Source organism: Mauremys reevesii, unplaced genomic scaffold (assembly GCF_016161935.1).
Source record: "Mauremys reevesii isolate NIE-2019 unplaced genomic scaffold, ASM1616193v1 Contig32, whole genome shotgun sequence".
Classification (NCBI taxonomy): Eukaryota; Metazoa; Chordata; order Testudines; family Geoemydidae; genus Mauremys; species Mauremys reevesii.
In genome coordinates, this window is record NW_024100843.1 from 507,187 (window position 1) to 578,522 (window position 71,336).

At 49.0% G+C, this 71,336-nt stretch overlaps 1 protein-coding gene across 4 annotated transcripts; it reads left to right on the top strand.

Annotated features, from left to right (window-relative positions):
* The first annotated feature begins 13,875 nt into the window (after positions 1–13,875).
* LOC120393810 (butyrophilin subfamily 1 member A1-like) lies at positions 13,876–54,491 on the top strand. 4 transcript variants are annotated; one of them, XM_039518304.1, is made up of 10 exons: positions 13,876–13,901; positions 18,712–18,950; positions 21,974–22,131; positions 24,722–25,069; positions 25,745–26,026; positions 27,660–27,776; positions 28,924–28,956; positions 52,489–52,509; positions 52,607–52,633; positions 53,621–54,491. In XM_039518304.1, the coding sequence occupies exons 3-10, from the start codon at positions 22,032–22,034 to the stop codon at positions 54,121–54,123; spliced, it is 1,431 nt and encodes a 476-aa protein (XP_039374238.1). In that variant the 5' UTR covers positions 13,876–13,901; positions 18,712–18,950; positions 21,974–22,031; the 3' UTR covers positions 54,124–54,491. The 4 variants fall into 4 exon arrangements, with proteins under 4 accessions (XP_039374238.1, XP_039374236.1, XP_039374237.1 ...); XM_039518302.1 differs by lacking the exon at positions 13,876–13,901 and adding an exon at positions 14,580–14,706; XM_039518303.1 differs by lacking the exon at positions 13,876–13,901 and adding an exon at positions 14,580–14,648.
* The last annotated feature ends 16,845 nt before the right edge of the window (positions 54,492–71,336 follow it).

Here is a 71,336-nt window from a genome sequence, read left to right on the forward strand (position 1 = left end):
TTGTTTTAAAAATATATTGGGAACAAAAAGGATTCTGAGAATGGTATTGGTCCATTAGTAGATGGTAATGGCAGAACTATCATTGATATTGCAGAAAAAGGCAGAAGTATTCAATAAATATTTCTGTTCTGTATTTGGGAAAAAAAACAGATGATAGTCTCATCATATGGTGATGATAACACTCTTGCCATTCAGCTAGTATCCCTGGAGAATGTTAATCAGCAGCTACTATAGTTAAATATATTTTAATCAGCAGATCCAGATAACTTGCATCTAAGGGTATGTCTACACTATGAAATTAGGTTGATTTAATATGTCAATTTTTGAGAAATCGATTTGATACAGTCGATTGTATGTGTCCCTACTTAAGACCATTAACTTGGCAGAGTGCATCCACAGTACTGCGGCTAGCATCGACTCTCAGAGCAGTGCACTGTGAGTAGCTATCTCACAGTTCCTGCAGTCTCTGCCACCCATTGGAATACTGGGTTGAACTCCCAATGCCTGATGGGGCAAAAACATTGTCGTGGATGGTTCTGGGTACATGTTGTCAGGCCCCTCTCTTCCTCCGTGAAAGCAAAAAATTGTTTCTCACCTTTTTCCCTGGGTTACTTGTGCAGATGACATACCATGGCAAGCATGGAGCCCGCTCAGCTCCCTGTCACCGAATGTCTCCTGAGTGCTGCTGGCAGACGTGGTACTGCAGTGCTACGCAGCAGCATCCCCTTGCCTTGCCTTGCAGATGACAGACAGTGAAGTAGGACTGCTAACCGTTGTTGTCGTTCTGTGGGTGCTCCTGGCTGGCCTCGGTGAGGTCGGTCAGTGGCGCCTAGGCAGACATGGGTGCTCTTGGCTGGTCTTGGTGAGGTCAGTCAGGGGCGCCTTGACAAAAATAGGATGACTCCAGGTCATTCTCTTCTTTAAGTTTCGTCTAATGGAGATTCAGTCTTGCCTGGAATATCACGTCAGCTGTAGGCTTCTGCCTCAGGCTGCTCACCCAGTCGGCAGCACCACGCGGTCGCACCTACCCCAGCCTACCCCTTGCTCCCATAGCTCATGAAACCTAGACAGTAGTAAGGAGCAGTTCAACTAGAGGCCGAGCAAGTGCATAATGGTGGTAGAATGTGCCTTTGGACGTTTAAAAGCTAACTGGCACTGTTTAGTGACTTGGTTAGACCTCAGCTAAACCAATATTCCCATCGTTATTACCACTTGCTGTGTGCTCCACAATATCTGTGAGAGTAAGGGGGAGATGTTTATGGTGGGGTGGGAGGTTGAGGCAACTCGCCTGGCCGCTGATTACATGCAGCCAGACACCAGGCTGGTTAGAAGAGCACAGAAGGGTGAGCTGCGCATCAGAGAAGCTTTGAAAACCAGTTTCATGACTGGCCAGGCTACAGTGTGAAAGTTCTGTTTGTTTCTCCTTGATGAAAACCTGCCCTTTTGGTTCACTCTACTTCCCTGTAAACCAACCGCCCTCCCCTGCCCCCTTTGATCACCGCTTGCAGAGGCAAGTCATTGTTGTTTCAAAATCATGCATTCTTTATTAATTCGTCACACAAATGGGGGGATAACTGCCAAGGTAGCTCGGGAGGGGTGGGAGAGGAGGGAAGCACAGGAGTGGGGTAGTTGTAGGGGCACCCCCTAGAATGGCATGCAGCTCATCATAGAAGCGGCATGTCTGGGGCTGTGACCCGGAGCAGACATTTGCCTCTCTGGTTCTTTGGTAGGCTTGTCTGAGCTCCTTAAGTTTCACACGGCACTGCTGTGGCTGTGGGTCCCTGTTATAGTCTCTGTCCTGCATGCCCTTGGAGATTTTTTCAAATGTTTTGGCATTTCTTTTTGGAACGGAGTTCTGATAGCATGGATTCCTCTCCCCATACAGCGATCAGATCCAGTACCTCCCGTTTGGTGCATGCAGGAGCTCTTTTGTGATTCTGGGACTCCGTGGTCACCCGTGCTGATGAGATCTGCACAGTCACCTCTGAGCTCACCACACTGGCCAAACAGGAAATAAAATTCAAAAGTTTTCCTGTCTACCTCTCCAGTGTATCTGAGTTGAGAGTGCTGTCCAGAGCGGTCACAATGGAGCACTCTGGGATAGCTTCTGGAGGCCAATACCATCGAATTATGTCCACACTACCCCAAATTCGACCCGGCAACGTCGATTTCAGCGCTAATCCCCTTGTCGGGGAGACATATAGCAATCAATTTTAAAAGCCCTTTAAGTCGACAAAAATGGCTTCATCGTGTGGACGGGTGCAGGGTTAAATCCATCTAACGCTGCTAAATTTGACCTAAATTCATAGTGTAGACCAGGGCTAACAGAGCTGGTTGAGGCGCTCGCTTGATCATTATTGCTAATTTTGTGCAAGACTTGGAGCACTGGAGAACTTCCAGAAGACTGGAAGAAAGCTACTGTTGTGCCAATTTTTAATAAGATTAAATAGGATGACCAACGTGCTTACAGACCTATCAGTTTGACACTCATCCTTGGCAAGATAATACAGCAGCTGATAAAGGATTCAATTATTAAAGAAATAAAGGAGGGTCATCAGAAAAATCACAGAAATGTTGGACTAGAAGAGACTTCAGACTCCAGTCTCCTGCACTCTTGGCAGGACTAATTATTATCTAGATCTGAAAGGTTTTTGTCTAGCCTGGTTTTTGGGGGGAGGGATAGCTCAGTGGTTTGAGCCTTGGCCTGCTAAACCCAGCGTTGAGAGTTCAATCCTTGAGGGGGCCACTTAGGGATCTGAGCCAAAAATTGGTCCTGCTAGTGAAGGCAGGGGGCTGGACTGAATGACCTTTCAATGTCCCTTCCAGTTCTAGGAGATTAGTATATCTCCTATTATTATTAAAAAAAACCCTGTTCTTAAAAAGCTTCAATTATGGAGATTCCACAATCTCCCTTGATAATTCATTCCAGTGCTTAACTACCCTTACTGTTAAGATGGTTTTCCTAATGTGAGGTCCAACCTAAACCACCATTGTTGTAATATAAGCCCATTACTTCATGTCCTGTCCTCAGTGGCTAAGAAGAAATTTTTTTTACCCTCTTCTTTTTAACAATCTTTTATGCATTTGAAAACTGTTATCATGTCCCCCCTCCATCTTCTCTTCTCCAGACTAAACAAACCCATGTTAAAGGTCATGTTTTCTAGACCTTTAATTATTTTTGTTGGTCGCTGTAGACAAGCAGACTCACTCCTGGGGCACCTCCTGCTGATCTCTCAGGGAATTAGCTCAATTTCCAGCCTCCGGAGCGCCCTCTGCAGGCCAGTGATCCGCTGTCTCTTGGCCCCCATATCCCTCCCAGGATTCAGTGCCCTGTTAGCTGGGGTGCTGCCCCCTGGCAGTAACCCCTTTCTCTCAGGGTCTCCTCTCCCTGGGGAACCCCCACTCACTATCCCCACCTCGCCGCAATATGAGGCTACTGCCAGCCATCATCTAGCCCCCACACTCTGGGGCAGACTGCAATATGCTACTCATCACTGACAAGGAGGGTTTGGGCCTGCTGCCTTTGCCTACCCCTGGGTTGCCCTCTGCAACCCCCAGTACCTGTTGGCCCACTGCTAGGCCGCAGCCTGGGGCTTTCCAGGCTGGAGCTCCCCAGTTCCTCTACCTTTCCTCAGCCCTGCTCCACTCAGGTACCCTGTCTCTAGCTCCCTGCAGCCAGGCCCTTCTCCCTCTATAGGCAGAGGGAGACTACTGGGCATCTGGCTCACAGCCCCTTATAGGGGCCAGCTGGGCCTGACTGGGGCATGGCCACAGCTGAGCCTGCTTTCCTCAATCAGCCCAGGGTTCTTGCCTCAGCCACAGCCCTCTCCTGGGCTGTTTTCTACCCCAAAGGGCAGGAGCCTTATTGAAAACCCGAGGGGGGGGGTGGCTGGCACAAGGCCACCCACTTCTAAAGGCCCCTCCCCCAGCCTAGCGGGAGGGACCACTGGACCCAGGGACCAAATGAGAAAAAGGACATGGGGGACAACAAATGAGAAAAACAAGGACTGAGGTGAAGGTCATAGGTTCAAAACAAGGATACTGGATGGGGACACCGAGCAGAGAACCCCGGACAGCACCCACTGCTCCTCAAAGGTGTCAAGGGAGCCAGCGGGCGCTGCCCAGTGGAACTCTGCCCGGATGCGTGAAACTAGGGAGGAACGGAAATAGGCCCCACAATCACAGAGCCCCCCCTCGTCCAGCATACTCCTCCTGCTAGTGTAGATGGAGAGTTTGGCCAGGGCCAGGAGGAGGTTGACCAGGAGGTCACGCAACTTCGTGGGGCCATGGATGGCATGTGCAGAAAGGAACAGGTGCGGGGAAAAGTGCAGCCAGAACCTCAACTAAGAGGTTCTGGAGGAGCCGGAATAGGCCTGCGCCCGGTTCTCCCTCACGCTGCAAAAGGGGCAGGCCTCAGGCACGGGTGTGAACTGCGCCAGGTACACGCCCATGCTCATGGCTCCGTGAAGGAACAGCCAACCGATGTCCCCGGCAGCTGTGGGACCAAGGTGGAATAAAGACTAGCCCACCGGGGCTTCTGACCCTCTTTAGGTGGAAGATAATCCCGCTATTTGGGGTCTGGGTGGGATGCAAGGGTGAGGAAATGCAGTGTGTGGAGCACGAGCATGTACAATTGGTCTCTAGACATGGTTTGGAACCAGACTGGCTGCAGGGTGTGCAGCCGGCTCGGAGTATGGGAACGGGAAGGCCGGGGGGGCTCGCGGAACAGGGGCTGAATAAAAATGTCCAGGGGCCCAGGGTGAGGGGTCGGTGGGGAACACCCTCTCGCAGGGTCTACTGCAGGAAGATGAGAGAAACAGGTGACAAGGCGGCTTTCACCTCCTGAAGTACGCGCGGGGGGGTTGGAAGGGTGGCAAGCCCCATGTGCTGACCGAGCTCATGGGGATCCACCCAGTCCCTCCTGTCGTAGTCCAACCCTAATGGTTTCCACCAGGACCAACCTCTGGCACACCGAGGGAGACTCCGCCACCTGCACACGCAGATAGGGGTTGTGTAGCAGGGGCTCCATGAGGAGGTCCACTCCCTCGGTGGCCACAAAGTACCTGGTCACCGAAAAAAGCTTCCAGGTCCGGAGGAGGTCCTGGTAGAAGACCGGCAGCTCAGAGAGGTCTTGCGGAAGAGCCCTCGGATCGAGATAAAGAAACTGCCAGTCGTATCGGAGCCCTTGGAGGCGGCGGAGGAAGGCGTGTGCCAACATGCTCCACGCCAGACTGCCTGCACCATAAAGGCGTCTCTTCAGGGCCTGGAGGCGGAAGACATGGACCTGGCTACAAAGGCAGTCCAGGCCCTGTCCTCCCTCCTCCAGGGGAAGACTCAGGACCTCTGCAGAGACACAGTGCAGCCCCGGCCAGAAGAACTCCCGGGCCGTCCTCTGGAGCCTGGCCAGGATCCCCGGGGCCAGGCTCAGGGTGTTGAACTGGTGCCAGAGCATGGACAGGACTAGCTGATTCAGCACCAGCGCCCTCCCTTGCAGGGAGAGACACCGGTGCAGTCCTCTCCATCGCCACAGCCACTTGCCCACCCTGGCCTCCAAATCCTGCCAGTTCTCTGGTGGTGAAGGATGCGTGGCGGAAAGGTAAACACCAAGATAGAGCAGTGGACCTGTGCTCCACCGGATGGCTTGAAGCACGGGTGGGAAGGAGCTCTCCTGCCACCTGTCCCCAACCACCAGGCCAGAGCTCTTGACCCAGTTGACCCGGAAGGAGGAGGACGCCGAGTAAACTGCCTGGCAAGCCTCCACCCACGCCAAGTCACCTGGGTCCTGGACCACGAGGAGCACATCGTCAGTGTACGCCGACAGGACCAGCCGCAGCTCTGGCACCCGAAGCACCAACCCCGTCAGCCTCCGGTGGGGGAGACAGAGGAAGGGCTCAATCGCCAGAGCATGCAGCTGGCCCGAGAGGAGGCACCCCTGCCATACTCCCCGCCCGAAGCTGATTGGCTCGGTCAGAGTCCAGTTGAGCCTGACCAGACGCTCTGCCTCAGTGTACAGCACCTGGAGCTGTAAAAGCAGCAAAGAATCCTGTGGCACCTTATAGACTAACAGACATTTTGGAGCATGAGCTTTCGTGGGTGAATACCCACTTCGTCGGATGCAAGTAGTGGTGTGTATATATATATATATATATATAAATATACCTGCCCCTGGAAATTTCCACTACTTGCATCCGACGTAGTGGGTATTCACCCACGAAAGCTCATGCTCCAAAATGTCTGTTAGTGTATAAGGTGCCACAGGATTCTTTGCTGCTTTTACAGCACCTGGAGAAAGCCCACAAACTGGGGCCCGAAGCCGAATGCTCGCAATGTGCCCAGGAGATACCCCTGGTCCATCCTGTTGAACGCCTTCTCCTGGTCCAGGGACAGGAGGGTGAACAACAGACCATCCCTACACCCAAGCTCCAAGAGGTCCCAGACCAAGTACAAGTTATCAAAGATGGTCCGGCCCTGGCCAGTGTAGGTCCGGTCGGGCTGGACCACGTCCGCTGGCACAGACCCCAGCCGCAGCAAGATGGCCTTCACTACAACATTATAGTCTGTGCTGAGGAGTGAGACGGGACGCCAGTTCCGTAGGTCACAGAGGTCCCCCTTCTTCGGCAGTAAGGCGAGCACAGCTCACCTGCCCAAGAGAGGGAGGACCCCGGTCTGCAAGGACTCGGCACAGATGGTGATGAGGTCTGGGCTGAGAATATCCCAGAACACGCGGTAGAACTCCACGGTGAGCCCGTCCATGCCCGGAGATTTGTTGGTGGGCATGAGACGGAGGGTTTCTGAGAACTCGGCCAGAGAGAGAGAGGCAGCTCCAGCCAGTCTCGGTCACTCACACTGACCATCGGGAGTTCAGTCCAGAGCACCCTACAGGCTTCGGCATTGATTGGATCTGGGGAGAAAAGACTGGCGGAGAAGGCCCTGGCCCTTCCATGCATCTCCTCTGGATCCGTGAGGGGGGTGCTGTCCTCCGCCAGGAGGCAGGTGACATGCTTTATAGCCCCCCTCTTTTTCTCCAGGGCGTAGAAGAAGCGGGAGCTGCGATCCATCTCCCGAAGGAGATGGATGCGGGATCGAACGAAGGCCCGGAGCTCCTCCCGCTTCTCTCGGTATGCTGCGCAGAGGGGTGGATCCTCGGGGCCAGAGGCCAGATGCCTTTCTAGCTCTAAGACCTCCCACTCCAACTGCCCTATCACCGCATCCCTCCGCTGGCTGGCGCCCCGGGAGTAGTTGTGGCAGAAGAGCCGCGCGCACACCTTCCCCACATCCCACCACCATCTCACCGAGGGAAAGGTGCACTGCTGCCCCTGCCAGGCCATCCAGAACTCCTGGAAAGATGCCACAAAGCCCACGTCCTCCAGCAAGCTGTTGTTAAAATGCCAATAGGCCGGTCCCTGCCTCTCCGAACTGAGAAAGGCCATCACGGTCACCAGATGGTGATCCGAGAACAGGGCCGACCGGATGCGAGAGGCATGGGCCCGTGCCAGATAGAAACATGAGAAATAAATGCGGTCCAACCGGGAGTGGCATGACTGATTGTCCTCCACCCTGAAATAGGTGAAGGTGATGTCATCGTCCGGGTGGTGTTTGCGCCAGACGTCCACCAGGGATTGATGGTCCATGATCTCCCTGAGGATACCTGCGGCCACCTAGGATTTCTCGACTCCTGAGTGGTCCCAGTCCTTAAAGGTGGTGTTAAAGTCCCTGTCCAGGACCAGGCACTCATGAGGATCCAGGGTGCCGAGGAAGGCCGATGCCTGCCAGTAAAAACACACTCGTTCTGGGTTTGTGTTTGGGGCGTAAATGTTGACCAGGTTTAATGTCAGCCCCTCCACAGATGCCTGGACGTGCAGCAGGCAACCTGGCATGACCTCGGCGACCCCCAGGACATCGGGCCATAGCTCAGGGGAGAACAGGATGGCCACCCCAGCCGAATGGGCGCCGAGGTGGCTAAATTATACCCCATCCCCCCACTCCAGCTGCCAGCTAGCTTCAGCAACTGGAGCCATTTGGGTCTCCTGCAGGAAGATCACAGAGTACCCCCCCTCCCGAAGGAAGGAGAGCACCTGTCTCCTGTGGAGACCCACCCTACAGCCTGGGCATTTAAGGTGGCAAAGATGACGGCTTTCACAGAGAGGGCTGGGTGATCGACAGCCTCCAGCAGGCCCTGCAACAACCCATGTTTGACCCCAAAGGTCACGAGGGAGTCGCGGAACTTGCAGGAATGCCGGTAGGCCACAATGTCCTGCCTCTCGGTCCCTCTCCCCTCCCCCAAAAGGGCCCTCACGGCCTGGAGGACACAATGGAAGTTCCTCCAGCTCTGGAGGGCGAGCTGCTCCTTACTCTTATAGAATCATAGAATATCAGGGTTGGAAGGGACCTCAGAAGGTCATCTAGTCCAACCGCCTGCTCAAAGCAGGACCAATTCCCAACTAAATCATCCCAGCCAGGGCTTTGTCAAGCCTGATCTTAAAAACCTCTAAGGAAGGAGATTCCACTACCTCCCTAGGTAACCCATTCCAGTTCTTCACCACTCTCCGAGTGAAAACGTTTTTCCTAATATCCAACCTAAACCTCCCCCACTACAACTTGAGACCATTACTCCTTGTTCTGTCATCTTCTACCACTGAGAACAGTCTAGATCCATCCTCTTTAGAACCCCCTTTCAGGTAGTTGAAAGCAGCTATCAAATCCCCCCTCATTCTTCTCTTCTGCAGACTAAACAATCCCAGTTCCCTCAGCCTCTCCTCATAAGTCATGTGCTCCAGCCCCCTAATCATTTTTGTTGCCCTCCGCTGGACTCTTTCCAATTTTTCCACATCCTTCTTGTAGTATGGGGCCCAAAACTGGACACAGTACTCCAGATGAGGCCTCACCAATGTCGAATAGAGGGGAATGATCACATCGTTCGATCTGCTGGCAATGCCTCCCACCCCGCCATAATCGTCTCTCCCTTACTCTCACAGAGATTGTGAAGCACACAACAAGCAGCAATAACAATGGGTATATTTGTTTGGCTGAGGTCTGAGCAAGTCAGTAACGTGTGCCAGCGTCCCTTTAAACGTCCAAATGCACATTCTACCACCATTCTGCACTTGCTCAGCATGTAGTTGAACAGCTCCTGACCACTGTCCAGGCTGCCTGTGTATGGCTTCATGATGAGGCATCAAGGGGTAGGCTGGGTCCCCCAGGATAACTACAGGCATTTCAACATCCCCAACAGTTATTTTCTGGCCTGGGAAGTAAATCCCTTGCTGCAGCCGTTTAAACAGAGTAGTGTTCCTGAGGACGTGAGTGTCATGAACCCTTCCTGGCCTCTCACGTTGATGTTGGTGAAACGTCCCTTGTGATCCACCAGTGCTTGCAGCACCATTGAAAAGTACCCCTTTTGGTTTATATACTGGCTGTCCTGGTGCTGCGGTGCCAAGACAGGGATATGGGTTCCATCTATCACCCCACCACAGTTACGGAATCCCATTGCAGCAAAGCCATCCACTATGACCTGCACATTTCCCAGAGTCAATACCTTGGTAGCAGCAGCTTAGTGATTGCTTTGGCTACTTGCATCACAGCAGCCCCCACAGTAGATTTGCCCACACCAAATTGATTCCCGACTAACTGGTAGCTGTGTGGCGTTGCAAGCTTCCACAGGGCTATCGCCACTCGCTTCTCAACTGTGAGGGCTGCTCTCATATTGGTATTCTGGCGCTTCAGGGCAGGGGAAAGCAAGTCACAAAGTTCCATGGAAGTGCCCTTATGCATGCGAAAGTTTCTCAGCCACTGGGAATCATCCCACACCTGCAACACTATGCGGTCCCACCAGTGTGTGCTTGTTTCTCAGGCCCAGAATCGGCGTTCCATGGCTAGAACCTGCCCCATTAACAGCATGATCTCCAAAGTGCCGGGGCCCGCGGTTTGAGAGAATTCTGTGTCCATGTCCTCATCACTCTCGTCACAGCGCTGCCGTAGCTGCCTCCTCCTTGCCTGGTTTTGCAGGTCCTGGTTCAGCATAAACTGCACAATAATGCGCGAGGTGTTTACAATGTTCATGGCTGCTGTCTTGAGCTGAGTGGGCCCCATGCTTGCCATGGTATGGCGTCTGCACAGTTCACCCAGGAAAAAAGGCACGAAATGGTTGTCTACCATTGCTTTCATGGAGGGAGGGGTGAGGCTGAACCCAGAACCACCAGCGACAATTTTTTTTGCCCCATCAGGCATTGGGATTTCAACCCAGAATTTCAGTGGGCAGGGGAGAAGCAGGAACTATGGGATAGCTACTCACAGTGCAATGCTCCGGAAGTCGATGCTAGTCTCGATATATGGACGCACACCACCGAATTAATGTGCTTAGTGTGGCCGCGTACACTCGACTTTATACAATCGGTTGCCCAAAATTGAATTCTGTAAATTTGGAGTAATCCCGTAGTGTAGACATACCCTTAGAGTGAAATATCAACCAAAATACCCCTGCAAAGAGCTCAGGGTACCTGAACAATTCATTAGGCTCACAAGAGCTAATGAAATTTGCTTTTCACCAGCAGTTAAACATTATCCCACACACAGAATGAATGAACGCATCCAGCCAACAAATCAAAGCTGCAAAACAGCCCCATTAGTGTTAGTGGTGTGGACAGAAGGCTTTGGATTCTTCGATCATGGGATGGAGTTCCAAGAAGGAGGAGTGCTAGGCAGAGACGGGCTCCACCTAAGGAAGAGAGGGAAGAGCAGCATCGCAAGCAGGCTGGCTAACCTAGTGAGGAGGGCTTTAAACTAGGTTCACCGGAGGAAGGAGACCAAAGCCCTGAGGTAAGTGGGGAAATGGGATACCGGGAGGAAGCACGAGCAGGAGAGTACAAGAGGGGAGGACTCCTGTCTCAGACTGAGAAATCGGGACAATCAGCAAGTTATCTTAAGGCCTATACACAAATGCAAGAAGCCTGGGAAACAAGCAGGAAGAACTGGAAGTCCTGGCACAGTCAAGGAACTATGATATGGTTGGAATAACAGAGACTTGGTGGGATAACTCACATGACTGGAGTACTGTCATGGATGGATATAAACTGTTCAGGAAGGACAGGCAGGGCAGAAAAGGTGGGGGAGTTGTGTTGTATGTAAGAGAGCAGTATGACTGCTCAGAGCTCCGGTATGAAACTGCAGAAAAACCTGAGAGTCTCTGGATTAAGTTTAGAAGTGTGAGCAACAAGAGTGATGTCATGGTGGGAGTCTACTATAGACCACCAGACCAGGGGGATGAAGTGGACGAGGCTTTCTTCCAGCAACTAACAGAAGTTACTAGATCGCAGGCCCTGGTTCTCATGGGGGACTTTAATCACCCTGATATCTGCTGGGAGAGCAATACAGCGGTGCACAGACAATCCAGGAACTTTTTGGAAAGTGTAGGGGACAATTTCCTGGTCCAAGGGCTGGAGGAACCAACTAGGGGCAGAGCTCTTCTAGACCTGCTGCTCACAAACAGAGAAGAGTTAGTAGGGGAAGCAAAAGTGGATGGGAACGTGGGAGGCAGTGACCATGAGATGGTCGAGTTCAGGATCCTGACACAGGGAAAAAAGGAGGGCAGCAGAATACGGACCCTGGACTTCAGAAAAGCAGACTTTGACTCCCTCAGGGAGCTGATGAGCAGGATCCCCTGGGAAAATAACATGAGGGGGAAAGGAGTCCAGGAGAGCTGGCTGTATTTTAAAGAATCCTTATTGAGGCTGCAAGAAAAAAACATCCCGATGTATAGGAAAAATAGTAAATATGGCAGGCGACCAGCTTGGCGTAACAGTGAAATCCTTGCTGATCTTAAAGGCAAAAAAGAAGCTGACAAGAAGTGGAAGATTAGACAAAAGACAAGGGAGGAGTATCAAAATATTGCTCAGGCATGCAGGTGTGAAATCAGGAAGGCCAAATCACACTTGGAGTTGCAGCTAGCAAGAGATGTTAAGAGTAACAAGAAGGGTTTCTTTCAAGTATGTTAGTAACAAGAAAGTCAAGGAAAGTGTGGGCCCCTTACTGAATGAGGGAGGCAACCTAGTGACAGAGGATGTGGAAAAAGCTAATGTACTCAATGCTTTTCTTGCCTCTGTCTTCACAGACAAGGTCAGCTCCCAGACTGCTGCACTGGGCAGCACAGTATGGGGAGAAGGTGACCAGCTCTCTGTGGAGAAAGAAATGGTTCGGGAATATTTAGAAAAACTGGACAAGCACAAGTCCATGGGGCCGGATGCGTTGCATCCGAGGGTGCTAAAGGATTTGGCGGATGTGATTGCAGAGCCATTGGCCATTATCTTTGAAAACTCATGGCGAACAGGGGAGGTCCCGGATGACTGGAAAAAGGCTACTGTAGTGCCCATCTTTAAAAAAGGGAAGAAGGAGGATCCGGGGAACTACAGGCCAGTCAGCCTCACTTCAGTCCCTAGAAAAATCATGGAGCAGGTCCTCAAGGAATCAATTCTGAAGCACTTAGAGGAGAGGAAAGTGATCAGGAACAGTCAGCATGGATTCACCAAGGGCAAGTCATGCCTGACTAACCTAATTGCCTTCTATGAGGGTCTGTGGATGAGGGGAAAGCAGTGGATGTGTTATTCCTTGACTTTAGCAAAGCTTTTGATACAGTCTCCCACAGTATTCTTGCCAGCAAGTTAAAGAAGTATGGGCTGAATGATTGGACTACAAGATGGATAGAAAGCTGGCTAGATTGTCAGGCTCAGCGGGTAGAGATCAACGGCTCCATATCTAGTTGGCAGCCAGTTTCAAGTGGAGTGCCCCAAGGTTCGGTCCTGGGGCCGGTTTTGTTCAATATCTTCATTAATGATCTGGAGGATGGCATGGACTACACCCTCAGCAAGTTTGCAGATGACACTAAACTGGGAGGAGTGGTAGATATGCTGGAGGGTAGGGATAGGATACAGAGGGACCTAGACAAATTAGAGGACTGGGCCAAAAGAAATATGATGAGGTTCAACAAGGACAAGTGCAGAGTCCTGCACTTAGGACGGAAGAATCCCATTCACTGTTAGAGACTAGGGACCGAGTGGCTAGGCAGCAGTTCTGCAGAAAAGGACCTAGGGGTTACAGTGGACGAGAAGCTGGATATGAGTCAACAGTGGGCCCTTGTTGCCAAGAATGCTAATGGCATTTTGGGCTGTATAAGTAGGGGCATTGCCAGCAGATTGAGGGATGTGATCATTCCCCTCTATTCAGCACTGGTGAGGCCTCATTTGGAGTACTGTGTCCAGTTTTGGGCCCCACACTACAAGAAGGATGTGGATAAATTGGAAAGAGTCCAGCAGAGGGCAACAAAAATGATTAGAGAGCTGGAGCACATGACTTATGAGGAGAGGCTGAGGGAACGGGGATTGTTTAGTCTGCGGAAGAGAAGAATGAGGGGGGATTTGATAGCTGCTTTCAACTACCTGAAAGGGGGTTCCAAAGAGGATGGAGTTAGACTGTTCTCAGTGGTATCTGATGACAGAACAGGGTGTAATGGCCTCAAGTTGAAGAGGGGGAGGTTTAGGTTGGATATTAGGAAAAACTTTTTCACTAGGTGGGTGGTGAAGCACTGGAATGCGTTACCTAAGGAGGTGGTGGAATCTCCTTCCTTAGAGGTTTTTAAGGTTAGGCTTGACAAAGTCCTGGCTGGGATGATTTAGTTGGGTTTGGTCCTGCTTTGAGCAGGGGGTTGGACTTGATGACCTTCTGAGGTCCCTTCCAACCGTGATATTCTGTGATTCTGTGATTCTATGATTAGCCGCCCAGGAACAGCCCTCAACCCTCTATCAAATAAAGAAGGGCCTGTTAGGCTCTGGTGAAAGGGCTGGTCCCTTCTCCTGAACCCAGGAGCCAGACAGGGCCTTTCTGATTGGAAGTCAGGGCAGGAAGCTCTGGAGGTAGGTGGATATTGGTTAGGTTAGAGCACATGGAGGGGGAGCATGTCAGCTGTTGCACCATTTCATAGGGCTGCCCTGCCCTGTCTGCCCTGCTCTAGTCCTGTTGGCACAGGATGGGGGGGACTTTATGTAGGCTATGCAAGGAGGGAGGGAAAAACCTCTCTGTGCTCACACTGCCCACCTGTGTGAAGGCCGGGCAGAGTATGGCTCTTGTTATTTATTCTCCACTGTGGAAGGAGAATGTGGCCTCTCAGTGAGTTTGTTTTATTTTGAACCAGAAAACTTGTGAATTACCTGGAACTGCAGCAAGGCCTCTTCTGCCTTGGACAAGGACTACTGCTGAGGTCTGATTAGTTCTGCACCCCTCTGGCACACTGCTTCAGTCAGAAAAATATAGTGCTTGTGGGGGCAGAAAGCCTTGGCATATGTGTATGACAGAAATTGTTGTGACAGTGACTGAGCGAGCAGGAAAATGCCTTAAAAACTAAAGCTGTCACCACCCTTGGACTGTGTGTGTGTTTCTTAAAATCTTTTATCTCTGTGTACCATAAATGAGATTCCTGTAATTTACCAGTGATGGTTTCACTTTCAATTGGAAGATTCTAGATGCATGGAAAATGTTTCTGTTCAGATAAAATTGCTGTAAGTTAACCAGCAATATCTGTCTGAACAGACTCGAGTCAGACGTGCAATGCTACCGTAAATACTGAGACGTTCACTTGCAACGCAGACCTGGTAGTTCTGAAGGTAGGACCCCTTCCTCCACCACCAGCCTCTGCCCTTCCCTATAGGATCCAGCAGGCAGGTGAGTGTCAGCCCCTGATTGCTCTGGGTGAGGCTCTGTTGTTCTTCATGGGAGCTGTTCCTATGGATGGGAGTCTGTCTGGGGCTCTCACTTTCCTACGCTGGAGGGTAGAGATAGGATACAGAGGGACCTAGACAAATTAGAGGACTGGGCCAAAAGAAACCTGATGAGGTTCAACAAGGACAAGTGCAGAGTCCTGCACTTAGGACGGCAGAATCCCATGCACTGCTACAGACTAGGGACCGAATGGCTGGGCAGCAGTTCTGCAGAAAAGGACCTAGGGGTTACGGTGGACGAAAAGCTCAATATGAGTCAACAGTGTGCCCTTGTTGCCAAGAAGGCTAATGGCATTTTGGGTTGTATAAGTAGGGGCATTTCCAGCAGATTGAGGGATGTGATCATTCCCCTCTATTCAGCACAGGTGAGGCCTCATTTGGAGTACTGTGTCCAGTTTTGGGCCCTACACTACAAGAAGGATGTGGATAAATTGGAAAGAGTCCAGCGGAGGGCAACAAAAATGATTAGGGGGCTGGAGCACATGACTTATGAGAAGAGGCTGAGGGAACTGGGATTGTTTAGTCTGCAGAAGAGAAGAATGAGGGGGGATTTGATAGCTGCTTTCAACTACCTGAAAGGGGGTTCCAAGGAGGATGGATCTAGACTGTTCTCAGTGGTAGAAGATGACAGAACAAGGAGTAATGGTCTCAAGTTGAAGAGGGGTAGGTTTAGGTTGGATATTAGGAAAAACTTTTTCACTAGTAGGGTGGTGAGGAACTGGAATGCGTTACCTAAGGAGGTGGTGGAATCTCCTTCCTTAGAGGTCTTTAAGGTCAGGCTTGACAAAGCCCTGGCTGGGATGATTTAGTTGGGTTTGGTCCTGCTTTGAGCAGGTGGTTGGACTAGATGACCTCCTGAGGTCCCTTCCAACCCTGAGATTCTATGATACTTTAAAAATTGCTGCAGAAATTACTAAAATGCTCAGAGATCTTTGCAGTCCCTTTTCCATTTTCCTGTAACACAGACTGAAATAGTGTCTGTTTATTCACAGACTGAAATAGTGTCTGTTACCTGGCATCCGTGGTTGTACCCACTTCCCTGGGCTGCACCGACCCTCAATGGCTGCCTGAGTGTAGGGGAGATTAGAGGGCCTCAGTGCTGAGGTGTACTGAGGTCTGACTGTGTTGGAATTGCCAAATATCACTGTAAGGGTGTGTGGTGGGGAGCGAGGAATTCCCTGGTCATACTTGCAGGCTAGAGGGCTCTGTAGATAAGCTTGTGATTGTGCCAGCAGTCAGTTTGCAGACAGCCAGCTTAAAGTAAGTTGGGGAGAGTTGTGCTTTAGGGAGCAGCCTGCTTTGTCTCTCTTCTTAGTGTTGGGTTCTTGTGTGTGTGTTCTGAATTCTGAGAAAAAAAGTTATGTTTTTATTTAACTTCTCTCTGTGTGTGCTGTGAACACAAGAAGTGCCACCATAACCTAGATTCCTGGTAAACCTTCCACCATTGGAAACCTTTGCCAGGATATCGGCTGGCATAAATCACTATGACCCCTGGAGGACAGCTGGAGACATAGGCAGTAGCCTCTGCAGAGTTCAGTTTGCAATGAAGTTTTTGTTTAAAACCTACTTTTTTCATCCTCTCTAAATTCCAAAAGATAAGTCAGCTCAGCCTGATTGTCGGGGGTGAGATCAAGTTATTGGGGAAAACGAGTTATTTGAACAAGGCATTGCTGAGCTAGGACACCTTGATTGTGAGCTGATTTTTTTTAACCTACACTGAATGAAAAACAATTGTCCTCTAGTGCAGGGGTGGGCAAACGTTTTAGCCCGAGGGCCACATAGAGGTACGAAACTATATGGAGGGCCGGGTAGGGAAGGCTGTGCTTCCCCAAACAGCCTGGCCCTGCCCTCGGGACCTCCCATCCCTGACCGCCCCCTCTGGACCCCACTCTCATCAACCTCCCTGACTGCCTTGACCCCTATCCACAGCCCCGACCCCTGACAGGCCCCCCCATGCCTATCAACCCACCCCTGCTCCCCATCCCCTGACCACCACCCCCAGACCCCCTGACCCATCCAACCCCTCCTGCTCCTTGTCCCCTGACTGCCCCCTTCCAGGACCCTCTGCCCCTAACAGCCCCCTGGGACCTCACTCAGTATCCACCCCCCCCCGCTCCCTGTCCCTGATCCACACCCCCGCTTTCTGATAGGCCCCCTGGGACTCCCACACCTATCCAACCGCCCCCTGCTCCCTGTCACCTGATGCCCCCCCCGAACCTCCGCCCCATCCAACTGCTCCCCGTTCTCTGATTGCCCCTCGGGACCCCCTGCCCCTTATCCAATCCCCCCATGCCCCACCCTATTACCATGCCGTTCAGAGTGGCAGGACTGGCTTATTGGAAACCCTGGGAAGTGGGTGGGTACAAGCCGTGCTGGTGGCATGGTGAGCTGAGGCTGCGGGGGAGAGGGGACAGCACGGGAGGGACTGGGGGCATCCTCCTCGGCCGGGAGCTCAAGGCCCGGCAGGACAATCCCATGGGCCATATTTTGCCCACCTCTGCTCTAGTGGGACTCCTCTGATCCCCAAAGGAGGGAGAGCCCTTTATTCCTCCTGCCTCAGGAACTCGGTGACTCAACCGAGGACCAATGGGCCCTGAGCTCTTTGCACGTGTGTCTCCATCTGGTGTCTGGAGGCATGTTGTCCAATACTGTCCAATACTGTCTCCTGTTTTCACTTCCACTGCTGACATCTTCTGTGTGGGACCTGAACCAAGGGCCAGAATTGATAATATGAAGCTATTAGACCTCATTTCTTGAACCACAGATGAGAAGGCCCAGTGCTAACACTAAATTCTGCAGAACTTCAGCTCCCCCCTCCCAACAATTATGTTTAAACCTGAGCATGAACTATTTCACTGCTGTCCATTTTAGTAGCAGGGCTAGGGTAGACGGTGGGAGGGCAACCTTCCGAGTGAAGTGGGAGTAGCTGAGGGGAAGGAAATGCCAAGGGAAGACTGGAAGAGGCAGGGGAGAAAAAGGAAAGCAGGGAAACAAGAGGATGGGGAAGGAAGAGGAACAAAGGACAGAGAATGGTGGTCACAGTGGTGAGCGTTTTCCCCACTGAGTGATGCTGAGCACGATAACAAGGCCCTGGAGAAGTAACACAGTGATGATAATGAACAGGGAATTTACTCTATTACTGCTCTTAATCTTCCATGGAGGCTGGTGAGGGCGTCACTTTGGAATGAGGAGAGTGGTGAGCCCTAAATGGATGCTCTGGCCCAGAGATCATAATACAATGGAATTTGGCCCCCTGCACAGAATGAGATTAACACCCCTAGGCTAGAGGGAGGTGCACTGGCCTGGGAGCCAGGAGACCATGAGGTCTAGTCTCACTTCTTCCACTCACTCGTGTTAACAATTCTCTGCGCTTCATAGTATTATTATTGATCAAGGTGTCATGTCCCTACCTGAGACGACCATCAAGGACCCTTGTCCCCCTTCTAACAGATGAGGTAACAGCAAACCTGAACATGAGATGTTGCACAAGCTCAGTTCTAGTAGCTTTAGGATCAGGACAGGTCTCTCCCACATGGCCACAGTGTGTCTCAGACTGATTGAGCCAAATCTGTGTGCTTGGTTCTGCCGAGCCACTTCTGCTAAGTCCAGTGAGACACACAGACCAATTTACCTAGCACATCCTATAATGTGATAGAACATCTGCGTAGGGAACGAGGAGGAGGCTGCAGGGAGAGCCAGGATGTTGGACAAGTCACTTAACCCGGGATATTTGGAGTAGGGGGTATTGGTAAGAGGGCTGGATCTGAGTCAGAGCTGGATAAGTGAGGGAGGCCCTGACCCTACTGTCCAGGCTGTGAGGAGCTGTGGGCCAGCAGCTGTGGGAAGAGTGGTGGTTGTGATTGTCAGTTTTGCTAAAAAGCAGCAAAAATGATTTTTAACCTCTGGCGAACCCCCTTGCTCTGCTTTACTCTTTCACTTTCTTCTTCAGCCTTGCTACGTGCAGGAATAAAGAATAAATTCTTCAGCCGTTGAACAAGCATTAACAGAAAACTGCACGAGACCAGACTGATACCCAACTGATTCTCTTTTCCAAAATGATTTTGCTTCGTAGCCTCACTTTAATTCATTAATTGTGAGGCACCTCCTGGACTAGGGGCCCGTGTAACTGACTGTAGCCGGAGGACAGCAATTCTGTAACAGCTGAGAAGTTTCTCCTGGTTTCATAAGGTAGGTGGCAGGATTTTTTCATTCTTTATCTTGTTTTTAAATCCCTTTTCCTGGGTCAGCAGGGGAAGGGTAGTGCAGGGCAGCCCTATCAAGGGGTGCGGCAGCTGACATGCTCCCACTGCATGTGCTTTACCCAACCAATATCCTCGTACCTCCAGAGCTCCCTGCTCTGGCTTCCAATCAGAGAGAACCTGCCAGGCTCCAGGATACATCACAAGGGACCAGAGGCTGACAGTCCCTTCTTTACTGGATAGAGTTACGGGAGAGGGTTGAGGGTTGTTCCTGGGCGGCTAACGGGGCAGTTTTGCAGCTTTGATTTATTGGCTGGCTGAGTTCATTCATTGTTTGTGTGGGATAATGTTTTCCTGCTGGGTGGGCGCCAGCTATTGTGACTCTAATAAATTGTTCGGGCATCCGGAGCACTTTGCAGGGGTATTTTGTCTGGTATTTCACTCTACAGACAGGCTAATAATAAATATGAGAGCTAGTCATGCGTGTTGTCCTCTAAAGGAGGTGTCAGAGTTGCCTGGGGACACCAGTTATTTAACTCCTGCCTCATTTCGCCCCCCCACCCCCCAGCAGTGTCCCGTGACTCAGCCAGTTGGCCCAGGAGATGGGGCTTTCCTACAGAGGGTCCCTGCTCATGCTCACCTGGTGCTGTCTGCCTTTGATCTGCAAACACTCCATGCAAACTGCTGCTGAAAGCTGGAACGAGCAGGGAGAATTGGTAGCTGCAGGGTGATAAGCTCCAAGTTCCATGCGGCCTCCGACTGCCCCCACCCACCTTCTTTGGCATGTGACTCCACAAATAAACAATGCTGCATAAAGCAAAATGTGGCCAGTACCAAGTACTCAGGGATGGCATAGAAAGAGCCTGTTTGGCTCAGTTCCCAGTGAAATACCAGCGGACAACCTGCCCCAAATTCTCAGTTACTGAGGGACAATTTTCACTCATTGCTTGATGTATTTGCTTTCCCAACCAACTCTCTGTACAACTTTTCATGAGTGATGTATCCAAATATTTGGATTCTAATATCTAAACTGAATTGTTAAATTTAATCCCTTTAATTTGGGTTATTGATGATTATGTATTTCTTGTGCTTTTGACTTTTAAAACAAACTTTGTCTTTATGGATAATCTAAGCATTATACCTAGATGTACATTGTTTTCTTAACCAGTGTAAATATTATGTAACTTTTTTAACATTAGCTTTACTAAGCAACAGCTGGAAGTCCAGGGCTAAGGGTCCTTCCAGCCTCTCCTCTTCTCAGGCCCACCCAATACAGGAGGAACCCCAGGCTTCCTGCAGTGTTGCTGGTAAAAGCCCCCCCCTCCCCCCGAGCAATGTTTTATTAGCTTTCTTGGCCTGCCACTGTTCACTTAGGAGAGGTCTCCATTGAGCAGACTTCTGCGATGGCCAGGTCCTCTCCTGAGTTGGTACAGTCCATTTGGATGAGGAGTTCAGACTTTCCCCTTTGGTGTATGATACTTTGCATTTATTGACACTGGATTTCATTTACTCTCCTGTTGCCCATTTCCTGCGTTGTTCAGGTCTCTCTGAAGTTCCTAACTAGGGTGACCAGACAGCAAGTGTGAAAAATCAGGACAGAGGGTGGAGGGTAATAGGAGCCTATATAAGAAAAAGACCCACAAATCAGAACTGTCCCTATAAAATGGGACATCTGGTCACCTATTCCTCACAGCCCTCTTACGGCCTGACTAACCTCAATATCTTCGTGTCACCATCATCTATCACTACCTCACCACCCCTCACCACCCCATTCCAGCTCATGAATACGTTTATGAAAGAACACAGGACCTAGTACAGAACTTTGAGGCCCTGCTGTTAATCTTTGGCCATGATGAAAACTGACCATTTATTCCCACTGTCGCCAAGCAGGTTTCTGATCCATGACAATATTTTGCCTCTCCCCCATGACCTGATTTCTTTAGTAGCCTCTTGAGAGGGACTGCGCCAAAGGCCTTTAGAAAGTCCAAGTAAATTACATCTACTATCCCTTTTGGCACATTCAAAGAATTCTAACCAATTAATGAGCAATGAATTTTCTTTTTAGAAGCCATGACAGTTTCCCCAGCTGATTGATGTTGCTGATGCCCCTGTTCTATTACTGAGCTGCACACAAAGATAATTCCCCAGGGCTCTGCTAGGTTGTTTGATCTTGTTGGTGCCAGGAACCTGATTCCCCGGAGGGGACTTTCTCTGCCTGAGGCTTTTGCTGAGCCCTGTGGGACCAGTCCTGCTTCAGGGTGCTGCCTGAGGCCCTCAGCCAGTTGTACAGCCGGCATGCACTGACTCCAGCTGGGCCCACCCTGGGATGCCAGTCCACCCTTATGGGCTGGATTGTGACAATCCAGGGCCCCAGTTATACAGCGTTCCCTGGGCCCTGCCCTTCTCCTCCATTTTCAGTGGCTGCATCAGAGACAACCCACACAAGAACGGTGTGCTAGACTGGCAAGGGCTGTGAAGACTCCCCTTTGGGCAGGCTGGAGTCTCTTTCCCAGATGGACAGAGGCTGGGAGACCACCTCCTCCCCCTATGAGCTGCAGCTGGGTGGCAGCAGGACCCTCTGCCATGAGGAGTGGCACAGGGGGCTGCCTTGTGTGTGGTTTAAAAAAGACCCCCCAAGCCCTCTTTGTAGCACAGGGCTGCAGTTTTGAACCAGCACAGAGTTCCCTGAACTGAGGGCACGTGTAGGCCGGGGGTCAGGAGCTTTCAGCCAGTAGTTCTGGAACTTGTCTAGAAATCGCTCCTTTCAGAGTGGGTTTATTCCTGTGCCAGAGCTGGAGCTGGCCTGAGTTTGGGCCAGACTGTCAGCAGAATTCAGCACTTTCTGGGCGCCCAACGCGCTGAGTCCTTTGGAAAATCTGGTCTCAGCTGCAGGTGCTGGGCACCTCTGAAAGGTCTGGCCTGAATGTGGGGTTGTCACACTCCAGTGCCCAGTGGAGTCAGCGTAGTCGCACCAGCTCTGCCTATTTACCGCGCTCATGTTCTGGATCGCAGGGTCACGCTCACTGACTCACTCACCGAGGGCTTGTGTGATCGTCTGGACAGCAGGGAGATGGAGGATTCCTTGATGTGCCCCAGCTCCGTGAGGTCAATGCCACTGCTTGGCTTCACCATTTTCCTCATTTCTCTTCACCTTCCCCGGCTGGACTCAGGTAGGATTCCTGGGGCTTTAGGGCCTAGTCTGGCTCCCACAGAAGGCAGCAGCTGTGCTGGGGAAGGCTGGGCCCTCAGTTTGAGCTCTGTCTGAGGAAACTCAGGGGTTATGAGCAGAGCAGCAAAGGTGGCAGCTGGTGGGCAGAGGTCCAAGGGAGTGTTGGGCAATAACTGTGTCTTGTGGCCTACAAGAGGTCCTCACAGCAAGTCTCCAGCTGGCAGCATGTGGCGGCTGTGCCCAAAAATGTCCCCATGAGGCTGATTGATTTCTGGTTCAGTGGGATGTGTCCTGCCCCTAGGGGCAGTGGAGATGTATAGCTGGGTCCTGCTTGCAGGGACAATCTGTTCCGTAGAATGGCCTCAACAACTAGAAACTGCCCATAGCCTGGTCCTGTCCTCAGCAACTAGAAACCTTTGTCCAGAAATGCAATGGAGAGTTTTCGGGGCCAGGGATGCGTCTGAGTGTTCACAACTCAGGGGAGAGCTGGGTAGTGGAGATACTAGGTGACACCTGGTAATAATCTTCCCACTGGCACCAGTGGGGCCAGGATTTCCTCTCTGGTGCTCTGAAGAAAAGGGCTGACTGTCTTGGAGGGAGGGTGGGGGCTAGGTGGGGAGGATGGGAAAACAAGGAGTAGCTCCCAGGCACAGCAGGGCTTTGGTCACACTCTTCCAAACTCTGGGAGAATTTACATAAAATTACAAAGATGATTTTCAAATGGCAAAAATTAAAAAAGCGGAAACCTGGCTGAATCAGGTTTGATTAGAAGTGGTTTGAAAAGGCCAATTATTGTTGGTGGGAAGTTTTATTTAAACTATTTTTCAAAATTTCCTACCAATTGTTTTTTCTTTGTTTGTTTTGTCCAAAACCTGAGAAGTAACCTTACTGAGAATGTATTTTTTTACTGACAAATTTTCAGTTTTCAGACAAGTTTTATTTGTTTTTTCAACATGAAGGGAAATTTTTGACTGAAATTGAAAATTTTCATTTTGCTCAAAAAGCCACATTTTGTCCAAAAAAAGTTTTGATAAAAAAATTTCAACCAGCAGTAATTTTGATAAAGTGATCAGTTACAGTCCCTCTGAGCGTTCTGCTTAACTCTGAGACATGGCCGAAAGCAGGTGGAATGTAAAGCACAATAATGATACATATTTGATATGTTATAGGAAGCCAGGAAAAAATGACAAGAAATGAGGAGCTGATTTCTAGGAGAAGGAGGATTTTAAAATGTTTTCCTAACAGTGTAGTAAAGGTCTCAGTGAGAAGATCACCTAGGAGATGTAATTAGGCCTTAAGGAGATATTGTGCCAAATCTAAAGATGAAATTCTGCCTCTCAGGAGGTGCAGCCCAGGATAGAGCCTGGCTTTTAGCCACCTTTGCATCTCCAGGATCCTGGGCTGTTCCAGGGACTGCAACAGCCCCCAGTGTCAATTAGAGCACCCCTAGGGTTGCTCTAGCTTGCAGCAGCCTCCACAGCTGCTCTGCAGCCCTGGTATTGGCAGAACGCCAAGTGCTCCAGCCACACCATGTGACACACTTTGGTGCTCTGTGGATATAGTCAAGTATTCCAGCCCTGAGCCACTTCTGCAGAGGGGATTGCCCAACCCCCTTTACTCTGCCAGAGGAAGGTGAAAAGGCCAGAATCCATCTGTATATGATGGGCCAAGGCCACTCAGAGTCAGTGGCAGAGCTGGGAACAGGATGCAGGTGTTCGTGGCTTCTAGTCCCACACTCAGTCCCCCAGCCTCTCGGGGCTCACAGCATCACATTGCTTCCATTTATATGGCTGTCGCTATGTCTGTGCTCTGCCCTGCCTTTAAAGTCTCTTGGGAGTAACCCTTCAGCATGCCAGACCCCCAAGGGGTCACATTTTCCAAGAGGGTAGCCACCTGGCCTCAGTGCCTCTGAGACCAGCCTCTGGGCTCTAGCTCTCCTGTTTCTCATGGTGAGCTCTGCCCAGTGACTACAGGATAGGGTGTATTACTCAGCGGGAACACAGTGCTGGGAAATCCTTGGGTTAGCACAGAGGGGCAGGGGTTAAAACACGGCTCAGAGTGGCTGAAGCCAGGGCTCCACTGAGCCATGCTGCTGTGCATCCATCTGGACACTTTCTCTCTGTCCCTTTGCCTCTGAGTGCTGAATGAAAGGTCCTGTGTGTCTGTGAACAGTGTTCTTAACACAGGCTCCCTGACACTCCTCATCCCCTGTTCTCCTGCTGCCAAACCATGCTGAGTTCCAATGTCCAACCTGCATTGGCTCCCCAGCCATTAAGTGATAATGCCAGCCCTGGCTCTTTCTTTTTCCTCTTCCAGACTGGATCCTGCGTTCACAGATGCAGGCTGTATTTAGTTCACTTTAATTATTCTGGTATGGAACCAGGTGGTAACATATTTCCCATATCTCATGTCGTCCATCTGTCTGGAGAGACATTTTAACCCTTGTGCATTCTGGGGGTAACAATACAGAGTCTGACAGGGAGACACACATTGCTGATAAAAATATTACAGTAAATTCCCATTTCCATTGCCATGAAATATTCCTAGTTCCATGTTAGCTACAGTTTGATTTGTCCTGGTTCCTTCTACAGTGAGTTTCAAGGTGATTGGACCCGATCGCCCCATCAGGGCCCTTATGGGAGAAGATGCTCTGTTAGCCTGTCACCTCTCCCCCAGGATGAGCGCTGAGAGCATGGAGGTGCGCTGGTTCCGATCCACGTTCTCTGCAATTGTCCATCTCTATCGGGATGGGAGAGATCAGGTTGGCCAGCAGATCGCACCGTATCGAAGCAGGACGAAGCTACTGAAGGACAGTATTGCAAATGGGACTGTCTCCTTGAGGATACACAACATCACCCCCTCTGATGAAGGGACTTATAGCTGCCTCTTCAAATCACCCACATTTTACGAAGAAGCTATCTTGGAACTGGAGGTGGCTGGTCAGTAGCACGGGGTGTTGTTTGCCCTTCCCAGCACCAGTGAGCACTGGTCAATGGTGTGTCTCACCCCCACCCCCACGGTTCTGGTCTGCTCCGACTAGTCACCTCTCACAGGAAAGGCACCAGAGACCTAGGGAACGAGGCTGACTGCTAATGGGTTTGATGCACTCGGCTGCCAACTCCTCAGACCCCCTGGAGTAACCAATTCCATGTCCAGTTCCTCCACCCCCCAGCTGCTGGGGCATCTGTCTGAGCAAGGATCAGTCCCTGCCTATTTCCCTGACCTCTGTTCTGAGGACATGCCCCAGACATGGCTGCTCATCCCAGGGAGCGTGACCCCTTCTCCCACAATTTTCTTGGGCACTGAGAAAGTTTGTGGAAATCTCCCAGAAGCCTCTGCTTCCAGGAGCTGATAGAAGACCTCTAGGTAGCACGGTGTGTCTATGACTTGTGAGATACCCTGAGGTCTGTGCAGCCACAGGTGGTGACTGGAGCTTTGTGTGTGATCTACCCATCACGTGGTAGATCTGTATGTGTAACATCATGGCGAGTGAGGACACTGCTACACCACTGGGCTCACACTGCCACAGTCCCGCCACTCCAGTCTGCACCAGTGCAGTTCTCTGGTGGCCCCAGGGTGTAGCAGTGACACAGGTTCACTCCATTCCCTTCCAGGTCTGGGCTCCACCCCTCACCTTTCTGTCGATGGCTATCAGCATGGAGGGATCCACGTGGTGTGTGAATCGGCTGGATGGTATCCGGAGCCCCAAGTGCTGTGGAGAGACCTCAGTGGGCAGCGACTAGCACCAGTGATGGAGAAAATATCCCAGCGGGCTGACAGGCTGTTTGATACTCACAGTGCTGCTGTTATAACAGACGCTTCGAACCAGAACCTGTCCTGCTCTGTCCTCAACCCCCGTCTCGGCCAAGAGAAAACAGTGAAGATGCACATAGCAGGTCCAGGGCCGGCCTTCGGGAAAATGACACCCTGGGTGACCTTGTATTTTGGCACCTTGGCACCTATGGATGCAGTGCCCCCCTATTGCCCCGACCCCTGTGGGTGCCCTCCCATTGCCCCAGGCTACCACCGGCTCCCCACAGCCCCAGGGTCCCATTGCCTCTTCCCAAGAATAGAGTAAGGGAAGGAGGGAATCAGGCAGGTGTGTGTGTGTGGGGGGGGAGATGGACCTATCTTGTGCTAGTGCAGGGAAGCTGAGAGGTGGCGCTCACTGATAAAACTGAGTGGGATTTCACGCTTCTAATCTGAGATGTATGTGTGAAACTATTTGTAAAAGACACAATAACAACAATAATGAAAAAAAACCCTTCTCCCCCAACCCCTCCTGCTCCCTGTTCTCCCCAGCTCCAGCTCCCCTAAACCCTTCTGCACCCCCTTCTCTTCTAAATGCTGCACTCCCATCCTGTGCCTCAACCCCTGCAGCCCTTCTGCCCAACTCCCTCCTACATTCCTTCTTTCGTAGCCTCGTACTCCCCTCCTGCACCCCAACCCCTGCACTATGCCACCTTCTTCCCTAACTCTCTTGCGCCCCTCGTCCCCAACCACCTTCTACACTCCCTTCTCCTCTCCTATTCCCCGTCCCCTCTAAACCTTTCTGCACCCCCTTCGCAGCTAAGCCCTGCACTCCCATCCTGTGCCCAATCCCCTGCACTGCACCCCCTTCACCCCTAATCTCAGCAACACTCCTGTGCTCCACCCCTCCACCTCCTTCTCCCCAGCCCCCTTTGCACCCCTTCTTTCTTAGCCCCTTCACTTCCTTCCTGCACCCAGGTGGGGAAAGTGACCTGGATGCTAGGGGCAGCTGGCATTGCTGCTCCCTCTCCCCTCCAACTCCTCTCTCGCATTGCTCCTCGTTCCCCCCTTCCTCTGTGCCCCCTAGGGGGCTGTGAGGGGGAGCGAGGAGCAGCATCATGGCTCCGTGCATCCAGGTCACTGCTCCCCTGGGCTGGGTAAGGGGGGTGGGGCAGAGAGCAGCAGCTCCTGATGCCTCACAGCACAGCCCAGATGGGGCAAGTGACCTGGATGCAGGGAGCCCTGGCATTGTTCCTTGTTCTGCCCCCTCCCTAGGGGGCATGGAAGAACATTGGGGGGACAAGCTGTATCTGTGCATTGCGGCTCCCCCACCATGTTCCTCCACCAGGAGGAAGCAGGAGAAATCTGGGTGTCCCCTCACATGGTGCCTCTGGGAGTTTGCTGCACTCCTGTGCTGGCTGGCAGCGAGCTCCTCTGACAGTGCCCTGGGCAGTCTCCCAGGTGCCCATCCCTAAGGCCAGACATGAGCAGGTCAGAGCCCAGCACAGCCAGAGTGCTCGGCACCAGCAGAACAAAGTCTCTCACAGCAGACGGCCTATCAGCAATGTAGCCAGGGCCTAGCCAAGTTCAGTGACCAGGCTAAAGCTTGGGCTTCCCTCTTCCTCTTGGGAGAAGCCACTTCTCCGCTCTCAAAAGCCAGACCAGACATGCCTGTGAGATCCTCCCAGACCACCGCAGGATGCTGCAGACTCCCCTTAACTCCTGCTGCTGCCACATCAATTCTGTCTGGGTTCAAATCAATGCAACTTTGCCTTGCAGATGTGTTCCTCCCAAGGACCAATCCCTACCAGATGGCTCTGTCCGTGACCCTGGCTGGTGTGTTTCTTCTCATTCTCTTGGCCAGTTACTGCTTCTGGAAGCAGCACAGAGGAAAAGGTAGGGTGACAGAGGGGAAGGAATGCTGTGGGACCGGAGAGAGGGTCTCCTGAATTCAGAGAAGGCTGCCAGGGGGCTTCAGTCCTGTGCCATGAAGAGAGATTTGAGTGAAGTCACTGAGAGGGCAGGAGGGAGAGGGAATGATCAATGGAAGAGAGGAGCTGAACTCACCCTGGGGTGGGGGGATGTCCTGGATGAGCCACGACTCTGTGTGTGAACTGAGAAGCACCAGATGTAGAGTCACCCCTTTGGGTCTCATTGTAGAATAGAATGTACCTATCCCTAGGTGCTCAGTGGGCGTTGGAGTCGCCCAGTCTGAAGCAGGAATGAGACCTAGAAAATTGGCCATGGATCTGTATTGTCACTTGTATCACACTAGCATCTGTGAGCACCACACACACCTATTGGGAGACAGTTCTGGCCCCAATGAGTTTATAATCTAATTAGGGCAGGCACGTGAACGGCAGGGGGGAAACTGAGGCACAAAGCAGGAAAAGGACTTGCCCAAGGATACCCTGCAAGTCAGTGGCAGAGCTGGGAATAGAGCCCAAGTCTCCTGAGACCCAGCTCATCATCCCATCCACTGTCCAACCTGCTAACTTCTGTGTATTGAACAGGCCTGCTGGGAGGCAACAAGGAGCAGGAGCTATTCATCAAGGTCCCTCCCACATCCAGCAAGACTTAAGGGGCTCCCTGGTGGTTGGTGAGGCTAGTTAGACCCAAAGGGCATTGACAGCATGTAGGGCGATGGGGGATGGCACCATCCACCCCCTTAAACGTAGTCCTTGTCTACATCCAACCACTGTGTCGCTGTAACCCTACCAGGATATGGAAAGCAGCACAGGTGGCTGGTGTGGATGCTGTTCGATAGGGATGAAGGCGCTTACCCCAGTAGAGCTATTGCCACTGGGGAAGGGGAGAAGCTATAATGCTATGAGGCACCTTTGTCCCAGTGTAATTGCATCCACACTAGGGGTTGTATCACTATAACTATTTGGGTAAAACATCACACCCCTAACCACCATAGCTAGAAATGCTATCTGTGCACCGGGCCTTAGTAATTACAGCCCAGTGACATTCATTAACAGGAGTGATATCACTGTAAATGTGACATTGCAATCTTACATGTCATCTTCTCCCCCTCTAGACGCCCAGCAAGCTGAACTGAAGAAAGAGATACGTGAGTGTCCATTACTGCTGCTACTATTGTTGTTAATAATGATAAATTAAAAAACAGGCTTGTGGATGTGACTCACTGTGAGTGTGTTACAGGCCCCCTGTGAGCCAGTTCACAGAGCCAGGCTCTTTAGCAGGGGCTGTAACAGCTCCTCTCCTCTGTGGAATGGGACAGGGAACCCGTGACCCGGGCACCAGTTGATTGTGTACTTTCTCTATCCCAATCAATACAAACACTGGATAAGCCCCCATGATTGTGATAACTGCCCTTTTGTCCAACACACTAGGGACTGAAGTGAGAATTTCTGTGTCTGAGTTCCTGCTGATGAGTGTTACGCTCTCAGCACATAAACAGAGAAGTTAGATGCATGCTTCCAGCAAGTGCATGTATGGTTTTAACGTAACACGACGACATTGCATGGATTCCAGAACCCCAGCACTGCTGTAGTAATTTAGATGGAATAAACAGTTAAAGATGACAGCACAACCATGGCACTGTTCAACATTAAACAGAGTTAAACACCTTTGGGGTTTGGTATCCAGAGACCTCAGCCTGCTTTGTACCATGGCAAACACACCATTAAAAATCTTGTAACCTTTCATTAAAAATACAGAAAAGAAGGAAAACAGGTAAAGCATTTGAAATGTAAAGTATTACATGAGATTTTTGTTTTTATGACATCCCCTATTCCCTTTGTCTTTAATGAAAGACTTTAGAAGGAACTCCTACCCGCACCTGTGGCTGACAGTCTCTTAGATGGTATTAAAGATGGAAATAAATGTCCTTTTTGGAGAAAAGAAAAGAAGTTAGTAGAGACAAGCTTGAACTGTGCAATGATCCATGTCTTGGCTAGGCTATGCCTACCCTGAGGAGAGGCGGAGGCAAACCAGCACTGTGGAGTTAACCTTACATTTTAAACTTAATAAAGGAAAAAACCCCAGAAATTTGGCAGGAACAACAGAATCATAGAATATCAGGGTTGGAAGGGACCTCAGGAGTTCATCTAGTCCAACCCCCTGCTCAAAGCAGGACCAATCCCCTACTAAATCATCCCAGCCAGGGCTTTGTCTCCTCTAAGGAAGGAGATTCCACCACCTCTCTAGGTAACCCATTCCAGTGCTTCACCACCCTACTAGTGAAAAAGTTTTTCCTAATATCCAACCTAAATCTCCCCCACTGCAACTTGAGACCATTGCTTCTTGTTCTGTCATCTTCCACCACTGACAACAGCCTAGCTCCATCCTCTTTGGAACCCCCTTTCAGGTAGTTGAAATCTCCCCTCATTCTTCTCTTCTGCAGACTAAACAATCCCAGTTCCCTCAGCCTCTCCTCATAAGTCATGTACTCCAGCCCCTTAATCATTTTTGTTGCCCTCTGATGAACTCTTTCCAATTTTACCACATCCTTCTTGTAGTGTGGGGACCAAAACCGGACACAGTACTCCAGATGAGGTCTCACCAATGCCAAATAGAGGAGAATGATCATGTCCCTCGATCTGTGGGTAATGCCCCTACAAAATGCTGTTAGCCTTCTTGGCAACAAGGGCACACTGTTGACTCATATCCAGCTTCTCGTCCACTGTAACCCCTAGGTCCTTTTCTGCAGAACTGCTGCTTAGCCATTCAGCCCCTAGTGTGTAGCAGTGCATGAGATTCTTCTGTCCAAAGTGCAGGACTCTGCATTTGTCCTTGTTGAACCTCCTCAGATTTCTTTTGGCCCAATCCTCTAATTTGTCTAGGTCCTTCTGTATCCTATCCCTACCCTGCAGCATATCTACCACTCCTCTCAGTTTAGTGTCATCTGCAAACTTGCTAAGGGTGCAGTCCACACCATCCTCCAGATTGTTAATGAAGATATTGAACAAAACCAGCCCCAGCACTGACCCTTGGAGCATTCCACTTGATACCGGCTGCCAGCTAGATATGGAGCCATAATAGAAAGTATGGAATAATGATAGAATAGAAAGTAACATCAAATACTCACTTAGGAGAATATTAAATCAAACAAACACATCATGGCACAATTTGAGGACTTCAGGAACTCAGCCAGAGGTTATGGGTCTATTACAGGAGTGGGTGGGTGAGGTTTTGTGGCCTGCGATGTGCAGGTCAAACTAGATGATCATGATGGTCCCTTCTGGCCTTAAAGTCTGTGAGTTTATGGCAGAGCAGCACAACTCTTCGCCTCCTTGTCTAGGCTGGCTCTTTGCACACCGGCTGCTGGAGATGTGGTAAACAGTGAAGTGACAAAATTTGCAGGTGATACAAAATTACTCAAGAGAGTTAAGTCCAAAGCTCCCTACAAAGAATTACAAAGAGATGTCACAAAACGGGCTGACTTGGCAACAAAATGTCAGATGAAATTCAATGTTGATTAATGCAAAGTAATGCACATTGGAAAACATAATCCCAACTATATGTATCAAATGATGGAGTCTAAATTAGCTGTTACCACTCAAGAAAGATCTTGGAGTCACTGTGGATAATTCTCTGAAAATATCCACTCAATGTGCAGCGGCAGTCAAAAAAGCAAACAGAATGCTGGGAATCATTAGGAAAGGGCTAGGTAAGAAGATAGAAAATATCATATTGTCTCTATATAAATCCATGGTACGCCCACTTATTGAATACTGTGTGCAGGTCTGGTCATCACATCTCAAAAAATAGATAGGGAAAAGGATAACAAAAATGATTAAGGGTATGGAACAGCTTTCATGTAAGAAGAGATTTAAAAGACTGTTCAATTTAGAAAAAAGACAAGTAAGGGGGGATATGATATAAATCAGTAAAATCATGAGTGATTAGGGAAGTGTTATTTACCTTTTCAGACAACATAAGAACCAGGAGTTACCAGGTAAAATTATTAGGCAGCAGGTTTAACCCAAACAAAAGGAAGTTCTTCTTCAAACAATACAGAGTCAACCTGTGGAACTTGTTGCCATGGGATGTTGTGAAGGCCAAAAATATAAGTGGGTTCAAAAAAGAATTAGATAAGTTCCTGGAGGACAGGTTCATCAATGGCCAAGATGGTCAGGGATTCAACCCCATGCTCTGGGTGTCCCTAAACCTCTGGCTGCCAGAAACTGGGACTGGGCAGGGGATGAATCACTTGGTAATTGACCTGTTCTGTTCGTTCCCTCTAAAGCCTCTGGCACTGACCACTGTTGGAAGACACGACACTGGACTAGCTGGACCACTGGTCTGGCCATTCATAAGGGTAGGGGGAGAGATAGCTCAGTGGTCTGAGCATTGGCATGCTAAACCCAGGGTTCAATCCTTGAGGAGGTCATTTGGGGATCAGTCCTGCTTTGAGCAGAGGGTTGGACTAGATGATCTTCTGAGGACCCTTCCAACCCTAATAATCTGTGTTTCTATGTGCTCAGGCCCCAGATCACACACTGACAGAGCCTTCAAGCAGGACCAGGAGTCCCCTCACACTTACAATGCAAACTTGTCATTTTAACACAGTCTCCAGTACCCCACAGTCAGCACTGCCTGACATGAGCCTATGCATGACAACAAGTAGTTCCAACTGGCTCAGGCCAGATCCTCTGAAAGGTGCAGTCCACCACTGCTAGGGGCAGTAACATCTTGTATTCTCTGTGGATTGACTCACAGGGGGGACTTTTAACTAACATCACCAGTGGGTTACACATCTAGTTGCAAAGAATCAAATCTAGTTCAACGTGTTCTTGACTCTGATTTACTGTCAGCAGGAAGAAAGGAAGGTCTCTGCACCTCTCTGCATTTTCTAATCTCTGCAGCTTGCCTTTTCATGAGTTGAGCAGAGTTACATTATTATTATTATGGGCAATGTTACAAATAGAACTAGAGGCCCTATTGTGCTGGACCGTACAGAGACACCTGGCACAAGGGCTAAATATATACAGTAATTCCTCACTTAACGTTGTAGTTATGTTCCTGAAAAATGCGACTTTAAGCAAAACGATGTTCAGCGAATTCAATTTCCCCATAAGAATTAATGTAAATGTGGGGGGTTAGGTTCCAGGGAATTTTTTTTCACCAGACAAAAGATTATATATATAAAGTTTTAAACCAACAGTTTAATACTGTACACAGCAATGATGGTGGGATATTCCCCAGGGAATGCCTAACTACTAAATGATGAACTAGCAATTGGCTGAGCCCTCAAGGGTTAACTCATTGTTGTTAATGTAGCCTCACAATCTACAAGGCAGAAGGAATGAAGGGAAGAGACACAGCATGGCAGAGACACACTCTGTGTGTGTGTGTGAGTGAGGGAGAGAGAGAGAGAGATGTGCATTTCCCCTTTAAGTAGCTGATCCCTGTCTGAAGGACACTGCCTTGTTAATTAGATCAGCAAGCTGAGATCCACCTCAGCTGCTGCCAGGAAGCTCCCTCCAGGACTGTTGTGTGTTCCCCCTGCTGTATATGGAGATTGGGTAAGCGAGTGCAGGAGCGGGGGAGGATTCCTTACATTAGCCCCTTCCCCTCACCCCGCCAGCAAGCAGGAGGCTTGGGGAGCAGCTCCAAGGCAGAGGGCAGGAGCAGCACACTGCAGTGCAGGGCCCCAGAGAGGGGGCAAGTGGGGCAATTGCCCCAGGCCCCGGCTCCACAGGGGCCCCCAAGATAACGGTCGAGGCTCCTCCCGGCCCCGGCCTGACCTCGCCTCTGCCCCTCCCGGAGCCTCAGCGCATCCAGCAGCGCCCCTGGACAGCGGGGAGCGTGGCTCGGCAGGGATCCTGAGCCCTCCCCGCTCAGAGCCGCGTGGTGAGGGGCGGGGCCACGAGCTCCAGGCTGAGCTCAGCTCCTCCTTCGGCCCGGAGCTCGCAGCCCCGCCCCTGACCACGCGGCTCTGAGCGGGCGGAGCTCAGGGGCCCTGCTGAGCTGCCCTGCAGCTGTTCAGGGACAGTCCTGGATGAGCTGAGGCTCCAGGTGCGGGGGGCGCCTGGGGTAAGTGGCTGGGGCTGGGGTAGGATAAGGGGCAGGAAGTCCTGGGGACAGTCAGGGGATAGGGAAGGGGCAGAGGTTGGGGGTTGCTCAGGGGACAGGGAATGGGGGGGGTGGATTGTGGGCGTTTTCGGGTCTGTCAGGACTCAGTGGGGGGGTGGATAGTGGTCCAGGCAGTCAGGGGACAGGGAGCAGGGTGGGGTCCCGGGTGGTGGTTGGGGTGGGGTCTCTGGGGATGGTGAGGGACAAGGAGCAGGATGGGTCGGGATTCTGAGGGGTGGGCAGTTGGGGGGCAGGAAGTGGGTGGGGGTCGGATAGGGGGCAAGGCCAGGCTGTTTAGGAGGCACAGCCTTCCCTACCCTAAAGCTCATTCAGCAGTTTGAGGCTTGCAGAAGAGCCGAGCTGTTAGCTTTTCCATTAGGGCTCCCATCCCTTTCACTTCTCAAATGCTGAGTTATAGTCTGTATTTAATTTCAGTGCCATAGGGAGATTCATGTCAGGGGAGGGCAGCTTCATTAAAATTAGCCACTGGGGGAGGGATCACATGAGAAGACCAATATCCTTCCCAACCCTACCAAGGGAGATCCCCCTCCCCTGCATTGCCTGAGGCTTCAGAGGGGTTAATTCAGTGGGGTTCTCAAACTTTTATACTGGTGACCCCTTTCACATAGCAAACCTCTGAGTGTGACCCTCCCCTTATAAATTAAAAACACTTTTTAATATATTTAACACTATTATAAATGTTGGAGACAAAGCGGGATTTGAGGTGGAGGCTGACAGCTCGCGACCCCCAGTAATAACCTCGTGAACCCTGAGGGGTCCTGACCCCCAGTTTGAGACCCCCTGGGTTAATTTAATTTTAGCTCCCTGTATCCATTCACATGCATGTGCTATTTTGAGCATTTCAGTTTTCACAACATAGGCTCATCCCAGATTCTGGAACAAGCTCAAATGCTCAGTTCGTGGTGTATGTACATAAGCTATAACTAAAGACAAACCCACAGTAACCGTCTCCAGTTTGTGAGGGACCCCATGGAGCCAGTCTCTAGGAAACAGATGAATGCATGGAGGTTAAGTCCATTAATGGCTATTAGCCAGGATGGGTAAGGAATGGTGTCCCTAGCCTCTGTTTGTCAGAGTGTGGAGATGGATGGCAGGAGCGAGATCACTTGATCATTACCTGGTAGGTTCACTCCCTCTGGGGCACTTGGCATTGGCCATTGTCGGTAGACAGGATACTGGGCTGTATGGACCATTGGTTTGACCCAGTATGGCTGCTCTTATGTTCTAAGCTAAATGAACCCCAAGTTATGGAGATAGATATGAGTCAAGGAAGCCAGCAGAGTATCAGAAACCTGGAAAAATCTCTGACTGGATGGGCTCAGGCATTTGGTCACAAGCTGAGGTGGTTCAAAAGTTCTGGATTTTTTTAAGCATATTTTTTTTATTGTTTCTTTAAACAATCAAACACTGGAAGCAGCAAATATTTGGCTATGCACTTCTGAAACCCCAAACCATATTCAGGTTTTGGCAGACTAATTTCAGCTTTTCAATTAAAAAAAAAAACAACAAATTTTGAAAGAAAGCTGACATTGTCCGTGATTTTTTTCTGCTTTTTAAAAACCCCTAGTTTTTGATCCAGAAAAAGTTTTGACTGAAAATATTTGTCCAACCCTTTTAATGAGCTTTAGTGCCTTTTAGCACTAGCTGATGCTGAGAACCAGTGATACCTTGTAAAGAAGTTTTCTCAAAACTGGGTTTGTGCCGAGATGCAGGTTTATTTTTCCCAAGGCCGCCCGTGGGTGCGGAGTAAGTGGGGCAATTTGTGCCGGGCCCCACAGGGGCCCCCACGAGAATATAGTATTGCAATTTTTTTATGGAAGGGGCCCCTGAAATTGCTTTGCCCCAGGCCCCCTGAATCCTCTGGGCAGCCCTGCTGCAGTGGGGGGAGGGACAGCTGAACTGCCGGCAATTGCTAGCCTGCTGGGCAGCTGCTGCACAGGGAACTTAGGGGAGCGGGGAGCTGATAGGGGGCTGCTGGTCCACCCTGATTCCAAGCCCCCACCAGCTAGCTGCAATGGGCTGTTCTTCCTGCAAGCAGTGGACAAAGCAGATGCCTGCCAAACGAGTTATAAGGGAGCATTGCACAACTTTAAACGAGCATGTTCCCTAATTGATCAGCAATGTAACAACAAAACAACGTTAACCGGTATGACTTTAAGTGAGGAGATACTGTAAGACAAAGGGTGGGAGGAAGGAAGTATCATTCTTCTTTGAGTAGTGTCCCTGTGAGTGCTCCACTGCAGGTGTATTTCATAGATTCATAGATTCATAGACTCTAGGACTGGAAGGGACCTCGAGAGGTCATCGAGTCCAGTCCCTGCCCTCATGGCACGACCAAATATTGTCTAGACCATCCCTGATAGACATTTATCTAACTTACTCTTAAATATCTTCAGAGATGGAGATTCCACAACCTCCCTAGGCCATTTATTCCAGTGTTTAACCACCCTGACAGTTAGGAACTTTTTCCTAATGTCCAACCTAAACCTCCCTTGCTGCAGTTTAAGCCCATTGCTTCTTGTTCTGTCCTTAGAGGCTAAGGTGAACAAGTTTTCTCCCTCCTCCTGATGACACCCTTTTAGATACCTGAAAACTGCTACCATGTCCCCTCTCAGTCTTCTCTTTTCCAAACTAAACAAACCCAATTCTTTCAGCCTTCCTTCGTAGGTCATGTTCTCAAGACCTTTAATCATTCTTGTTGCTCTTCTCTGGACCCTCTCCAGTTTCTCCACATCTTTCTTGAAATGCGGTGCCCAGAACTGGACACAATACTCCAGTTGAGGCCTAACCAGTGCAGAGTAGAGCGGAAGAATGACTTCTCGTGTCTTGCTCACAACACACCTGTTAATGCATCCCAGAATCACGTTTGCTTTTTTTTGCAACAGCATCACACTGTTGACTCATATTTAGTTTGTGGTCCACTATAACCCCGAGATCCCTTTCTGCCGTACTCCTTCTTAGACAGTCTCTTCCCATTCTGTGTGTGTGAAACTGATTGTTCCTTCCTAAGTGGAGCACTTTGCATTTCTCTTTATTAAACTTCATCCTGTTTACCTCAGAGCATTTCTCCAATTTGTCTAGATCATTTTGAATTATGAACCTATCCTCCAAAGCAGTTGCAATCCCTTCCAGTTTGGTATAATCTGCAAACTTAATAAGCGTATTTTCTATGCCAACATCTAAGTCGTTGATAAAGATATTGAACAGAGCCAGTCCCAAAACAGACCCCTGCGGAACCCCACTTGTTATACCTTTCCAGCAGAATTGGGAGCCATTATTAACTACTCCTTGAGTACGGTTATCCAGCCAGTTATGCACCCACCTTATAGTAGCCCCATCTAAATTGTATTTGCCTAGTTTATCAATAAGAATATCATGTGAGACCATATCAAATGGCTTACTAAAGTCTAGGTATGCCACATCCACCGCTTCTCCGTTATCCACAAGACTCATTATCCTAGCAAAGAAAGCTATCAGATTGGTTTGACACGATTTGTTCTTTACAAATCCATGCTGGCTATTCCCTATCACCTTACCACCCTCCAAGTGTTTGCAGATGATTTCCTTAATTACTTGCTCCATTATCTTCCCTGGCACAGAAGTTAAACTAACTGGTCTGTAGAATCATAGAATCATAGAATCTTAGGGTTGGAGGGGACCTCAGGAGGTCATCTAGTCCTACCCCCTGCTCAAAGCAGGACCAAACCCAACTAAATCATCCCAGCCAGCGCTTTGTCAAGCCTGACCTTAAAAACCTCTAAGGAAGGAGATTCCACCACCTCCCTAGGTAACCCATTCCAGTTCCTCACCACCCTACTAGTGAAAAAGTTTTTCCTAATGTCCAACCTAAACCTCCCCCTCTGCAACTTGAGACCATTACTCCTTGTTCTGTCATTTGCTACCACTGAGAACAGTCTAGATCCATCCTCCTTGTAACCCCCTTTCAGGTAGTTGAAAGCAGCTATCAAATCCCCCCTCATTCTTCTCTTCTGCAGGCTAAACAATCCCAGTTCCCTCAGCCTCTCCTCATAAGTCATGTGCTCCAGCCCCCTAATCATTTTTGTTGCCCTCTGCTGGACTCTCTCCAATTTATCCACATCCTTCTTGTAGTGTGGGGCCCAAAACTGGACACAGTACTCCAAATGAGGTCTCACCAGTGCTGAATAGAGGGGAATGATCACATCCCTTGATCTGCTGGAAATGCCCCTACTTATACAACCCAAAATGCCATTAGCCTTCTTGGCAACAAGGGCACACTGTTGACTCATATTCAGCTTTTCGTTCACCGTAACCCCTAGGTCCTTTTCTGCAGAACTGCTGCCCAGCCATTCGGTCCCTAGTCTGTAGCAGTGCATGGGATTCTTCCACCCTAAGTGCAGGACTCTGCACTTGTCCTTGTTGAACCTCATCATATTTCTTTTGGCCCAATCCTCTAATATGTCTAGTTCCCTCTGTATCCTATCCCTACCCTCCAGCGTATCAACCACTCCTCCCAGTTTAGTGTCATCTGCAAACTTGCTGAGGGTGCAGTCCTCACCATCCTCCAGATCGTTAATGAAGATATTGAACAAAACCGGCCCCAGCACTGACCCTTGGGGCACTCCACTTGATACCGGCTGCCAACTAGACATGGAACCATTAATCACTACCCGTTGAGCCCGATCATCTAGCCAGTTTTCTATCCACCTTACCGTCCATTCATCCAGCCCATACTTCTTTAACTTTCTGACAAGAATACTGTGGGAGACTGTATCAAAAGCTTTGCTAAAGTCCAGTAATAGCACATCCACTGCTTTCCCCTCATCCACAGAGCCGGTTATCTCATCATAGAAGGCAATTAGGTTAGTCAGGCATGACTTGCCCTTGTAGTTTCCTGGGTTGTTTTTATTTCCCTTTTTATAGATGGGCACTATATTTGCCCTTTTCAAGTCTTCTGGAATCTCTCCCGTCTCCTATGATTTTCCAGAGATAATAGCTAGAGGCTCACATACCTCTTCTATTAGCTCCTTGAGTATTCTAGGATGCATTTCATCAGGCCCTGGTGACTTGCAGGCATCTAACTTTTCTAAGTGATTTTTAACTTGTTCTTTTTTGATTTTATCTTCTAAACCTACCCCCTTCCCATTAGCATTCACTATGTTAGGCATTCCTTCAGACTTCTCGGTGAAGACCGAAACAAATCAGTTATTAAGCATCTCTGCCACTTCCAAGTTTCCTGTTACTGTTTCTCCTTCCTCACTGAGCATTGGGCCTACCCTGTCCTTGGTCTTCCTCTTGCTTCTAATGTATTGATAAAAAGTCTTCTTGTTTCCCTTTATTCCCATAGCTAGTTTAAGCACATTTTATGCCTTTGCCTTTCTAATCTTGCCCCTGCATTCCTGTGTTGTTTGCCTATATTCATCCTTTGTAATATGTCCTAGTTTCCGTTTTTATATGACTCCTTTTTATTTTTTAGATCATGCAAGATCTGGTGGTTAAGCCAAGCTGGTCTTTTGCCACATTTTCTATCTTTCCTACCCAGCGAAATAGCTTGCTTTTGGGCCCTTAATAGTGTCCCTTTGAAAAATTGCCAACTCTCCTCAGTTGTTTTTCCCCTCAGTTTTGATTCCCATGGGACCTTACCTATCAGCTCTCTGAGCTTACCAAAATCCGCCTTCCTGAAATCCATTGTCTCTATTTTGCTGTACTCCCTTCTACCCTTCCTTAGAATAGCAAACTCTATGATTTCATGATCACTTTCACCCAAGCTGCCTTCTACTTTCAAATTCTCTATGAGTTCCTCCCTATTTGTTAAAATCAAGTCTAGAACAGCTTCTCCCCAGTAGCTTTTTCAACCTTCTGAAATAAAAAGTTGTCTGCAATGCAGTCCAAGAACTTATTGGATAGTCTGTGTCCCGCGGTGTTATTTCCCCAGCATATATCTGGATAGTTGGAGTCCCCCAACACCACCAAAACTTGGGCTTTGGATGATTTTGTTAGTTGTTTAAAAAAAGCCTCATCCACCTCATCCACCTGGTTAGGTGGCCTGTAGTAGACTCCTAGCACGACATCACCCTTTTAGCCTAACACAGAGACTCTCAACACTTCCGTCTCCTATGTCCATCTTCACCTCAGTCCAAGTGTGTACATTTTTAATATATAAGGCAACATCTCCTCCCTTTTTCCCCTGTCTATCCTTCCTGAGCAAGCTGTACCCATCCACACCAACATTCCAATCATGTGTATTATCCCACCAAGTTTCAGTGATGCCAACAATGTCACAGTTGTATTTATTTATTAGCACTTCCAGTTCTTCTTGCTTATTACCAGTACTTCCCGCATTTGTATATAGGCATCTAAGATACTGGTTTGATCTTGCCTCACAGTTTTGCCCTGACCCTCCTTTCTCTCTGCCATTATAGCCCACGCTCCCTCTTGTTTCCGACCCATCTCCCAGGTCTCCATGTTCCCCACTTACCTGTGGGCTTTGCTCACCTGTCCCCATCGAACCTAGTTTAAAGCCCTCCTCACTAGGTTAGCCAGTCTGTGTCCAAATAGGGTCTTTCCCCTCCTCAAAAGGTGAACGCCATCTCTGCCTAGCAGTCCTTCGTCAAAGCATCCCGTGGGCAAGGAAGCCAAAGCCCTCCTGATGACACCATCTTTGCAGCCAGGCATTCACCTCCATGATGCATCCTTCTCTGCCCGGGCCCCTACCTTTGACAGAAAGAATTGAAGAGAATACCACCTGCGCTCCAAACTCCTTCACCCGTACTCCCAGAGCCCTGTAGTCACTCTTGATCTGCTCAGTGTCACACCTCGCAGTATCATTTGTGCCCACATGGATGAGTAGCATGGGGTAGTAGTCAGAGAGCTGGATAATCCTCGACAATGCCTCCGTAACATCTCGGATACGGCCCCGGCAGGCAGCATACCTCCCGAGATGAACTGTCAGGGTGACAGATGGGCACCTCCGTCCCCCTCAACAGAGAGTCTCCGACCACCACTACCCTACGTTTACTATTCACAGTGGTGGCAGCAGACCTCCCAGCCTTAGGGGTACGAGGCTTCTCCTCCTGTACCAAGAAGAGCATAACGGTTACCTATTACCACGGCAGGAGGGTTCGGAGCAGGGGTGGAGCACTGCCCGCTGCCAGAAGTAACCAGCTGCCAGTGTCCACCCTGAGCCATCTCCTCCTCCACCAGTGGTGTGTCAGCAGTCCTGCGTACTGGGACAGCTACCTCAGCTGTCTCCACATGGACACTGTCCAGAAATTGCTCGTGGATTCGGATGCTCCTCAGCCTAGCCACCTCCTCCTGTAGCTCCCCCACCTGCTGCCTGAGAGATTCCACCAGTAGGCACCTTTCACATTGTATGCCCCCCCAGCCTGGATATCAGTAAGTGGAAATTGCAAGTTATAGTCCCTGCAAAACCACACCAGGATCTGGGTAGAAGCATCCATGCTCAGGTGCTCTCTGTGGCTACAGGCGCAGGTGGAGGAGACAGAAGCAGTGCTGGAACAGGTGTTGTGGGTCTTCCTAACCATCGTAAGCCTCCCTCTCAAACTCCCCTGTCTGAAGCTCCCTGTCCACTCTGCTCCCCTGGTCGCTCTGCCTCCGGCTTTTAAAGCCTGCTTGCCCAGGTCAGTCCCACCCCCTCGTGAGTCACACTGGGGAAGGCCAATCAAAGGCAATCAAGGGAACAAGATCAGGCACTCAGTCCCAACTGCCACAGCTGCTGTAACTGAAACTGAAGTCACCTGAAATCAGAATCACAATTAAAATTCAAACAGTCGAGCACACTCACTCACACCAATGGCTAGTACTCTGACCTGGAAACCTGTTCAGCAGCGGTATCTCTTGCTCTCCCTCACAACGTACCCTGTCTGCAGCTCCCTATCCGCTTTGTGCCCCCTATGCCTCAGGTCAGAGATTTTAGGGAGCAGTGTCCATTCAGCCCCCACAGTCACTGTCCCTGTCTCGTGCCCTGTATTAGGGCTCTATAGCGTTGCACAGGCAAACTGCCCTCAGCTCCATCTCAACCGCCTTGACCTGAGATGGAGCCTCAGCAGCCTCCGATTTGAGAATACCTCATGTGTATTTTACTTTCTGTTTTGAGTTATTAGAGTTCATTCATTGCATTTCAGTCAGTTAGTGTTAATACTCCCCTTCTGTTCCCTTTTCTCCAAAAAAAAGGACAATAAAACAATCCCCCCCTCTTTATTTTGTTATAAGACTAGCGAACTCCCTGTCCGCAGTTCTTTCTTGTCTCCTCCCTCTGAGGAAGTGAAACCTGGACAAAGTATGCCTGGCTCTTCCAGGTTTAAATGTTGCTTCTCCTACCGTGAAGCAATTCCAGTCAGTGATGTACATTCCCACTGCATTCGCTGTCTTGGAGAGTCACACGTGCCTAAAAAGTGAACTTTCTGCCTGAAATTAATATCAAGGGCTAGGAATAACCTTGAACTAAAACTATGACTACTAATGATGGAAAGTTCACTCGGCTCAGCCTGTGACCCTGGCCCTGGGACACACACCCCACCCACCCCCATACAACAGTCTCCAAAGTGGCCGAATCCACCTAATTTCTCGGCTCAACACTCTATGGCAGCTTTGAAGAGGAAATTTTTGGATTCCTCTCAAAAAGCCACAAAAAAGCAGGCTACAAGTCATTGGGTAGAGAATCTACCACAAAGACATGAGCCTCAACAAGATCAACCACCTTGGTACTGACTGATCTACAACTGGGTACCCACGAGACAACTGGCTCCTTGGGTACTGGTACCATCAGTAAGCCTAAAAACCCAATGGGCACAGGCTATGGGAGTTCGGTACCATTGGGGCAGGGGAAAGGGGTGGTAAAGAGAGAACCAGCTCCTCTAGCTCATCTCTGATATAGTGCTCTAGGGCCTTGATACCACTACTTTGACTCTGCCGAAGACCAGAACAGCACTACTGGCCATTTATCAGAGTGCAAAAGTCTCCCACTACTGTCAGCTTCTTCTACATCAGCCATTCCACTCAGCTTACCTCAGTGGTACCACCTGCTATTCTGGTATCACAGGAATTTCATTTTCCTAAAGACTTGCTGGTTTCAGAGATGCCTGAGTCGCCCTGATTCGGCACAGACACGTTCTTGGTCCTGACCACATCTCGGTGCCCAGACATATATGCAGTACCAGTGGAGTCTCCCACAGCATCCATGACAGCTCCACTTCTTCCGAGTGACGATGAGGAGGATGAAGATGAAGATGACAAATTCTCCTCAGTCTCCTTGGAAGGCTCTCTGTCCCACCCAGAAATCTCTGCAGAACCATCTTACCACCATGAGAGACATGATCCATGCAGTTGGTACGGACACCCTTGGGTGCACCCATCAATGCCCTTTTCACTCCCTCAGTGACCATACGGGGACCCGTGGGCAGCCTACAGACTCCAGTTCTTGAGGGCCCCTAGTGTTGCTCATCAGGATAGGACAAGGCTGTAAATCAACATAGACTCATAGACTCATAGATTTTAAGGTCAGAAGGAACCATTATGATCATCTAGTCTGACCTCCTGTATAATTCAGGCCACAGAATCTCACCCATCCACTTCTATAACAAACCCCTAACCTATGTCTGAGTTACTGAAGTCCTCAAATTGTAGTTTGAAGACCTCAAGCTGCAGGGTTAAAGTCTCTTTTACCTGTAAAGGGTTAACAAGCTCAGTAACCTGACGAACACCTGATCAGAGGACCAATCAAGGGACAGGATAATTTCAAATATCTGTGGAGGGAAGTCTTTGTCTGTGTTCCTTGTTGGCTCTGTGTTCTCTCTTTGGCTTTAAGAGAGGCCAGACATATCTTCAAGTTCTCCAAGTTTTCCTGAAGTATTTTCTTCTATTCAGTCTAGTGTGTATTAGAAAAGCGGACTAGTCTTATAATTTAATTTCTGCATTTGCAATTGTGTGTTTGCTGAAGAATTCTTTATTTCTGTTTGCTGTTACTTTGATTATTCTGAGAAAGGAGGGGGGGAAAGCCTCTCCAGTTCTTATAAGTTAGACCCTGTAAATTTTTCCATCCTGGTATTACAGAGATAGTGTACTTTCTTTCTTTCTTTTAATAAAATCTTTTCTTTTAGAACTTGATTGATTTCTTCCCTTGTGTGGATTTTCAGGGGAAGGCGGGGGGAAAGTGAATCCCTCTTTGTTTTGATTCAAGGAATTTGAATCCAGGTATCTCTCCTAAGCACTAGGAGAGGGGAAGGGGGAAATGGGTTGTTTCCCTTTGTGTTGAGATTCAAGTTTGAATCTGTGTTCCCCAGGGAAAGTTTTGGGGGAACAGGGAGTGTGTCAGACACTTAAAACTTGACTGGTGGCAGCAAGAAGCAGATCTAAACTAGGATTTTAGTTTAGAGGAATCCATGTAGGTCCCCATCTTGTGGATGCTAAAGTTCCAAGTGGGGAATAAACCTATGACAGAAGACCTCAAGCTGCAGAGAATCTCCAGCAAGTGACCCGTGCCCCATGCTGCAGAGGAAGGTGAAAAACCTCCAGGGCTTCTGCCAATCTGCCCTGGAGGAAAATTCCTTCCCAACCCCAAATATGGCGATCAGCTAAACCCTGAGCATGTGGGCAAGACTCACCAGCCAGCACCCAGGAAAGAATTCTCTGTAGTAACTTAGATCCCAACCCATCTAACATCCCATCACAGACCACTGGGCATACTTACCTGCTGATAATCAAAGATCAATTGCCAAATTAATTGCCAAAATTAGGCTATCCCATCATACCTTCCCCTCCATAAACTTATCAAGCTTAGTCTTAAAGCCAGATATGTCTTTTGCCCCCACTACTCCTCTTGGAAGGCTGTTCCAGAACTTCACTCCTCTAATGGTTAGAAACATTCGTCTAATTTCAAGTCTAACCTTCCTAGTGTCCAGTTTATATCCATTTGTTCTTTTGTCCACATTGGTACTAAGCTTAAATAATTCCTCTCCCTCCCTAATATTTATCCCTCTGATATATTTATAAAGAGCAATCATATCCCCCCTCAGCCTTCTTTTGGTTAGGCTAAACAAGCCAAGCTCTTTGAGTCTCCTTTCATAAGATAGGTTTTCAATTCCTCGAATCATCTTAGTAGCTCTTCTCTGTACCTGTTCCAATTTGAATTCATCCTTCTTAAACATGAGAGACGAGAACGGCACACAGTATTCCAGATGAGGTCTCACCAGTGCCTTGTATAATGGTACTAGCACCTCCTTATCTTTGCTGGAAATACCTTGCCTGATGCATCCTAAAACCACATTAGATTTTAACAGCCATATCATATTGACGGCTCATAGTCATCCTGTGATCAACCAATACTCTGAGGTCCTTCTCCACCTCTGTTACTTCCAACTAATGTGTCCCCAATTTATAACTAAAATTCTTGTTATTAATCCCTAAATGCAGGACCTTGCACTTTTCACTATTAAATTTTATCCTATTCTTATTACTCCAGTTTACAAGGTCATCCAGATCTTCCTGTATGACATCCAGGTCCTTCTCTGTGTTAGCAATACCTCCCAGCCTTGTGTCATCCGCAAACTTTACTAGCACATACCCACTTTTTGTGCCAAGGTCAGTAATAAAAAGATTAAATAAGATTGGCCCCAAAACCGATCCCTGAGGAACTCCACTAGTAACCTCCTTCCAGCCTGACAATTCACCTTTCAGTATGACCCGTTGTAGTTTCCCCTTTAACCAGTTCCTTATCCACCTTTCAATTTTCATATTGATCCCCATCTTTTCCAATTTAACTAATAATTCCCCATGTGGAACCGTATCAAATACCTTACTGAAATCGAGGTAAATTAGATCCACTGCATTTCCTTTGTCTAAAAAACCTGTTTCCTTCTCAAAGAAGGAGATCAGGTTGGTTTGGCAAGATCTACCTTTTGTAAAACCATATCTACCTTTTGTAAAACTATGGCAGACAGCACCGTGTTAAAAAAACATCCTATGGCAAAAACTTAAAACAACTTGAAAATCATATTTTTAGGTCTCCCTGCAATTTAGGATTGCTAATTACCAAGCTCTTATGGTGAAATACAACCATATCAATTATTTTACATTAAACACCTTCACTGACCATCTCCCAGCAGCTTCAGGTGATCATTGCTGAGGGGCAGCTTCTTGCAAGGACATTGTTGCAGGCCCCTCTCTAAACACCGCTGGCACAGCTGCCTGCTTCATCTCAACAGCAGTGGGCATGTGGAGGGCTTCTTGGCTTCACCTTTCTGACTTTCCAAGGGAAGTCTAGTCTACTGTGGAGGTCCTTCCATTTGAAGGATCCAAATCATTCGCAGAAAAAATGAATGAATCCCTCCACAAACTAAAAGACTCTAGAGCCATGTCGTAGGTTTCACCCCCACTCCGGACTTTAGAGTATAGATATGAGGACCTGCATGTGAACCCCTAAGCTGAATTACCATCTTAGATCTGGTTTTGTTGCCACCACTCCCAAGTACTAACTCCCTTCCTTGGGTAGTCTTAAGAGACTTCTTCAAAAATTTCCTGGTGGACACCGATCCAACCTCTTGGAACTTAATACAAGGAGAATTTAACCATCCTCCTTCCTTTCCCTCACCAATTCCTGGTGAGTCCAGATCCAATCCCCTTACATCTTAACACAAGGAAAAATCAATCAGGTTCTTAAAAATAAGACTTTTAATTAAAGAAAAAAAAAGTAAAAGAAAAAAAACCTCTGGGAGCGATTAGCATACCAGCTACTCTCACAGACAACAGATTCAAAACACAGAGGATGTTCCCCTGGGCAAAAACTTAGTACACTAAAGAATTCCCAATTTGATTATTCCTCTAATTGCAAAAGACAAAGTCACAAAAGAAAATAAACATAAACCTATTTATTCTTTTCTAAAACTTACTACTCTGATAAGAGGCTGGTTCCTTGATCTTTTTCACTCCGGCCAAAACTGAAGCTGACTAAATGAAGGAAACTTCCCTCCTTCTTTTTGAAACGTCTTGTTCCCCCATTGGTTCCTCTGGTCAGGTGTCAGCTAGGCTAGGTGAACTTTTTAACCCTTTACAGGTAAAAGAGGCATTAACCCTTAACTACCTCTTTATGACAAGCCACTTTGCATTCACTGAGAATTTATGCAACTGCACAAAAAAGGAGATATAATAAATCACAGATGACAGACATCCCAGCCTCATAAATTTTCTCCTCCCCAGAGGCATTATGAACCCCAACAGAAAACACAATGAATAAATAGAAGATCAACTGCCCCACAATCATCAACATTACAGCCATCTACATCTATGAATGAATTCTGATGTGTTGTCTGAGGCCCCGAGTTACCACCCCCATTTTAATTTGCTGCAAAAACCCCAAAATCACCATTAGTTTGGCAACTGCCTTGCTCTTTTTCATCAAAACTGGGACCAAGTGGATTTTGGAGATTATCTCCACAGGATATTCGATCCATTTTACCTCCCTCACTCCTGCCTACCCCCCACCCCAGCCCTCCTCAGGAACCCGTCTCATGAGCAGCTTTTACATCAGGAAACAAGCTATCTTCTGAACATAAGGTTCTATAGAACCAGTTCCTACTCAACACAGAGGGAAGGGCTTCAACTCCAAGTACTTCCAGATACTGAAAAAGAATGGTGATTGGAGACACATTCTGGATCTAAGATCACTCAACAAATTTGTAAAGATACAGTGCTTCAAGAAGGTTACTTTGGCAGCAGTAATCCCATCTCTGGACCATAGGAACTCGTTCTCGACCCTTGACCTACAAGATGCTTATTTCCATATCGCGATCCACAGAAGGTTTCTAGTATTCACTCTGGGACAAGACCACTTTCATTGTCTGCACTCAGAGTGTTCTCAAAGGTCCTTCCTGTGGTTGCAGTGCTCCTTCGCAAACAAAGAGTGATAATATTCCTGTATCTGGATGATTGCCTGCTCAAGGCATGCTCCTTTGATGATGCTTTGACACCCTCACAAAAGACTGTGGACCTATTTCTCCAACTGTCTCTAAAAGTAGACATTCAAAAGACCATATTAACTCAAGTATAACATCTGGAATTCATAAGGGCCTACCTAGATGCAGCAGACGCCAAAGCCTTCCTCCCCTTATGCAGGTTCAACACTATAGACAACTTAATCTTGACCACCCTCAGACCTTGGTCAGAATTGGTCTTCAACTACTGGGACACATGGTAGCAGCCACCTTTGTAATAAATCACATGAGACTCCACAAGTACTGCCTTCAGTGATGGTTCAGCACAGTATACATACCAGGCACACACAGTATAAACAAACTTCTATTGATGCCCTCAACAGTCAAAAACTCCCTTGACCAGTGGAAATATCCTCAGAATGTCTGCTCAGGAGTTCCCTTCACTCAACCACCCTCAAACTCTGAACAAAGACTCTCTAGATGGATTTCAGACTCCATTACCCATTGCTATCACACTTATGGCATTCAACCTTCCTGTACAGGTCAAACTCACTCCAGGAGATCTCTCTCTACTTACACCACCTTACTCAAGAATGTTCCAGTCACAGACATGTGCAGAGCAGAAACTTGGACATCTGCTCACCCATTTGCTGAACATCATGTAGTCACCCACAACTCAGCAAAAGCACCTTAAAAGTGTGGTGGGGGGGCACAGGTCCCTGAACTGTGGTTCCACCCCACATGCCATGCCCCCCCCCGAGGCACCGCCCCTGCCCCTTCTTCCTGTGCTCACGCCACCCATTCCCCCCAAGGCCCTGTCCTCACACTACCTCATCTCCCCAAGCCCCTGACCTTGCACCAACCCTTCCCCCAAAACCCCAATTTGACCCCTCCTTCCCCACAAGACCTTGCTTGCGGCTCACTCCTATCCCCCCACACTTGACCTTACAGCTGCCAAAAAGTTGAGGGAGGGCCTAACCCCTTGATCCCCCCTGTTCCGGCACCCCTGCATCCGGTGCTATATTTTATTCCAGTGTCTGATGCTCAGTACTAGACTCGACTCTGAAACTCCACCCCTCCATTAAGGGTACTGCTGCAGCGTTGCTGAGAGCAGAGCAACCATAGAGACACCACTGAAAGAAGACGAAAGGGTTACTCACCTTGTGCCGTAACTGTGGTTCTTTGAGAGGTGTGTCCCTGTGGGTGATCCACTACTTGCCTCCTTCCCCTCTGTTTTGGTGCTCTTACCTATGAGCTCTGTGGTAGAGAAGGAACCGGGGGCAGTTTGTTTGCACAGCACTATATTGACCTAATGCAGGGCACAAGATGGGGAGAGTGTATGTGTGGGCCAAACAGAAACTGCTACCTAAAATCTCTGATTTGAGGCCCAGGGGTATGAATACACAGAGTGGAGTACACAGAGGGACACATCTCGAGGATCTGCAGTTACTGCACAAGGTGAGTAACCCTTTCTTATCCCATTTTACACTCAGGGAACTGAGGCCCAGAGATCAGGGCCCCAATTCAGCTAGAATCAGGCTTAATTTTAAGCGTGTGAATAATCCCATTATTATAAGTCAGTCTTTCACTGTCAGGCATTTTTTCCAGCCCTCAATTAATTTTTGTGGCTCTTTTCTGCATCCCTTCCAGTTTTTCAACGTCTTTTCTTCAAATGAGGTCAGCCAGTTGTTCAGGCAACCCCACAGCCAGGTGCACTGGCTGCCAGCCACTGCTGGAGTGGCTCAGGGCAGCTGGTCCCAGGGACCACCTGAGCAATGGTCCCTTGGGCAGCCAGAGCAGCTGCTGCTCAGTGGCCCCTGGCAGCTGGTGCCACTGGTCATGCTCCCCCTCCAGTAGTGGCCCCCCTAAGATTTATTTAGGGGTACTTATAGTATGTCTAATGGCCTCTTCTATCTCTCGCTCTGTGATAGGCCCTTGTTCTACCTCCATCTGAAAACTTGTTTCCTCTATTTCAACTACCTCTTCAGGATTTGGTCTATTTAGAGTCTCTCTAAAATGCTCTGCCCATCGACTAATTTGTTCTTTCTCTTCTATCAATATTCTCCCATCCTTTCCTCTAACCACTGTTGACCTATCGCCAGTCCATTCTCAAGACATAAATCTACAAATGACCATTATCATTTCTCTCTCCAACTCCTTCCCGCCCCATACATGCTTCATACCTGTTGTTATTGGAACCGACTTTAGCCTTGAAGTCGCCCATCAAAATCAGGGATGTCGTGGCATGGGGTCTTAAGTATCTCTTCCTGAAGTCTGATATAGAACAAGTCTTTTTCCTCTTCCTCGGCTTGTTCAGTAGGTGCATAACATTGGATGATGGTGGTCTTCGCATATCTGGAGAAGAATCTCGCTCTTATTATTCTGGAGGTAACAGGACTCCATCCTAACAAACTCTTTCTCATCTGTTTGTCGACAAGGATGCCCACCCCTTCATGGTGATATCCATCTGTGCGTCCTGAATAAAAAATTGTCTCACCAGAGTCCAGTGTTAACATACCAGTGTCCGTCCACCTCATCTCACTGATCCCAAGGATGTTAATACCATATTTTCTCATTTCCTTTGTTACTAATGCTGTTCTCCCTGTTTCATACATTGTTCGAACATTCCATACCGCTATCTTTATTTGTTTTTTGGGTTTAACCAGAGACTCCATCGAAACAGGGACTTCCTTTCGGCTTTGATCCCTGTTTGTCATATTTGGCATCTCTGGCTGGCTACCCACGATTTTGTGAATTTCTGGAGATTTGATTGACGTTTGAAGAGGCCATTAGACAGACAAAAGAAAATAGGGCACCAGGCGAAGATAGAATAACCGCAGAAATGCTAAATCCGACCTGAATATGAGTGCCGGGATTCTAGAGGAGCTATTCAACAAGGCATGGGAAGAAGAGAAAGTACCTGAAGCCTGGAAGAAAGGTATCATTGTGAAATTACCAAAGAAGGGTGATTTGTCTTTGTGTGATAACTGGAGAGGTATAAACCTGTTATCAGTGCTCGGGAAGGTTTTCTGCAGAGTCCTGTTACAGAGAATAAGACAAGCAGTAGAAGAGATCCTGAGGGAAGAACAAACAGGATTTAGGAGTGGGAGAGGATGCGTTGATCAGATATTTGTATTACGTATGATAATGGAACAATCCCTTGAATGGAACTCGACACTGTTCATTAACTACCTTGATTTCGAGAAGGCATTTGATAGCGTCCACCATCCATCTCTCTGGAATATCCTAAAAACATATGGATTCCCTCCGAAAGTTATTAACATCCTCAAAGATATGTATGCCGATAATAAGTGTTGTGTTCGCCATGAAGGACAGCGGAGCGAGTGGTTCCATGTGAGAACGGGAGTTAGACAAGGATGTGTTATTTCGCCCATCCTATTTCTTGTGGTTATAGACTGGGTGATGCGGAAAGCCACCGAAGATAGGCCAAGAGGGATCGCATGGGGACCCTCTGGTCATATTGAAGATTGTGACTTTGCGGATGACATCGCCCTGATTTCAAGCTCTCAGATGGACCTCCAAGAGAAGACTGATAGAGTAGGTAGAGCAGCAAGGTGCGTGGGACTTAATATCCACACCGGTAAGAGCAAAACAATGAAAGTAAAAACAGCCAGCTCGACGAAGACTGTAGTATGTGACGTACAATTGGAGGAGGTGAACAATTTTAAATATCTTGGTAGTTACATATCAGCTGATGGTAATATTCAGAAGGAGATATCTACGAGAATTGGTCTTGCAGCAACTGCATTCTATAGACTTCAGAACATTTGGAGGTCGGCTTAGGCGAATTCTTAACATACACTGGCCTCAGCATATCACCAATGTTGAAGTGAGCCGATTAACGGGCATTAACAACATAGTGGATGAAGCCAAACAACGAAGATGGAGATGGTTGGGGCATGTGTTGAGAATGGGTGCTAATAGACACCCTCATATTGCCCTACGATGGACACCACAAGGAAGAAGGAGGAGAGGTAGACCATTGGGGACGTGGCGAAGGACCATTGAAGAGGAAATGAAAGGCATGGGAATGAAGTGGGATGAAATTTGCTGCCTCGCTCAAGAACGAAATGAATGGAGGAGAATGGTTGACGCCTTATGCTCCACTGGGAGTGAATAAGAGGAAGAAGAAGAAGACGACTTATAGTATAAGTTATGAACTGGTCACAGTGAATTTTTTGTTTATTGCCCGTGACCTGTCCACAACTTTATCTAAAAATAACTGTGACTAAATCATAGCCTCATGCATGGTACAGGGGTGACTGAGTGAAGGTTTAAGGTCTGTGATATACTGGAGGTCAGACTACAATCCTTCTGGCCTTAAACTCTGTGAATCTATGAGTTTCTGTAAAAACTACACCACAGGTGAGCCTGGCTAGGGCAGGGCCATGGGAGCCCAGCGAGGGTCAGATGCCAAGAAGGGGTGTGTGATCCATGGAGAGATCTATGAGGATGGAACTAAGGCCAGGAGACCTGGGCATAAAGAGGCCAGCAAAGAGCACAGTGGAGAGGGCAAAATGGGCCTTTAAAGGCACATTCCCTAACCCAGGAGCTGTTGTAGAACTCACTGCATATTCATGTCTCTTTGTTTGCAGAGAAATCCCTGCCTGAACTTGGTAAGTGCCATGTGCCTCCTTTCCCGCATATGACATTGTGTCCTATGCCAGCAGGCATGCTCTGGGGACTGCTCACCTCTTGTGTGTTTGATTTCAGGCTGGAGTAAAGTCAGCAAAAATTCAGGTAAGTGAAGCTGGTATTTTAATGACAGATACACACACATGCGCACACACACACACACACACACACACCACTCTGCTGCCCACAGATGCACACATGCCAGAAGTCACAGGGAAAGAGCAGTATGATCAGCAAAAATGCCAGATTCGTCCTCAGTTTCCTTGCATGAAACAAATGCTCACACTTAACTATGGAGTCACGAGTGCTCCAGTGTAATTGCAATACCTCAGAGTGCTCCTGAGGCCGGGAACTTACCCGCTGTCAGTTCAGGGGGGTAGGTGCTGACAGAAGTTGGTAATTATGGTTCAGAGTTGGGGTTTTACTGGACACACATGGTGAATTCTCATGTATTGTGTTGTTAATTGACTTCATGAATTAGAAGAGTTCTAGGAAACTGTAAATTACCTTAACTGGCTGTGGGTAATTGTCTTAATGCTTTTTGGACTCTGGTGAAATCTCTGTTTTTACAGAGCTGTCAATCAGTAGCTCTTTGGCCAATTCACTTCAAATTTGGTAGAAAAATTCTACGTCAGACCCAGACCAAATCTACCAAATTTGAGCCTGATACGACTCTGTGGGTGTTAGAATAGAGGGCTCCCAACTCAGGTGTAGATTGGAGACTCAGTTGTGGTGTTAGCTGTGGAGATGTGGGAGCGGCCCCACAGCACAGATTTTGTGGTAGGTGACTACTGAGTTAATTTAATGGATGAAATGATGACCGTGTGTGTAACACCTGTGCTCACTCCTCACAGTGCCCTCGGTAGAGGTTACAGACAGGCCCAATGGAAGCTAGAGGCATTTCCAGCTCTTTCAGGGGAATCATTTGCCCCTAGTGCCTGGGAGGAGCGCTGCAGTGAAATGCAGAGAAGCAGGTCCCCAGGAGGTAGAGGCTGGAAATCAGTGTCCTAGCTAAGTAAAGCTGGGGGGTAGGATGGGAAACAGCCCCTATGGGTTGGGCTCTGCCCCTGATGCTCTGCCACATCTCTGCAGCGATGGTGATTCTGGATCCGGACACGGCTCACCCCAGCCTCCTGGTCTATGAGAATCAGCGATCTGTGAAATGGAGGGACCTGTGGCAGGATGTGCCTGACAACCCTGAGAGATTTGACTGTGAAACCTGCGTGCTGGGATTGGAAGGGTTCACCTCGGGGCAACACTACTGGGAGGTAGCCTTTGAAGGTGGTAGGACCTGGGCTGTGGGGGTGGCCAGAGAGTCTGTCAGGAGGAAAGGCTGGATCAACTTTTCTCCTGAGGAGATGATCTGGGCCATGGATCAGTGTGGGGGCCATTTCCGGGCTTGCACTTCCCCGAATATCCTCCTGCCCCTGACTGTGAGCCCCGGGAGGATCGGGGTGTATCTAGACTATGAGCAGGGCCGGGTGTCATTTTATCAACCTGGTATGGAGGCCCCAATCTACATTTTCACAACCTCTTTCACTGGGAAGCTCCACCCTTTCTTCTGGGTGTACTCCCCAATCACTCTGTGTCCCTGAGATATGGCATGGGGGGGGATAGCACCTCTCATTGGGGCCCAGCCCTGCCCATGTGAGTCTGGCTGTTCATTGCACTGAGCTCACACAGAGGTGGCTTGAAGCCACTTTGCTTTTCAGTGTTAAAGTGGCTAGTAACTCCTGAGGATGTGGCTGCTTCCGGCTGAAGGCATGTGCAACATGGCAGCAGTACACTAAAGATGTGCAGTGTATGGATACCAAATGCATCATTCCTTCTTTTCTTTGTATATGCACAGCTCTAATGCAATTGGTCTGGCAGTAAGGATTGCTCATTGGATGAGTATTTATGCTAATCAGTACATGAACACTAGAACTGGCTGGAAAATACATTTTAACATTAAATAAAAATATCAAAGAAGTGTTTGTTTTGTTGTTTTTCTGAAATGGGCAAATTTTTCATTTTTCAAAATTTCACATTACCTATTTTTTATTCTCAACATTTGGGATTTTACAAAATGAATATTTTCACTTTTGAAAATGCTACCATGTGATTAAGCTGAGGGCTCAAAATTGGCAAAGCAGAAGGAATCGTGATATTATGGTGATGAGTAAGAAGCAACATAGAATAGAACCCAAAAAACAATACATAATAAGATCCTCCCCTCCCCAAATAAAAGGTTTAGTTGCAAATTTTGTAGTAATGCAAAAATCTCAAGAAAATCCAAACATTTTCACACAAAAAATCTGTTTTTCAAAACTGGCCAAATTTCCTCAAAATACTTTTTTAATTAAAATATTTGTTCAGCTCTAATTAACACCTGTAATTGCATATAACAATGAATGTTTCCTAGTTCTTAGTTCTGTAATTTCTGAACTGACCATCATAGATAAGTGGAAGTCAGGTCACAAGGAGTAAGAACATGTGTCAAACTATGTCCTGAAATATCACATTGTCCACAATGGATAAAAGGCTCCAAGAAAGCTGATTCCTAACCAGTAACCATGTTCTGTGACAATATTGGTGAACAAAATGGAGTCAGAGGAATGGAGGGAGCTCCAGTTCTCTAGATGAGTGTTGTACCTTTGTTGCCAAGAAGGCTAACAGCATTTTGGGCTGTATAAGTAGGGGCATTGCCAGCAGATCGAGGGATGTGATCATTCCCCTCTATTCGACATTGGTGAGGCCTCATCTGGAGTACTGTGTCCAGTTTTGGGCCCCACACTACAAGAAGGATGTGGAAAAATTGGAGAGAGTCCAGCGGAGGGCAAGGAAAATGATATGGGGGCTGGAGCACATGACTTATGAGGAGAGGCTGAGGGAACTGGGATTGTTTAGTCTGAAGAAGAGAAGAATGAGGGGGGATTTGATAGCTGCTTTCAACTACCTGAAAGGGGGTTCCAGAGAGGATGGATCTAGACTGTTCTCAGTGGTACCAGATGACAGAAAAAGGAGTAATGGTCTCAAGTTGCAGTGGGGGAGTGTAAGGGTGTGGACTCACCCCTGCGGCGCCTCCTGCTGGTCATCCTCAGGAATTACCTCATTTTCCAGCCAGGAGCACCCTCTGCAGGCTGGTGATCCTCCTTACCGCTGCTGGCCCGTGTCCCTCCCAGGACCCCCGGTGCCCCTTTAACTGGGTGCTGCCCCCTGGCAGTATCCCCACAGTCTGGGCCTCCCCCTCCCAGGAGAACTCCCACCCACTATCCTCACTTTGCCTCAGTCTTGGCTACAGCCCAGTCTCCATCTAGGCTCGTTCACTGGGGTTGACTGCAGTGTGAGCCACTCATTACAGGAAATGGGGAGTTGGACCTGCTGCCTCTGGCTACCCCAACCCCCACCACCACCACTGCCCCCTCCACTACCCCCGCAGGCTGCTTACCATCAGCCCCAGCTCCTACCTCTGTGCTGGGAGAGAAGCTGAGCCCTGCTTAGGGGGCAGGGCTTCTCTGCTTAGGGGTCCTATAAAGGTAGCCAGCCAGTCAGGCAGCGGCATAGACAGCTGCAGCGGCACAGCAGCCAGCAAACAGAGCTGTAAACAGGGGAGTTTCAGTGGGAGTTGACAGGGGGAGGTTGTGGGGGAGACTTAGAGACCTAGGCAGAGGAACTGACAGGCTAGTGAAGGGAGTGGGTGGTGTTCTGCCAGTGTTCTGGGGCCTGTTGGGGGTTTGTTTTGGTTTGTGTTTCCTGGACTAACAGGTGTTAGGTGGGAAGGCTATGACTGATACAGAGGCAGCAGTGAAAGACACGATGAGGATGACTGGATGTGGAAGCTGCGGCATGTACATGATCTTGGAGGGAGTACCTGAAAAGAGTTTCGTCTGCATGAAGTGTCGCCTGATAGAGCTGATGGAAGAAAAGATCCGAGGACTGGAGTTGCTGGTGGAAACTCTGGTCAAGTTTAGAAGGGAGTTGGAGTGGATGATGGAGCAAAGACATGAGGAGGCTGAAGGGATAATTTCAGACTTGCAGATGGAAGCAGGACCAAAGAATTCTGAGGGGAGACTGCTGGGTGAGGAAAGTGGACGGTGGAAGCATGTGACTAAGAGAACCAGGCAGAGGAAAAGACAGGCCAGTGAAGGAGAAATAGAGCTCAGGAACAGGTCTGCAGAGTTGGAAAATGAAGAAGGGGCACAGCAGGTGGTCACTGAAGGTGAGAGGGCAAGGAAAAAGAGAAGAGCAGCTAGTCCTACAGGAAGCGGAGAAGAGTCAATGGAGACAACACCAAACATGAGCCCCAGGAGGATACGGGAAGGGTTGTGGAGGATTGCAAGGGACAATAGCAATCGAGAGGACTTGCAGCCAGTGGGAGCAGGGGATAGACCGGAGAATCACACTGTCACCAGGAAAAGGCAGGTCTACGTGATTGGAGACTCCTTACTGAGAAGAATAGACAGGCCTGTAACTAGAGCAGATCCGGAGAACAGAAGGGTGGGCTGTCTGCCGGGCGCTAAGATACGGGATGTGGACCTGAGGTTGAAAAGGATCCTAACAGGAGCGGGAAAGAATCCGCTGATTGTCCTTTATGTGGGAACGAATGATACGGCTAGATTCTCGCTGGAACGTATCAAGGGAGACTATGCCAGACTGGGGAAGACGCTTAAGGAAATTGAAGCTCAAGTGATCTTCAGTGGGATTCTCCCTGTTCCTAGAGAAGGGCAACAAAGATGTGACAAGATTATGGTGATCAACAGATGGCTCAGGCAGTGGTGCTATAAGGAGGGCTTTGGGATGTACGGCCACTGGGAAGCATTCATGGACAGAGGACTGTTCTCTCGGGATGGATTTCACCTGAGTAAGGAGGGAAATAGGCTTCTAGGATGGAGGCTCACCCAACTGATTAAGAGAGCTTTAAACTAGGAATTTGGGGGAGATGGTTGGGAGATGTCCAGGTAATCTCCACACCGGAATTTAACATTGAGAGGGAAGAAAACAAAGTAAGAGAAGATACAGCCGTGGGCAGGAGAATGGACATAAGGAGGAAGGGTAGTGTAGATACCAGTTTAATAGGTGATACTGGTGGTAGAATGTCTGTCTGTGCCTAACCGGGTAAAGAATGTCAGTGAAGCCAAACGGCAAAAATTAAGATGTCTGTACACTAATGCGAGGAGCCTAGGAAACAAAATGGAGGAACTAGAGCTACTGGTGCAGGAAGTGAAACCGGATATTATAGGGATAACAGAAACATGGTGGAATAGTAGTCATGACTGGAGTACAGGTATTGAAGGCTATGTGCTGTTTAGGAAAGACAGAAATAAAGGCAAAGGTGGTGGAGCAGCATTGTATATCAATGATGAGGTAGACTGTAAAGAAATAAGAAGGGATAAGACAGAGTCTGTCTGGGCAAAAATCACATTGGGAAAGAAAGCTACTAGAGCCTCCCCTTAGATAGTGCTTGGGGTGTGCTACAGACCGCTGGAATCTGATTTGGATATGGATAGAGACCTCTTTAATGTTTTTAATGAAGTGAACACTAATGGGAATTGTGTGATCATGGGAAACTTTAACTTCCCAGATATAGACTGGAGGACAAGTGCTAGTAACAATAATAGGGCTCAGATTTTTCTGGATGTGATAGCTGATGGATTCCTTCACCAAATAGTTGAAGAACCAACAAGAGGGGATGCCATTTTAGATTTGGGTTTGGTGAACAGTGAGGACCTCATAGAAGAAATGGTTGAAGGGGACAACCTTGGTTCAAGTGATCATGAGCTAATTCAGTTCAAACTAGATGGAAGGATAAACAAAAATAGATCTTTGCCTTTTTATTTCAAAAGGGCTAACTTTAAAGAATTAAGGAAATTAGTTAGGGAAGTGGATTGGACTGAAGAACTTGTGGATCTAAAGGCAGAGGAGGTCTGGAATTACTTCAAGTCAAAGTTGCAGAAACTATCAGAAGCCTGCATCCCAAGAAAGGGGAAAAAATCATAGGCAGGAGTTGTAGACCAAGCTGGATGAGCAAGCATCTCAGAGAGGTGATTAAGAAAAAGCAGAAAGCTTACAAGGAGTGGAATATGGGTGGGATTAGCAATGAAAGGTACCTTATTGAGGTCAGAACATGTAGGGATGAAGTGAGAAAGGCTAAAAGCCATGTAGAGTTGGACCTTGCAAAGGGAATAAAAACCAATAGTAAAAGGTTCTATAGCCATATAAATAAGAAGAAAACAAAGAGAGAAGAAGTGGGACCGCTAAACACTGAGGATGGAATGGAGGTTAAAGATCATCTAGGCATGGCCCAATATCTAAATAAATACTTTGCCTCAGTCTTTAATGAGGCTAATGAGGAGTTTACGGATAATGGAAGGATGACAAATGGGAATGAGGATATGAAGGTAGATATTACCACATCCAAGGTAGAAGCCAAACTCGAACAGCTTAATGGAACAAAATCGGAGGGCCCAGATAATCTTCATCGAAGAATATTAAAGGAACTGGCACATGAAATTGCAAGCCCATTAGCAAGAATTTTTAATGAATCAGTCAACTCAGGGTTGTACCGTACGACTGGAGAATTGCTAACGTAGTTCCTATTTTTAAGAAAGGGAAAAAAAGTGATCCGAGTAACTATAGGCCTGTTAGTTTGACATCTGTAGTATGTAAGGTCTTGGAAAAAAATTTGAAGGAGAAAGTAGTTAAGGACATTGAGGTCAATGGTAATTGGGACAAAATACAACATGGTTTTACAAAAGGTAGATCGTGCCAAACCAACCTGATCTCCTTCTTTGAGAAGGTAACAGATTTTGTAGACAAAGGAAATGCAGTGGATCTAATTTACCTCGATTTCAGTAAGGCATTTCACACAGTTCCACATGGGGAATTATTAGTTAAATTGGAAAAGATGGGGATCAATATGAAAATTGAAAGGTGGATAAGGAACTGGTTAAAGGGGAGACTACAACGGGTCATACTGAAAGGTGAACTGTCAGGGTGGAAGGAGGTTACTAGTGGAGTTCCTCAGGAATCAGTTTTGGGACCAATCTTATTTAACCTTTTTATTACTGACCTTGGCACAAAAAGCCGGAATATGCTAATAAAGTTTGCGGATGACACAAAGCTGGGAGGTATTGCTAACACAGAGAAGGACCGGGATATCATACAGGAAGATCTGGATGACCTTGTAAACTGGAGTAATAGGAATAGGATGAAATTTAATAGTGAAAAGTGCAAGGTCCTGCATTTAGGGGTTAATAACAAGAATTTTAGTTATAAACTGGGGACACATCAGTTGGAAGTAACAGAGGAGGAGAAGGACCTCGGAGTATTGGTTGATCACAGGATGACTATGAGCCGCCAATGTGATATGGCCGTTAAAAAAGTCAATACAGTTTTAGGATGCATCAGGTGAGGTATTTCCAGCAAAGATAAGGAGGTGTTAGTACCGTTATATAAGGCACTGGTGAGACCTCATCTGGAATACTGTGTGCAGTTCTTGTCTCCCATGTTTAAGAAGGATGAATTCAAACTGGAACAGGTTCAGAGACGGGCTACTAGGATGATCCGAGGACTGGAAAACCTGTCTTATGAAAGGAGACTCAAAGAGCTCGGCTTATTTAGCCTATCCAAAAGAAGGTTGAGCGGGGATATGATTGCTCTTTATAAATATATCAGAGGGATTAATATTAGGGAGGGAGAGGAATTATTTAAACTTAATACCAATGTGGACAAAAGAACAAATGGATATAAACTGGACACTAGGAAGTTTAGACTTAAAATTAGATGAAGGTTTCTAACCATTAGAGGAGTGAAGTTCTGGAACAGCCTTCCAAGGGGAGTAGTGGGGGCAAAAGACATATCTGGCATTAAGACTAAGCTTGATAAGTTTATGGAGGGGATGGTATGATGGGATAGCCTGATTTTGGCATTTAATTTTGCAACTGATCTTTGATTATCAGCAGGTAAGTATGCCCAGTGGTCTGTAATGGGATGTTAAATGGGTTGGGATCTGAGTTACTACAGAGAATTCTTTCCTGGGAGCTGGCTGATGAGTCTTACCCACATGCTCAGGGTTTAGCTGATTGCCATATTTGGGGTCGGGAAGGAATTTTCCTCCAGGGCAGATTGGCAGAGGCCCTGGAGGTTTTTCGCCTTCCTCTGCAGCATGGGGCACGGGTCACTTGCTGGAGGATTCTCTGCAGCTTGAGGTCTTCAAACCACAATTTGAGGACTTCAGTAACTCAGACATAGGTTAGGGGTTTGTTATAGAAGTGGATGGGTGAGATTCTGTGGCCTGCATTGTGCAGGAGGTCAGACTAGATGATCATAATGGTCCCTTCTGACCTTAAAGTCTATGAGTCTATGAGACTCAGCTGCTTGCCTGGTCTGCCACACCCTATTTCCACCACTTGGGCCTGCAGCTGCAGCCAGCCACATATTGACTTTGTACAAGTGCTCATGGGCGCACGCACCCGCCCTGTACTGACCCCTTGCAACAGGCCCCTCAGCTTTGCCCCTTGCTGCCTGCCCCATTTGCCCCTTGCTTCCTTTAGCCCCTGCCCAGATTCCATCTGTTTGCCTGCCCCGCCCAGCTCCCTGTGCTGCTTTGTTTGTTTGTCCCACCCCAGCCCTACGGTTGGCCCCTTGGTTTCTCTGCCCCACTCCCAGCCTGGTTGCTCCCCTTCCTTTGTGGCCCCGCTTGTCCTGATTGGCCCCTCCACTCGTGCACCCATGCCCCTTTCTGTGCGCTTGTGCCCCTCCCCTGTTTGAGTTTGCCCCTGTTACACTGCACCCCACATTGCTATTGTGCCCGTCCCCTCCCCTAGTGCAGCTAGAGGAGCCGGATTCCAATCCTGTGTCGGTGACCGACAACCCGCCTAGTCTCTACCTCAACCACCGCTGCCGAACCACCTGCCACTGCTCCCGCTGAAGCGCCGGCAGCGACGAGTGAGGGGGTGATCTCCGCTTCTGTCACGTCCCTCGCCCGCTCTGATTCTGTGGGAGCCCCCCCAGCCAGCAGAAAGGGCCAGGGCAAAAAGAAAGGAAAGATCCCTGTAGGCCCTCTATGGCAGGGACTGCCACCACTGCCGTGGCTCCTCCACTGGCCGTAGTGCCCCTCCCCGCTGTTCCCACCATCAGCTCTGTGGGTGCCCCTCCCCCGGCCCTCAGGGCGTACACCAAGGTGGCGGCAGCCCCCCCGCCTGCCACTATGTCATCTCCCCCAACCACCGTGGAGGGTGCGGCATGTCCCACCTTTACCTCCTCAAGTCCTCGAGGTGTCATCCCTGCCCCCGAGCCAACCCCTGTAAACTGGCCCGCATGATGCCATGGAGGGCTGGACCCTAGTACAGGGAAAGCGGGGGAAGGCTTGAGCTCCGCTCCTACCATCCGATGTGGAAGCCCCCTGGAAGACCAGGAAGGGGGCCACGGACACTGAGCCTTCCGCCTTGCTCATGGGTGTGTTCCATCAGCCAGTGCTGGCTGGGGAAGACGTGGAAGCAACAGAGGGTACTAACATCCCTCCTCCGCAGTCCCTCCTCACGGAGGCCCCCGATGAAGCCCCTCCCACCCCCTTGCCACCTACATTCCCTGCATTGTCCGAGGCAAGCGTCGCCTCGGGTGCTAGTGGGGAGGACCCCGGGGTGGTGGGAGGTGAGCTCCCTTCCATCTATGAGGAGATCGAGGCCCTGGGTCTGACCCCGGTCACCCAAGGGGAGGATGACCCTCTGCCAGCGGGCCTCGACCTAGCCGACCTCACCCCAGCTCCCCCTTCCCCGTTCTTCCTCCTCATAACCACTGCTTCTGCTCCTGCCTCCGAGGGTCTCCTGGACTCTTTGACCTGCCCAGCCACGGGTGACACCCCGTTGATGGCCGCCGAGCCTGTTGAGGCGACGGCCGGTGCCTCGCGGCTGGGACCAGAGTTAACAGAGGTATCCCTCGGTGGCATGGGGCAACTGAGTTCCTTCCTGCTGAAGGTTATCCATCTCCTGATGCCATGGCTGTCACACCTGACATTAAGCCTGAGCCCAGCATCACTGGAGACCCCCTCCCTATCCCTCAGACCCCTGAGCCTGACCAAGAGGAGCCATCTCCCGGCAGTCCAGCTCCTGGGGCCCAGGATCTCATCTCTGTCCCTCCCCCCGACCCTACTCCTGATCCCGGCCCTGCCCTTCCTTGTGATCCTGTCCCTATCCCCTCCATCTCCCACGATTCCATTGCCGTCCCTGGGGCCATCTCCTTCCCTTTCCCAGAGGATGACCCCCAGGGAGTGGCCTTTGTGTTTCCCTGTCCTGAACTACTAGGGGCTGCTATCTTCCCTCTGCTACCCTCTATTGAGCCAGGGTCTGAGGTAGGCCATGTGGCGCTGGCCCATTGGGCGCCAAGTAGAGGGTCCACCCCTTGCCTGCCCGTCTCAGTGGGACACAGGGATGTGCCAGAGGCCCCACCAGTGGATTAGTGGAGCCCAATGACCCCCCCCATACACTGCGAGAAGAGCTGCGGGAGTTTTAGAAGACATCTGTGGTTTACAAAATAAGGTATCGCTCGCTCTCCAGCGATGGAGGGATTTTCATCAAATCCTCCAGGCCACGAGGGCTTTCATGGGGGAGGGAAAAAGGACCGAGAAGCAGGGCACGACGGCTTACTAGCAGGTCTGCAGCTTCTGTGACTCCTTGCTCACCTTCGGAGTGGGTCACGGTTTGCTGCGCGGCCCAATGAGGGCCATGAGCATCCCCAGCCCTCCTCATGTCACTCATCACCTTTGCAACGTTGAACACCTGGGGCTGTAGGGTGGGTCTCCACAGCAGCCAGGTGCTCTCCTTCCTTCGGAAGGGGGGGTACTCTGTGGTTTTCCTGCAGGAGACCCATACGGATCTGGCTGCCGAAGACAGCTGGTGGCTGAAGTGGGGGGCAGGGTCTACTTTAGCCATCTCACAGCTTGTACGGCTGGAGTGGCGACCCTGTTCTCCCCCGACCTACGGCCCGAGGTGCTGGGGGTCGCCAAGGCTGTGCCTGGCTGCCTGCTGCACCTCCGGGTCCACATGGAGGGGCTTGTGGTCAACCTCGTGAACGTCTATGCCCCAACATCAGGACCGGAGCAGCTGCGATTCTATCAGCAGGTGGCTGCCTTCCTTGGCTCTTCGGATCCTCGTGAATGCCTGGTCCTGGGCGGGGACTTTAACATCACCTTTGAGGAGTGGGACCACTCGGGGACCGAGCAGAGCCCGGCTGCCACGGATGTCCTTCGGGAGATTGTCGACCATCAGTCCCTGGTGGACGTCTGGCGCAACCACCACCCGGACGATATCTCCACATTTACCTATGTCGTGGAAAAATCAGCCACGCCTTTGATTTTGGGTCAGACCACACTGATACACCTTTATTAGGGTACACAATACCATTATGCATAAAGGGAAGGTCGACGTATTCCCAAACAAAGAGGGAATAGCCGCCTTGCATAAACACACGATCTTTAAGCTTATAAAGAAAAAAACCGCAACGCGTAATCATGCATTACAAATCTTATCAGCCTTATTTGGCATTTTTATCAGCAAACCAATCAGCGCCCTTCTGGGGCCATGACTTGGACCCTCTACCATCTAGGGGGTTTTCCTGTTGTCTCTAGAGGCTCTTGCCTTTCGCCACGTCCCCCCCCCTTTTCTTGTGATGACTTCTCTTACACATATTGCGTACTAAATTTCCTAATGCAATTATTTTCCAATAGAGTTGTACAATAAGCACTTTTTCTAACTGTTATGCACACCTATTTGCGGTTTTCATTGTACAAGACTTTTTGCAATATTGATTTTCCATAGCTAACAAGCTGTTATTTTAGGTCAAGTTACCCAATTACCAGTAGGCATGGGTTCCTCTTTTCTCCTGTTGGCTTTTTGATTATGCCATACAGGCTTCGAATTATGCCACACAAGCTCTTACAAATCTTCCTAATGCCTTAAGGTCAAAGTGGCCTACAGTGGCCTTCTGTTACCTATGCTTAGCTAACTTAGCTTGGGGTAGACAAGACACAGTTTCTAGGGTAAACTTAATCTGGGGTATAGGGGGTCCCTGAAAATCCCTATCAATTATGTCCAGGTGGAATCCCATCGGTCATGCCACTCCCGGTTGGACCACATCTATTTGTCATGGGCCCAGTCCTCCAGCGTCGGGCCGGCCCCTTTTTCAGATCACCATCTCGTCACTGTGACGGCCTCTGTCTGTGTGGAGAGGCCGGGGCCGGCCTATTGGCATTTTAACAACAGCTTACTGGAGGATGTGGGCTTCGTGGCATCCTTCCAGGAGTTCTGGCTGGCTTGGCGAGGGCAGCGGCATGGCGGTGGAAGGATGTGGGAAAGGTGTGCGCCCGGCTCTTCTGCCGTGACTACACCCGGGGTGCCAGCCGACGGAGGGATGCAGCAATAGAGCAGTTGAAATGGGAGGTCTTAGAACTGGAGAGGCATCTGGCCACCAGCCCTGAGAATCCATCCCTTTGCGGAGCATGCCAGGAGAAGTGAGAGGAGCTCCAGGCCCTCCAAGATCATCGGGCCTAGAGTGCTTTTGCTCGATCTCGCACCCGCCTCCTTCGGGAGATGGATCGCGGCTCCCGCTTCTTCTACGTCGTGGAGAAAAAGAGGGGGGCCAAGAAGCACATCACCTGCCTTCTGGTGATGTGCCTTTTTTATCAAATTTATGCTACAAGTTTTAAATAAGGTAATAACTTGTTTATTCAAATGTTTAACCCTTTTTACTTTTTATTTTTGGTTGTGTTATTTTGTATAGTTATGAATAGAATTTTGGTGCCATTTGTTTTTAATTGTAAATTTGATAAAAAATATATTTATATTTGCCAAATGTATTGTATCTATTTGGTAACAAGTAATTTTGCATTACTTTACATTTAACATTATTTTAAAACTCTGCTATATGGAAATAAGAAAAGCCAATCTTTCAAATATTAGTTAGTGCTTCTACCATTGCTCTACATATGCCAGTCCATGTTTCCCCACTATCTTTTTTAAATTCATATGGACCCCCCTTACTGGCAATCCAGCGGGTCCAAGAGTTATCAATCTCTGTGGGGATCATAAGGGAGGGGATCAAGGGGTTCCCTAGCACGAGGTTTGCTGCCATGTTGGATTGCGATTCTTACCACGGCAGGTTCGCTTACTCACCAGATCAGCGGTCGGGGTCACCAGTGTTGTCAAAGTAGTACCGGTGTGGTGCTCTGCTTTCTCCAATGTTGATATTGCTCGGCTGCGTGCGTGAGTTCCCTCTGTGTGCTGCCCCAGCTCTTCGAAGATAGCTGACACAGCAGACCCGACGAGAACCCCCAATAACCACAGAATCCAGTAAGATGAAAAGCCACGTCGGCTAGTGTCCTGGTCTGCACCCTCACTTGAAACTGGGCGGTTTCAAAGTGAGGACCAGCATGTCTTCCCCCACCCCAAAATCCTAGGGTAGGTCTCCCCTTTTGCTGCCACCACCCGGTCAATTTCGTGGGCCGGGACACCCCTGTTTCCCCCCTGTCTCCCTTCAAAGACACTCCCTGGGAACACAGATCAATTCACAGAGGAGGAACCTTCCCCCTCCCCCCTCTTTCCTCTCTCCAGCCTGCTCCGGAGACAGAGATACCTTGATTCAAACTCCTTGAATCTCACACACACAGGGAAGCAGCCCACTTCCCCCCCCCCTCTCTCCCAGCCACTCTGGAGAGATATACACTGATTCAACTCTGTGAATCACTGAGAGAGAGTGTCTCGGCCCCTTCCCTGATCCACAGTAGAAGGGATTTAATCAAATCTTTATAGAAAGAATTTATTAAAAGAAAAACAAGAAAATACAGAATCTCTATGAGTCCAAGCTGGACACTCATAGGGTATAACCTTGCTACGTTCTGGAGAGAATCCTCTCTCTTTCTCAGTACAACCAGTACAAGCAGAATTAAGAATAATCAATAACAAACACACAGAATTGCAAACATAGGATTATTAGATAAGGACACAAAGTATCTTCCTAATACTCGCTATCTTGACTAGAAGAAATTAGTTCAGAAAGGTGGAAGCTGGTAGACTTGATTAAAACATCTGGACTCTTGTAACTCCAAACGGCCAAAGACCAAGACCCCCCCAAACAGAGGGAAAAGTTCCCTCCTAGGAGTTTCAAATTCTCTTCCCTGATTGGTCCTCAGGTCAGGTGCCCACCAGGTACTATGCTTTAACCCTTTACTAACTATTCATGACACGCCCCCCAAATCGTCACAGTGGGATCCACTGGCAGCGATTTCCTCCTAGAACTGTAAAACAACCAGAATAATACAACACATGCACTATTACATCGACTACTAAGCATGAAAACATATTAAGAACAGTTTTTAGCCACTTGATTCTGGGAAACTTTCACGAGAGAGTGCATCAGCAACTTTGTTGGAAGCTCCTGAAATGTGTTGAATGTCAAAGTCAAAGTCTTGGAGAGCTAAGCTCCAGCGGAGAAGTTTCTTGTTGTTTCCCTTGTTGGTGTGAAGCCACTTTAGCGCAGCATGGTCAGTTTGTAGCTGGAACTGCCGGCCCCAAACGTATGGGCGTAGCTTTTTCAGGGCATATACAATGGCGTAACATTCTTTTTCACTGATGGACCAGTGGCTTTCCCTCTCAGACAGTTTCTTGCTGAGAAATACGACAGGATGGAAGTTGTGATCCGGTCCTTCCTGCATTAGTACCGCTCCTACCCCACGTTCAGATGCATCGGTGGTAACTAGGAAGGGTTTGTCAAAGTCTGGGGCCCGTAATACAGGGTCCGACATGAGCATCGCCTTAAGCTGGGTAAAGGCTTTCTGACACTCATCAGTCCACTTAACTGCATTTGGCTGGGTTTTCCTGGTCAGATCAGTTAGTGGGGCAGCGATTTGGCTGTAGTGTGGTACAAATCGCCTGTAATATCCGGCCAAACCTAAGAAGGATTGGACCTGCTTCTTCGACCTTGGAACAGGCCACTGTTGGATAGCCTGCACCTTGGCCTGTAGGGGGTTGATGGTTCCTTGACCCACCTGGTGTCCTAGGTAAGTCACTCTGTTTTGGCCTATTTGACACTTTTTGGCCTTAACAGTTAGTCCTGCCTGCCTGATGCGCTCAAAAACCATTTTCAAATGTTCTAGGTGTTCGGGCCATGAATCAGAAAAAATGGCCACATCATCGAGGTATGCAACTGCACAGTCTCCCAATCCCGCTAGTAGACCATCCACCAGCCTTTGGAAGGTGGCAGGTGCATTCCGCAGTCCGAATGGAAGCACATTAAATTCATACACCGCTGCATGGGTGATGAAGGCAGATTTTTCCCTGGCGGGTTCATCCAGTGGTACTTGCCAGTACCCCTTGGTTAAGTCAATGGTAGAGATGAACTGGGCACGTCCCAACTTTTCCAATAGCTCATCAGTGCGTGGCATTGGATAGTTGTCTGGACAAGTTACAGCATTTAGCTTACGGTAGTCCACGCAAAAGCGTATTTCCCCATCTGGTTTGGGAACCAGAACCACTGGAGATGCCCATGCACTGGTAGAAGGGCGGATGATACCCATCTCCAACATGTTGTCAATCTCCTGTTTAATAGCAACTTTGGCATGAGGTGACACCCGGTAGGGTGGTGTTCTAATCGGGTGAGCATTACCTGTGTCAGTGTAGTGGCAGGTTTGCTCAGTCCGTCCTGGGTTGGCTGAGAACAAGGGCGCGAAGTGAGTGCACAGCTCCTTGATCTGTTGCCGCTGCAGACGTTGCAGGGTTGTGGAGAGGGTCACCTCTTCCACACCACCATTTCTTTTACCTTCGTAGTAGACACCTTCAGGCCACTCGGCGTCATCTCCTTCCTGGACTGTAAACTGACAGACCTGTAATTCTCTGGGATAAAAGGGCTTTAGAGAGTTAACATGAAACACTTTAGGCTTTAAAGAGGAATCAGGGAATGCTATGAGGTAGTTAACAGCTCCCAGGCGCTCCTGGACCACGTATGGTCCTTCCCAGGACGCTTCCATCTTATGGGCCTGTTGTGCCTTCAAGACCATGACCTGGTCTCCAACCTTGAAGGAACGCTCTCTGGTGTGTCTATCATACCAGACCTTTTGCTCCACTTGAGCATCCTTTAAGCTCTCTCGAGCAAGGGCCCAAGAGTCTCGGAGGGTGTTTTGAAGGTTGTTTACAAAGTCCAGAATGTTAGTCCCTGGAGGAGGTGTAAACCCCTCCCATTGCTGCTTACCAGCTGTAATGGCCCCTTAACCTCATGGCCATACACCAGCTCGAATGGTGAGAATCCTAAACTGGGATGTGGAACAGCCCTGTAGGCAAACAGCAACTGCTGTAACACTAGATCCCAATTATTGGAGTGTTCATTGACGAATTTGCGGATCATGGCCCCCAAAGTTCCATTGAACCTTTCCACTAGGCCATTAGTTTGGTGATGGTACGGGTGGCAACCAAGTGATGCACCCATGAGTTTCCCACAGGTCTTTCATGGTCCCTGATAGGAAATTTGTTCCCGAATCTGTAAGAATTTCAGAGGGCCAACCCACCCTGGTAAAAATGTCAGTTAAGGCCTGGCACACAGTGTTAGCCCTGGTGTTGCCTAGAGCTACTGCTTCCGGCCATCTGGTAGCAAAGTCCACAATAGTCAGTATGTACTGCTTTCCTCTGGGGGTCTTCTTTGGGAAAGGACCCATAATATCCACAGCTACTCGCTGAAATGGGACCTCCATTATGGGAAGTGGTTGGAGAGGGGCCTTGACCTGGTCTTGGGGTTTTCCTACTGTTTGGCATACCTTACAAGACCGGACGTAAGTGGCTACCGCCTTGCCCATCCCCTCCCAGTCAAAGGACCTTCCCAACCTGTCTTTGCTTCGTTTCACCCCAGAATGGCCACTAGGGTGATCATGGGCTAAGCTTAAGAGCTTTTCCCGGTACTTGGTCAGAACGAGCAACCGTTTTTGAGGATGCCAGCCCTCCTGGTGTCCACCAGAAAGAAATTCCTTGTATAACAGTCCTTTCTCCACAACGAACCGGGATCGGGTAGTAGAGCTGAGAGGCGGTGGGTTGCTGCGTGCCGCCGCCCATGCTTTCTTGAGGCTGTCATCAGCTTCCTGCTCTCTCTGGAACTGTTCCCTTGAGGCGGGAGACACCAGTTCCTCTGGAAGCGATGTAGGTGATGAGGTTGTTTCCGTTGACTGTGGACCGCTCCCCGCTGGTGCACAAAGTGTCATTTCAGGCTCCGGCTGAGCCTCTTGGGTAGGGTTGTCTGCTGGTTTTTCCAGTTCAGGCCCGTTGTCGCCCTCTGGCGGTGGAGTTGTAATAGCTGGCGCCGGTGCTGGCGCTGGTTGCTCTTCCAGTTCCGGTTCTGGGACTGGATGTACTATGGCTGCTGTAGGTGTTGGCCTGGGATCCGGTTCCACCACCTCTGTCTGGGTCTTTGGTAACACAGACGGGGTCCCGGTGGATGGCTCAGGAACAGGGATGGGTCCGGCAGCTCGTCTGGCTTGGCTGCGTTTAACCACTCCCTCTGTTTTTTGCTGTTCAATGTGTCGGGCCAAGTCGTTCCCCAGTAGCATGGGAATCGCATGGTTATCATAGACAGCAAAAGTCCACTTCCCTGACCAGTCCTTGTACTGGACAGGTAAATGCACTGTAGGTAATGTTACCGGTTTTGACATGAAGGGTCGAATTGTCACTTTGGCTTTCTGGTTGATGAATTTGGGGTCCACGAAGGTTCGGTGGATAGCTGACACATGTGCTGCAGTGTCTCTCCATGCGATGATCTCCTTTTCGTCCACTCTCAAAGTTTCCCTATGTTCTAAGGGTATTTGAGATACATCTATGTCCGGCTTTCCTTGGTGTGAAGGTGCAAGGAGTTGCACTCGGTTTAGGTTCTTTGGGCATTTGGCTTTGATATGCCCCAATTCATTGCATTGAAAACATCGCCCAGTTGATGGGTCACCGGTTTGTGTTGGTCTACTGGAGACTGGTGAGGTAGAAGAAGAGGTAGAGTGTGACTGTCCGTGGGTTGTAGGTGTGGGTTTGATTGGTCCACGACGGTAGGGTTTAGTGTCGGTGTGTACCCTGTTGGATTCGCTCCCCTTGGCAGTAGCTTTCGTGTTGTCTACCGATGCCATCCATCTGGCTCCAATCTCTCCTGCCTCAGTGAGAGTTTTTGGTTTACCATCTTGGATGTAGCGTCTAATGTTCTCAGGAACACCATCTAGGAACTGCTCCATCATCATCAGGAGGTGTAGGTCGTCTAGCTCCTTAACCTTGGATCCTGATATCCAGGAGAAATAGTGTTTTTCCAGGTAAGCAGTGTGCTCTGGAAATGACATCTCTGGTTTCCATTTGTGGGCTCTGAAACGCTGACGGGCGTGATCAGGGGTGATGCCCATTCTGAGTCTGGCCTTGGTTAGGAACAGTGGAAAGTCGTCCATCTGGTCTCTAGGCATTTCAGCTGCCACCAGGGATAATTGTCCGCTGAGCTGTGACCTCAGCTCCAGCATGTATTGTTCTTTAGGAAGATGGTATCCAATACAGGCCCTCTCAAAGTTTTCTAAAAAGGCCTCAACATCATCCCCTGCCCTGTAGGCGGGAAATTTTCTCCGAGAAGGTTGATCAGTAGGTTGAAAAGGGGTTGGATTGGTTGGCTCCTGCTGCTTAGTCTTTGCTAATTCCAGAGCCTGCTGGTGGGTCTCCCTCAGGATTTCCATTTGTCTCTTGTGCTCAGCCTCTTGTTTCTCCAGCTCCCTCTTGTGGTTAGCTTCTTCCCTGGCCCTTTCTGCAATAATTAGTTCCATCTGTCTTTGATGTTCTTT

Bases quoted from the DNA above. Each gene is read 5' to 3' on its own strand.
- LOC120393810 (XM_039518304.1), top strand. From the start codon at position 22,032: ATGGAGGATTCCTTGATGTGCCCCAGCTCCGTGAGGTCAATGCCACTG. The intron at 25,070-25,744 runs GTCAGTAGCACG...ATTCCCTTCCAG, and splicing joins CTTGGAACTGGAGGTGGCTG to GTCTGGGCTCCACCCCTCAC. The intron at 27,777-28,923 runs GTAGGGTGACAG...CTCCCCCTCTAG, and splicing joins GAAGCAGCACAGAGGAAAAG to ACGCCCAGCAAGCTGAACTG.